The 61,315-nt window shown below is 33.3% G+C and overlaps 3 protein-coding genes across 7 annotated transcripts; 1 reads left to right on the top strand and 2 right to left on the bottom strand.

The window, feature by feature from the left end:
* Nucleotides 1–12,596: 12,596 nt before the first annotated feature.
* On the top strand, nt 12,597–16,328 carry LOC107873559 (60S ribosomal protein L10). The gene is made up of 4 exons (XM_016720453.2): nt 12,597–12,734; nt 14,633–15,134; nt 15,931–16,012; nt 16,127–16,328. Exons 1-4 carry the CDS (start codon nt 12,725–12,727, stop codon nt 16,193–16,195), a joined length of 663 nt encoding a protein of 220 aa, XP_016575939.1. The 5' UTR covers nt 12,597–12,724; the 3' UTR covers nt 16,196–16,328.
* Nucleotides 16,329–19,331: 3,003 nt separating this feature from the next.
* Nucleotides 19,332–27,916, bottom strand: LOC107873560 (putative B3 domain-containing protein At5g58280). Of its 5 annotated transcripts, none has more exons than XM_016720456.2 (9): nt 27,786–27,916; nt 23,660–23,758; nt 22,785–22,862; nt 22,596–22,691; nt 21,796–21,857; nt 21,562–21,721; nt 20,968–21,174; nt 20,354–20,509; nt 19,332–19,975 (listed from the first exon to the last, which is right to left on the bottom strand). In XM_016720456.2, the coding sequence occupies exons 2-9, from the start codon at nt 23,735–23,737 to the stop codon at nt 19,682–19,684; spliced, it is 1,131 nt and encodes a 376-aa protein (XP_016575942.2). In that variant the 5' UTR covers nt 23,738–23,758; nt 27,786–27,916; the 3' UTR covers nt 19,332–19,681. The 5 variants fall into 5 exon arrangements, with proteins under 5 accessions (XP_016575942.2, XP_016575946.2, XP_047269442.1 ...); XM_016720460.2 differs by having other exon boundaries at nt 23,660–23,740; nt 27,786–27,906; XM_047413486.1 differs by having other exon boundaries at nt 23,660–23,810; nt 27,786–27,883.
* A 4,563-nt stretch (nt 27,917–32,479) lies between these two features.
* Nucleotides 32,480–40,006, bottom strand: LOC107873561 (cytochrome b-c1 complex subunit 8). Its single transcript, XM_016720461.2, has 2 exons — nt 39,753–40,006; nt 32,480–32,816 (listed from the first exon to the last, which is right to left on the bottom strand). The coding sequence occupies exons 1-2, from the start codon at nt 39,920–39,922 to the stop codon at nt 32,768–32,770; spliced, it is 219 nt and encodes a 72-aa protein (XP_016575947.1). The 5' UTR covers nt 39,923–40,006; the 3' UTR covers nt 32,480–32,767.
* Between the last annotated feature and the right edge of the window lie 21,309 nt (nt 40,007–61,315).

The raw sequence follows: 61,315 nt of genomic DNA on the forward strand, positions 1-61,315 counted from the left end.
TATTTGAGATTATTATTTTGAGAAAATCATATGTTATAAACACCTTGAGTTTAAATAATTTGAGATGATAAAGAAGCTTTGACCTTTTGGTCGTAAAAAGGGTTGTTTTTGAAACCGAGATGAGAAAAGAAATCCACTTTTATTGATTTATTATGAAAGAGGTAGCATGATGGCTCCCGTTGTGAATTGTTGAAATATTTATTAGTGGATTTTCTTTTGAAAAAATCTGAGCTAAGTCCGGAAGTAGTCTTTAGCACCAAGCGGGAGGTATAGCAGGATTGGTACTTCCCTAGAACTATGTGCCCCCGTAGGTTGTGAGCCTAAGGCTGAATTATCTATAGTGATCACTAGTGAATAAAAGATTAAGGTCCTACTCCGATGGCAAGGATACATCTCTCCCCAACGTGGGTTGGACGTTGGACTCCATATAGCTCACATGATTTATGTCGGTTATGAGAGACTCCCAATGTCTGTGTGTGTATTATCCTATCTAATATGAAAAGTCTTATTATTTTATCTGAGATGAAAATATATTTGTTTGAAAGACTGAGTTTGAGAAAGTCATTGTTTTCGAAAGATTTAATGAACATATATTCCAAAGAGAATTGCTATGAGATTTGATTGCTTTGATGATTTGGAATCGAGATGGAAGTGAATTGAGATTTATTATGATGACTCACATGTTTCACCCGATATATTTTACTCTCTTATGATTATGATGATTTTAATTTGAGCTAAGTGAGTCATTTATATCAGCATGCATAATTTTATAAACTGTGATGATATTAAGATATTATTTTATACATGCATTGCACCCCCATATGCTCGGTACGTTTCCATGGTACTGACCCACATATTCGTATGTGGGCTACATTTTCTCAGAATGTAGGTATAAGGTATAGTGTACATCTTCAGATCCAGTCAGTTCGCGACATCCAGTCAGCAGGTGATGAGTCATTTTGATTCAAGGGCTTGAGTTCATTATACAGTTCGAGAAGTGTTGTATTTTCTTTATTCAGTCATATTGAGTTGGGTTAGTCGGGAGCCATGACCCGGCAACCTACAGTCAGTACTAGTAGAGGCTTCATAGACAGTCAGTAGAAGTTGATGTATTTCGTTTCAATTTTGGTTGTAAAAGCAGAGTTGTAATCTTGTGAATTTAGTTTTGTATCTATCATATTCAGAAAAGAGTTATTTTTCACAGATTTGTATAGATTTATACTTTTTGTTTAGTTACTTATGAGTTATGCTAGTAGAAGGGTTAGCTTGGGGTCACTTGTGATCCTAAGCACCGTGTCACATCTCGGGACCTGATTTCGGGGCGTTACATGAAACCATGCATATTAGCCAACCTTATTTAACATACCAATACATTCAAAGTACTGATCGCATACTCATTTCTTGCGCTACAATGTCTCATATAATAGGTTTGGACGTTTGATTTCTTGACCGTTCTTAGACAGATCAGTCTATCAGTAATAGTCAACGACGGTGGGTCCTCATCCTTCGAGGATGAGTTATCTTACATTCAGTATGTCAGTAGTTGAGTTATCTAGTCAGTCGGAGTTAGTTGTGGGCTTGTCCCATCAACTCCTCAGTTATTCAGTTAGGGGCTTGCAGACTAGTACAGACAGTTAGTCAATTTTTAAATTTCAGTTGTCATTATCAGTTTTGTTTTACTGACTTATCAAATTTATGAGTTAAAACCTTATGGAATTCCTCAGTTTATTTCCACATATGATCTTTTGATATCAACTTTACTTAGTACTCACAACAGGTATAGCTTATGGGTTAGCTTATGGTCCTTCAGGACTGTAAGCACCGTGTAGTATCCAGGGTGTACTCTCGGGGCGTTACAAACTTGGTATCAGAGGCTAAGGTTTTAAAGTGTCCTAGAGAGTCTGAAAGCCGCGTCGAGTAGAGTCTTGTGCATGAGTGTGAAGCGCGCCATACTTATAGACAAGAAGGGGTTATGAGATGTTTTAGGAAAAGTTTCCCTTCCTTCATATCTCAGCTCGTGTGATAGAAATGTCTTCTAAGAAAGTTATACATATTCTCATCTTACTCTAATCATGCCAGATCTACTTTATTTTTGAGGTAACAGAAATAGTCAAGCTTAAATCCCTACAGATAGAGCTTTCTTAAATAGCCCCACACATGGTTATGGAATTACATGTGGGATTTATAGGATCCCATCAGTTCCCTTATGTTCTACACTTTGAAAGTGTTCACATCATGTGAAAGAGCATGAGCTCTATTTAAAATCTTTTCTTAACTCATCCTTCCTTCTGTGTACAGAGAATGCCTCCCAGAAAGAATAATGGAGAGAGGATTGGGAATCAGTCCGCACCTCCGCCTGTTTAGGAAGATCCCCTGAATGAGCATGTCTTTCATGATAAATTCAGAGCGACTCCCTTACCTTATTTCACTCAGTAGTAGCTCAAAGCAGTCAACAGGTTGTTGTCCTACCTAGGCTTATAGTTCATGCTCAGCAGATTGAGGTGGGGAAGCGTAGGGAGAAAGAAAAAAATACTAAGAGGGCTAGGACAGGTGGATTTAATTCTGCTCAATTGGAGGGTAGTAAATATTCTTAGTTTAGCCCGAAGTATTCAGCCCCAGTTCCTTCTTCAGCTAGTGTTCCAGTATCAAAGTTCAAGAATGACAATCATGATGGGGCGCCAGGATCCAAAACCCATGGTAGTATGAGCAGTGGTTGTACCTATCTACTTTGTAGAGAATATGATAGAAATCACCTAGGTGTGTGTAAAGTTGGTAGTGATGTATGTTTTGGATGTGGTAAACCAGGCCACAAGATGCGGAAACCAACCGTCCTCTAGTCCCATCCGGTCACCTGACTCAGCAGGGTGCCACTTCCAGCGCAACTAGTGGTCAACGTCAGAACAGGCTATATGCACTTCAGTCCCGACAGGATCAAGAAAGCTCTCTTGATGTGGCTACGGGTTCGTTTCAAGTCCTTTATTTTCATTTTCATGCTTTGTTATACCTCGGAGCTTCACTTTATTTTGTAACCCCTATATAGATGCTCATTTTGGAGTTAGTCCCAAAACTTTAGTAGAGCCTTTATTAGTGTCTACCCCAGTAGGTAAACCTATTTTGCCAGACGGGTATACGGAAATTACCCGATTACAGTGTTCTAGAAAATCACTCCCGTTGATTCAGGAATAGAGTCGTTCAGTTTCAATTTCCCAATTAACCAGTTAATGAATGAAGGAGTAGTGTACCTTAGCGCTTAGGAGTCAGACGTGTTTTTAGATTCTTTCTCAAAATCCTATGATGGTATATGGTCTAGAATTAGAAGCATAAAACCAGGAGTTTAGCAACAATAGTGGAGTTGGGATAGCGTTATCTGAATTTGAGCAGAACATATTTCATGGGGCTAGTTGGTTGAAAGGTGAATCAGTAGGCTTGAAGTAGTGTATTCAAAAATTTAAGTTTGTTGATTCAAAATATATGTTGTGGATGTGATATTGTAGGCTATGATGAAAGTAGTATGCTTATTAAAGATTTAGGGGTATTCATGTTATGTGTTAGAATTTAAGTTTGAATTTTTGAAGGTTGAACTAATAGAAAGAGAAGTTGAAAATTCTATGTTATTCAACTTTAAGTTGTTACATGATGCTTGTTGGGGACATAGAGGACTAAGAGTTGTGTCTTAGAAGAAAGTACTACCAGCAAGTTTTACATTATTGGGCATAGTCATTCAGGGTGAGTTTACCAATTATGTGTATTATTATCTCCCAAATTCTAAAGTAAGGTGGTGGCAGTTTAGTTTAGGGTTGTTGATTAGTTGGTTACAGACTTAGAATGATGGCTTTAAGCTAAGGGGGGAGATGATAGAACAAGTAACCAAGCTAGGCTCTTAGATTTTAGTAGTGATACAATGTATTGTAGAACATCGGTAGAGGGAGAGACGCCCAAAATATTTGTATCTCAGTATAAAGTTTGTACTTCAGTTATCACAATATTTACGCATGCCTTAGATGTCAGCTCTATGATCATAGCTTATATTCGTGCACATTATCAAAAATTATGTACGGTTACAGTTCCTAGTATAAGGAGTTCCAGTTCACCCAGTAGTATGAATCATGTACCATGAATTTAGAAACTCAAGAACTTAGGTCACGCAGCTCATGACTCATGTACTATGCTTTACAGTATGTTCAGTTCTAGTACCCATGCTACACTCTTAATGATCATCAATATTCAGATTTATGTTATGAATATCCTCAGTTTAGATCTCTTGATGAATCCATAATGTTGGATACTCTATTCCTCATGTCTCACTTCTGTGTCAGGTTATGTATAGTGTTCATTTATGCTTCAGGTCCGCATGTTTAACCTTTCAGTGACCTCTCCTTCTGAAATGATAGTAGTAATAAGAAATTGCTTAGCTGGGAGAGAGTAAATATTTCTTGTTGACGAAAGATTGTGGTATGACCGTTTTAGCTAAGGTTGTAAGTGTGAAGTAAAATTGAGGCTAAGTTTTGATACATGTCATTGTTGGTTGAAAACTTCATGTATATTTTCTAAGGGCTAGCACCTGAGAGTTTATTGATAGAGGTGGTGGGCGGTTATTTAGAATTTCATATGTAGTTATACAAATGGGCTTTAATGTCATGTTGGTGTGTAACTGGATAAATGCATCGCGCATAGTGGATGGCTAGTAAGAAGTTGAATATAGTTGTTCAAGAGGTAATAAGAATTATTCATGAGATGAGAAGTTGTGAAAATGCAGGGTGTGTTGAATTCAAGATTCAGACTAGCTTTACAGTGTGATGTGTGTGCATTTTGTAGGTTTGAGTAGGCTTGAACATAGTGAGAAAATTTAGTCCATCTCAGACCTCAGTAGGTAGAGTTATTAGTGCCCATATGAATATTTCAGTAACCTCAAGTGAAGTGCGGTGTTGGAATGGAACTTATAATTGAGGGAATAGTTAAAAAGTGTAGCTAAGATTGTAAGTGAGTAGTTGCAGTGCATAAGGCTTAGTAACTCTATCCTGGATGAAGTTTCATAAGCCTGTGTCCCATATTACAAAATTTTAGCCCTGTTGTGGTTTATTAGTCAGATGTCTTATTCAGACCATGCCAAGATTCTTTGCTTCCTAAAGTCATTAGAAATTCATAGAGTGAGTGTCAAAGAAATACTCTAGTTAAGTATAAGATTTCAGTATGAGTTAGTTTGTATAGCTAATAATTCGGTTTAGCAGTCGGGCAGACAGGTTCCTATGTTTTTTTATCTCTTCTATTCATGTGGAAATTTCTTCACAACCATACAAGTCGTAAAATTTAGTTTAGTTCATGCATCAAGCATCAGTTTCAGATCCCAAATAATCAGTTATGATTTAGTTCGTAAGTATTTCGTGCATCATCACAGTCTTTCCTCAATACTTTAGCCAAGTCAGTATCTTTTTGGGGGACATAATGTCCCAAGGGGGAGATGTACTATAATTCCCCCAAGCTTTCATGTCCTAAACCTTTCATTTTTCCTTCACGTAACAAGATCCAGCTTGATATAATGGATACTAATAAGTTGACCCTCTCGTTCCAGTCTCAGCCTTAAAACTATTCTCATGTCATTGCATGTGTTCAAGAAAATTAGTTTAGTTCATGATATTGAGTTCATGTATCATGTAATAAACTCAGTTATGTTCTCATGGTCCCATTCATGCATGTTTAGTATGCGATCTCAGATCTTCAGTACTCTCAACTTAACCATTCTCATTCGAGGACGAATGTTCCCAAGGTGGAGATATTGTAATACCCCGAGAATTCAAACCAATATTAGAACCATGCTTCAAGCTCATGAGAAGTTTTTTTTAGTGATTTGGTAGTTTTATGATCAATTTTGATGTGTATTAAGGCCTCAAATACGTCCTAACTATTAGGCGAATCAAAACATCCCTTACCGATTGAATTCTTGAGAAGGATATTGCTATAGTCAACTTTAAATGAGCATATATTTCTTTGTACTATGAATTTTTGAGATCATGACCCACCAACAGATAGATAATTGAATTATCTTTCCAACGATATCAATTTTTCCAAAATCCAATATCGGAGTAAAAAATTATAGTCGTTTTACAGTGAGCTGTCCGAACTACCAAAGTGCAACGGGAAGGTTGACGAACCGTCGCGCCAGCGACAAATCGTCGCCCAAACCATCGCAAATTAGGCAGTAAACCTGTTTTCTGGCCATAAAGTGACAGTTTGAGGGACGGTCAGTCCCTAGGGTGACGATTCGTCGCCCAAACCGTCCTGCACCTCCGTTTAGCGATTTAAAGCCATTTTTAAAGGGAATTTTGGGTCTTTTTCCACCGCTTTTAACACCTAATTACATCAAATCAAAACACATAACTCCATATTCATCCATAGCATCAAAATTAGGGTTCCTCTCAAGATTATCTCCCAAGAACAAGATTCAAACCCTTCTTCAAGAAACTAAGAAATTCAAGTTTTTCAAGTTCAAGAACCATCAAGAAAACATCAAGATTTGTGTTTCCCAATCCAAGAACATTCAAGAAACATTAATTCTCTTTCAAGATTCAAGCTTTTGAGGTATATTAGATGTTTATCCATGGGTTCTTTTCACCCATGAAGTCCAAGAACCCATTTTCAAGATCAAAGTTATGATTTTTACATGTTTTTATGAATTACATCCATGAAACTTCATCAATTTTGATTTTTATACCATGTTTACATGTAGTTTTTGTTGTTATTAAGCCCCACATGTTTGAATGGTGTTGTTCAGTAATTTTAGCCTTAATTGGTGATTTTGTTATTGAAATCATGCTATTACTACAAGTTTTAAAACTAATCCCATGCTTAGCTTAAACCATGCATTGCAAGTGTTCGATGAAATGCCTACAAGAATGAGTTTTGAACAAATGCTTATATATCATGTCCTCAAAGTTTTAGTATGATATTGCTATTATTTCTATCGAGTCCTGGAGGTTATGAATACTCGAAATTTAGTTGTTTACTTAGTTTTAGTATTTTCAGAATCTTTTCAGATAAACCATGAGTCTTTTCATCCAATTAGTCATTATAATCTATTTAGGGTTAATAATTACCCAGAATATGTATGCACTGTCGTTTTTAACATATCATGACTTGAGTTCATCAGTTGTCAGTGCATACACCAGTTAGTAATTCATTGTCTTTCAGTTGGGAGTAAGATTTAGCACTGAGTGGGAAGTATGGGTTCAACGCATCCTACTTTCCCAAAAACTACGTATCATCGTAGGTCTAAGGGCCTTGCCAGAGTGTGTTTCCCTTTGCCCAATATGGGCTCAGTTTAGTGATCAGTACAGTTCAGGTTCTATTCCGATGGCAAGGATAGAACAACTCTCCTCAATGTGGGTCAGACGTTGGACTCCATGATAGCTCACATGGTTTATGTCGGTTACACGATAGCTCCCACAGTCATAGTCTAGTATTCAGCTCAGTAATTAATTTTCAGTTTTGCTTGACCATAGCATACAGATATCAGTTACCTATTTATCAGTACTCAGTATTTCAATTTTTAGACTATATTCAGAACATGTTTTATGCTTGGTCATGCATTCTCAGTCTTTATAGATTTCATGTATTTTACTCAGTACTTCATGTTATACATTCAATTAGTTACTAAGCATGCACATGAAACCATGCATATTAGCCAACTTCATTTAGCATACTAGTACATTCAAAGTACTGATCGCATACTCGTTTCTTACGCTATGATGTCTCATATCATAGGTTCGGACGCTCAAGTTCCTGACCGTACTTAGACAGATCAGCCTATCAATAATAGGCAACGGTGGTGGGTCCTCATCCTTCGAGGACGAGTTATCTTACATTCAGTATGTCAGTAGTTGAGTTATCTAGTCAGTCAAAATTAGTTGAGGGCTTGTCCCGTCAACTCCTTAGTTATTCAGTTAGAGGCTTTCAGACTAGTATAGACAGTTAGTCAGTTTTTTAGATTTGAGTTGTCATTATCAGTTTTCTTTACAGACTTATCAGATTTATGAGTTAAAGCCTTATGGAATTCCTTAGTTTATTTCCGCATATGATCTTTTGATATCAGCTTTACTCAGTACTCACAGTAGGTACCAACTTATGGTTAGCTTGTGGTCCTTTTGGACTGTAAGCACCGTGTAACGCCCAGGATATACTCTTGGGGCGTTACAAATTGTATGTGTGAATATGTATTGTATATGGTGTTGACCCTTTTTCAGTGAGATGTGAGTGATGAAAAAAATGGAAGAAGAAGAAATGAGGGTGGTGAGGTGTAAAGAAGAAGGGGAGAAATGGTTAAAAAATTTAAAGTGGCACCACTTAATTTTTTTTTATACCTTTTTATTATTTAAACGGGCTTTAATTTTTTAATTTTTTTTACCACGTCAGCCGTTAAGGGAGCAAAATAATACACTTTAAAGTTCATAAGGGGGGTAAATAATTACAGGTTAAGTTTAATGGCTAAAGTAAGTTTTCGTTGCAACTTTAGGGGGGAAAACATGTATTTTCTTAGTTTATAAGTCATGTATGTATCTTTGTCCATTGATATATTGGACATTAAGTAACAGAAATAAGAATGGGAAGATGAATGTATGTAAATATGAGGAAAGATAAGATTATAAAAGATGATATTTAGATTAAGATGAGAGTGTTCCCCGTTAATGATAAAATACAGTAAGTGATATTGAGATGGTCGTGCAAGTGAAAAGGAGATGTGTGGATGCCCCGAATAGGTGCGAGAGGTTGGTCGTAGAGGGCGGAGGAAAGAATCGAGGTAGGTCTAGGAAGTATTGAAATGAGGTGATTACGAAGGACATGCTCAATTTCAACTTATCGAAGATATGGTCCTTTATAGGAGGGTGTGAAGTTTGAGGGTTAGAATAGAAGATTAATTAATAGTCAAGCGTTTTACTTCTCCGAACCCGGAGTATTAGTATTAGTTTATTTTTGTACTCTTAGATTTCTATTTCTATCGGTTGATTCTTTAGACTCAATTATTGGATTTCTTGTTATTGTTATTGCTTGTTGCTATTGTCATCTTTATTAATTTTGAGTTGAGGATTTATCGAAAACAACCTCTCCATCTCCTCAAGAAAGGGGTTCGTAAGATTTGCATGTGCTATCCTCTCCAAATGCCACTTGTAGAATTACATTGAATTTGTTGCTGTTGGATTTTTTATTGGAAATTTTACATATCTACGACATGTTTACTCTTAATTACCAAAAATTCCAACATTTTTCAAAATCTTCAAAAATCTCAACATTTGACCTTTGATGATACAAGTTAATCACATTAGATACATACTATTGGTACATGTATCTAATGTGATTAACTTGTATCATACATTAAATACATGTAGGGTTACATTAGATACATGTAGGGCTAACTTGTATCTCAGAAATAGTCCCAAATATGAAATGTTGGATTTATGTAATTTTTCAGAAGTAGGGAGATTTTTAGAAATTTTGAAAGTTATGATGTTTATTTATGTAATTTTTTGTTTCTTATTTTGGTGTATGTTATTTGTATGTCCAACATATCATTGGACATGAAATAACAAACATATAACATACAAAGTACGTATAACAACATAACTATATGCAAATCATACGTAAGTTATTTGTTTTGACCGGATTGTATACAACAACAACAAAAAAATCATATACATAATTTTATTTTGAATAAATTTTTATATATTTGTAAAAACTCTAATACTTTTTGGAAACTCAGAATGAGTTAAAAGTTAAAACAAGTAATCAGTATACAAGTTTCCTATCTACAGGAAAAAATTCACTTTAACCCAAAACATAATAACTCATTTGATTGACAGCTTAAATTTTCATCTTTTATGTGAGAGTTTGATTCCTCCTTATTATTCCTTCCCGATTTTCTCCTCCAGATATCGTCGTAACCCCTATGCAATAAAAAATAAAAGAGAAAATGGTTAAAAGTCCCCCAACCTTTAACCCAAATTTCAACTATATACTTATATTTTACGAGGGTCCTATGACCCCCCTGAACTATTATACTCTCTATAAAGAGAGTGAGAATGAAAATAATTTATTAAAAATTTATTTTTAATATTTCTTTAAATAAATATATATAATTTTAATTATTATTTTTCTTTCTTCTTCGTCATTTCTTCTTTTTCCATTTAATTATTATTTTTCTTTCTTCTTCCTCATTTCTTCTTTTTCCATTCTTCTTCTTCAATTTTTTCTTCTTCTTCTTCAATGATATCCAAGAACTCATCAATGACATTTCTTCTTCTTATTATTTTTCTTTCTTCTTCTTCAATGGCATTCAAGAACTCGAATTACGTGAGAATGTGAATCAATTCAGATTGAAAAATTCGAATTAATTTCTGGGTTAGAATCATTCCTTAGCTCTCCAAAAATTGATTGACGTTGAGAATGTTGAAATCCATCGAAAAAAATAAAGTTGTCGGAATTTTAAATTTTGCTGGCGTCGTCACTGTCCAGCGACGTTTCATTGCCAGAAATTGTGCACCATTGAAGGCGGCGTCATTTTGTGAAAATCGAATATTTTTTGGACATTAATTGTTGATTTGATTTTGATAAGATTACCTATCGTGTGAATTCCATATGATTCATTATGTCATTGAAGAAGAAGAAGAAGAAGAAGAAGCCATTGAAGAAGAAGAAAAAAAAAAATAGAAGAAGAAGAAGAATTGAATGGCATATGATGTGGCATGACGTGGAATTAATTTTTTATAGTAAAAAAATAATATGACGTGGAATTACTTGAAATGACACGTGGTAGCGCGTGTAGACCATAAATTAAAATAAAATTTGAGTATGAGCTTTTAGACGGGTATATATTTCACTTTAAAATAGTTCGGGGGGGGGGGGGTAATAATTCTATTTTAAAATAGTTCAGGGGGTCATAGGACCCCCGCAAAGTATAAGTGTGTAGTTGGAATTTGAGGTAAAGATTGGGGGGCTTTTGACCATTTTCTCAAAATAAAATAACAAAATAACTTTAACCCAAAATGGCATAAGGTGAACGGGTCAAGTTTATGTTAGAATGCAAGAAAAATAACATAAACATACACTTTACAAACAACAATAAACTCAGTGTATTCCCACAAAGTGGGGTCTGGGAAGGGTAAAATGTACGCAGTCCATAGCGCTACCTCCAAAGAAGTAGAGAGACTGTTTCCGATAAACCCCCGACTCAAGATAAAGAATAATAAACAAGATAGAATAGAAATAAGAGAAATAAGAGCAATACGAAATAAGAAATACGAAATAGGACACCCACCTAGTAGTAACATAAACACACAACCCAAGTACATAGTCATAGGATTAATAACCCGGCTACACAAGAGCTCTCCTAACTACTTGCTACAAACCACACACTCACACTAGCCTTCTACCCTTATCCGCGACCTATACACCTTCTTATCTAGGGTCATGTCCTCAGTAAGCTGTAGCTGCTCCATGTCAAGTCTAATCACCTCCCTCTAGTATTTCTTCGACCTACCTCTACCCCTCCAAAAGCTATCCAAAGCTAGCCTCTCACACCTACGAATTGGGGCATCCATACTCCTCCTTATTATATGCTCAAACTATCTCAGCCTTCATTCCCGCATCTTTTCCTCCACCGGAGCCACTCCTACCTTCTCCCGAATAATCTTATTCCTAACTCTATCCCCTCTAGTAAGCCCACACATCCAACACAACATCTTCATTTCCTCTACCTTCAATTTTTAAATGTGGGAGTTCTTGACTGACCAACACTCTGTACCATACAACATGACCAGACGGACTGTCACTCTGTAGAATTTTCCTTTAAGCTTAAGGGGCACCTTCTTATATATTTACACAATTCTCCACTCTTACAGAGTAAATTACAAAAATTCCAATCAATTATGTATCTTTGTTGGATGTATCAAAAGCTAAATATGTATCTTGACTGTCCCAAAATCCCCCAAAAATGTATTGAGAGCTAATTTTGTATCTTTAGAGAGGAAAAAATATATCTTCGTTGGATGTATTATATATCTCAACAAATCTAAAATCGAAAAAAAATGTAGCGGGAGTTGATTATGTATCTTTACAAAAGAAAAAATGTATCTTCATTGGATGTATAGGGAGCTAATTATGTATCTCGACAGGCTCAAAATTAGGAAGGTATGAAGGAAAAACATTGGGATAGAGGGCTAAGGGTGTGGATGAGTCGTAGCCATTAATTAGGTGGACTTTGGTGTTCTTTGTTTGGCAATGTACAATCTTCCGTGGATGTCGTACCTGTGTTATATTATCACGTTCCTTGATTTTGATGCTTTTGTATACTATCTTTAATCTTGAGCCGGGAGTCTACCGGAAACAGCCTCTCTATCTTTTTTAGAGGTAGTGGTATGGACTGCGTACACTCTACCCTCCCCAAATCCCACTTTGTGGGAATATACTGGGTTTATTGTTGTTGTTGACAGGCTCAAAATTAGAATTTTCAATAATCATGCAAAACGTCATGCTTTACTGTAATTAAACTTTAAACTGTCGGGATTTATGTTGTTGTTCTTAATTATGAATCGGCCCACCAACCTCTTAGTTTTGACGCATGCCCATAAGGCGGCCCAATAAATTTAACAATAATTCCCACATAAATATAACGTTACGCTAGGGTTTTCTCAGTGTCTCGTCTTCTCAAGCCGCCCTAAAATACCACTGAGAATTAGCTATGGGACGAAGTAAGTGTGTTTCTCTCAATTTTACATTAATTCTCTCATTTTTGTGTGTAATTTTATCTAATTATCATTGCTAATTCGAAAATAAACTTGTTCGATAAAATTCTCTCATTTTTGTGTATAATTTTATCTAGTTATCATTGCTATTTTTTTTTGAAAATAAACTTGTGCGATAAAATTCTCTCATTTTTGTGTATAATTTTACCTAATTATTATTGCTATTTTTTCGAAAATAAACTTGTTCGATAAAATTATCTCATTTTTGTGTATAATTTTAGCTAATTATCATTGCTATTTTTTCGAAATAAAAACTTGTTCGATCTAGCTGTTTGTTCATGGATTGTGTGTGTGATTTTCTTCAAAATTTGCTGAAATGGTGATACATTTGATTTATTGCTTTTTTGCTTTATGTGCTTTGGTACGTAAATAAATGTAGAAAAATCTATTTGTTCGTAAGACTAGTTATTATTGAGAGTGGTTCCAAAGGATGCAAATGGGGAAGAGTGAGCATTAGGATTCATGTAGTGACTAGTTATAGTAAGAGTATGCTCCCCCGGCTCATGGCATGGCGGACCTATACCCCATTTTTTGGTGGTCCGGCACCCATTAAATCTGACGTAGACTAGGTATAATTATATTAAAATTGTATAAAAATTGGTATAACATTTAGAAAATCGTGTTTTAGTTTCTAGGCGGAATCTTAAAGCTTTGGGCGGTAATATGTGTGTTTGAACTTCCCGAGCACCCACGATCCCTAAATCTCGTGTCCACCACGGCATACTCGTGGGATTGACGCGGGGATTACCTAGTTGATGGTGCTACACTTATCAAGCTTATACTCGTGTGTGTTTGGACTTCCTGAGCACCCACGACTCCTAAAGCCTAGTTCAACCACTGCAAACTCGTTGGATTGACGCGAGGATTACCTAGTTGATGGTGCAACACTTGTCAAGATTATAATCACAACAACAGTTACAAGCCTAGTGTAATGCCACGAGTGGAGTCTAGGGAGTAAGATTGTTCGCGTGGCCTTACACCTATCTTGTGAAGGTAGAGAGGCGTTCTTCGTTTAACCCTCGGTTCAAGTAAAGCTTAGCACACAAACTGGGGCTTGGGAAGTGTGGTGTGTGCGATGTCTTAAACCCTCCCCCACACCTCACAAATAGACCCTTGCTTCACATAACGTATATCTAACAACAAGTATGTGAAGTGAAAACAATGAAGAAGAGAACAACGACAATGACGAATAATATGATTATTGAAGCAAAGGAAAATAACTTATAATGTGAGTTACAATCACTCAATCTCTGGTCGTAGAAGTGATAAAATCGGTAGCTTATGGATAGAAAATTTGCCCTTTGTTCTTCATTGTTGCTTGTAACGCAAACCCTTTTCTTCACCCATATCGAAGAAACAGATGAAGTGTGTCCTTATGTAGGATAAACTTGACGGTGAACGGTTTGCCGTACTTATTACCAGGTTAAAGAAGATTTATTCCTTTTTGGTTTGAATTTTTGATGAATCCATGTAAATGGGAAAGTTGATGATAAGAAATGTATCTTGCGATGCATATGAACAGAAACAAGTATGACAAGGCTGACCACTATTTCAATAGTTTTTGTTAAGGTAACTTATGTAAGCACATTCTGTAGTTTCGATGACGAGGTATTCTGCATTGCATTATTGATGTAACTCTTTTCTAATGGAATAAGTAGATTTTCACTAACATGGAGATAGATAGATGTGAGGGCATTATGGATACATCTATCATCTGTGCCTTATTTGCCCTTAACTATAATGTGGTGCCGTAACTAATTGACCCCTAATCGTGGTATTTGTATTTGTGTTCGGTTTTGACATCACAAAGGCTTATGTGTAACTGTGTTGAATTCTTTCCTCAGGACCTGCAAGGTGTTACCGCCAGATTAAGAACAAGCCTTACCCAAAATCAAGGTTTTGTCGTGGTGTTCCAGATCCAAAGATCAGGATCTATGATGTTGGTATGAAGAAAAGGGGAGTTGATGAATTTCCTTTCTGCGTGCATTTGGTCAGTTGGGAGAAGGAGAATGTTTCAAGTGAGGCTCTTGAAGCTGCTCGTATTGCTTGCAACAAGTACATGACTAAGTCCGCTGGAAAGGATGCTTTCCACCTCAGGGTTAGGGTCCATCCCTTCCACGTATTGCGTATTAACAAAATGTTGTCATGTGCTGGGGCTGATAGGCTCCAAACTGGTATGAGGGGAGCTTTTGGCAAACCACAGGGAGTCTGTGCCCGTGTTGCCATTGGTCAGGTTCTTCTCTCTGTTCGCTGCAAAGATGGTAATGCTACCCACGCTCAAGAGGCTCTTCGTCGTGCTAAGTTTAAGTTCCCTGGCCGACAAAAGATCATTGTTAGCAGAAAGTGGTATGTCTTTTATCTCTAGAATACCTTCAATTTTTTGTCTCACTGCACTGGTTGAGCATTTAAGGTTTTCCCGTGCTAAAAATTGATTTGGTTATGAAGGATTGGCGTGTCATGATGCAATTCTTTTATTTTGAGTTTTGATAATACAGTTTTGTAAGATTAACATGTATGATTTTGATATTTAATCTAACCTCTGATCACACAGAAGCTCATACTATAGAGATTGCATAAATTCTTGACATTGTGATTCCAGTTATTATGATGCTACAGTAGTTTCTTTTGTCTGCTGGACCAAAGTTTGGTCTCATGTTTAACATTGTTAAAGCGAGGATAAACTATAGGGGTCTGCTTCCTCCACACTTGTTAAGTGCCTTGTACCAACCTAGCTTGCTCTGCCTTGTTATGAGAATATCCCTTACTAGAACAAGAGTAACTGGTAGAGTTGCTGCCATGTGACTAAGAGGTCACGGGTTCAAGCATTGGAAACAGCCTCTGGAAGAAATACAAGGTAAGACTGCGTACAAAACACCCTTGTGGTGGGGCCCTTCCCCGGACCCTGCGCATAGCGGGAGCTTTAGTGCACCGGGCTACCCTTTTTTTATCCCTTACCAGAACAGGATCTGTTCTATAGCTTGTACCACTGCATCTTTGAGTGCTAAGGAGTCATGAAGTGATGACACATTTATTCTACCTTGGTTTAGAACCTAGCTGGATTACGCATTTGTTTTTTGAAGGTTTCCACTCAATAGAAACTGCCTTTGTGTCAAATCTAATGTGCTTTCTTTGATTCCTGCAGGGGTTTCACTAAGTTCAGCCGTACCGATTACCTGAAATACAAGTCAGAGAATCGTATTATCCCAGACGGTGTCAACGCCAAGGTTCGTTTCATTCATAATCAATGTATAACATTCTGCATCATGATAAAATGAACATCAGATTTTGTTGCCTGTGGTATTATATGAAATCTTACTGATTTTCTTACGCTTTTACAGCTTCTCGGCTGCCATGGACGACTTGCTGCACGCGAACCTGGAAGAGCTTTTCTAGAAGCAGCACATTGAAATTGTAGAATTTCTACTTCTGCTGGATGAAATTTTGTGTCTTGATCATCTGTTTAGTTTTGAACCATTACTTAGGCTGTTACTGCTCTGAACATTTAGCTTTTCACAAGAAAATGATTGGTTTTTATTTGCATGATGAGTTTTGTTTTATATTTTTTATGTCCTTGGCGTTTAAATTCGCTTCTTACTCGTTTGAGCTGCATCTTAATTTTTAAATGGATATTCAAATTAACTAGTTCGAGTCCAGCACTTGCTATTCATTTATGATGCTTAAAGACCGGTTCGAGTTGGGCACTTACTGTTCATTTATGATACTTGAAGATCATTCGAGTTCTACATTTAGTAATCACTTATGATATTTGAGTCTAATTTGTGTCCGTGGAGCATGGATGAAGTAGTCAGATGCTTCTTCTATTCTTTTCCCTGGCGCAGCAGGGCCCTCTTAAACCGTGAAGTAAATCATCGCATCTATGGTCCAACCAATTGGGAGAGAATTGCCAAAGCGTATCATCAAATTTATTTGACTACGAAGGAAGGAACTTGAAGTTGTCATTTTTTATGTATATGGGTACAATTATCTCCGTTCTCAATGTGCCTAAGATGTAGCGCCTAGCGGCTGTTGATCCTATTTCAATGGGAACTTGATGAGTGGATCTACCTACACGCCTTGCTTTTACTGTTATATCGGGAGTTACTCCACGTATTGCTTGACGACCAATGCCTTGGGGTTAACGTGTGGGATCTGCTCATAGGAGGTCAAATTTCGATTGTTATGAAAGCTACTGAATGAATCTGTTTCATTCTAATTTGATCTAAAAATCACAGCTCAATTTTGGTTCACTTATGACGAGTAGAGCTCTGTTTTGAGTCCGATGTTTATGATATAAGAGGATTCAAAGATATGATTTCAGTGGTCGGATACTTTATAATTATTATTATCGGTACTTCTCTTATGATTGCATTCATCGGACTTATGGGGGCTCGGTTGGATTATCTTTCACAAACTGATATTCTCCAAAAATAATTTTTAAAATAAGCAAATTTTATTACCTTGGCAAACAACAAAATATAAACTAAACCGTCAATTTATATAATAGACCGTTTTTCTACCAGCACATTTTTGCATGATCTTTTCAATCAACTCGTTTAAAGATATCATTTGTTCTGGTGCAGTGGTGGCCAATGGGGCTGCTTCACTCTTAACCAGATATTTCATATTTGAATTCTGGGTATGAAAAAAATTTCAATAGGAGCGTTTTTTCCAATTTGAATTTGCAACGTGCCATTTGAATTAATCGGGGCTCCACTGCGGGTACCAAACACCGGATGAGAAACAAAAAAAAGACATTGAGGAGCTTTCCTTCTACTTTTCGTGAAAAAGAAAAGCAATTGAAGTGGAGGATTTCTTCAAACAACAAAAGGCCAGGTCAACTATTCAATCAAATAATATTGGGCATGTTTCCCATATCTTCTCAAGAGACAAGTGGGTTATTTTTTTTTTTTGCAAAACTGTGCTCAATTTCGTGTGTGGCAATTCCGCCAAGATCTCTTCATTAGTTGGGGGAAGAATGCTTCCGGATTGGATTTTTTGAGGAACGTATTGAGAGGGAATTGAACTTGATTAGATAATGTGTGTACTTGATTAGATAATGTGTGTTTACATTAATTTGAGGAACGTATCGAGAGAGAGGGAATTGGATTTGATTAGACAATCTTCGGTCACATTAAGGCAATGCCAATAACCACAAGTTTATTGAGAAGTATATTGTTAAAGGAAAAGATAAAAAATACACAAGATCAAGTTCTAAATTCTAGTAGAGATAAAATATTAGGTGATAGCTTTTCATTTGCCTATACCTTGGTGGGACAGAGTCAGCCGATACTTATGTAGGTCTAAAGTAATAGGTATCGATGAAACAATCAGGATGTGCACAAACCAACCCGATGAAATATTCAAATAGAGACAAAATATTAGGTGATAGCTTTTCATTTGCCTAAACGTTGGTGGGACATATTCAAGTCCAATACCTATATAGGTATAACGTAGTAGGTAGTGCACAAACCGACCCGATGAAATATTCTAGTAGAGACAAAAATATTAGGTGATAGCTTTTCATTTGCCTAAATATTGGTGGGACATATTCAAGTCCAATACCTATATAGGTATAACGTAGTAGGTACCGATGAAATAATCAGGATATGCACAAACCGATCCGATGAAATATTCTAGTAGAGAAAAAAATATTAGGTGATAGCTTTTCATTTGCCTAAACGTTGGTGGGACAGATTCAAGTCCAATACCTATATAGATACAATGTAGTAGGTACCGATGAAATAATCAGGATGTGCACAAACCGATCCCATAAAATATTTTAGTAGAGATAGAATATTAGGTGATAGCTTTTTCATTTGCCTAAACCTTGGCGGGACGGAGTCAACCAATACCTATATAGGTGTACGTAATAGGTACCAATTAAATAATCAGGATATGCACAAACTGATCAAGACAACACCTAATTAATCAAAAGATGACGCCGCACCCATGTCGGATCCTTCAAAAATGCACTACTTTTAGGGGTCATTTGGTGTGAGGTATTAGTTAGTGCCGGGATTATTTATTCCACCATTTACACCATAGTGATGGGTTAAGTTATCCCATATACATGGTGGGATAACTAACCCCGAGATAAATTAATTCCAGGATAACTTTTTCCCAACCAAACGACCTCTAAGGATCCCACATGCACCCATTGACATTTTTGAAGAGTTCGAGTAACATAGGATAGGTAGTACCACCCAGCCAAACTCATCTAAGCTGAAAAGACTCAACAGACGAAGCACCTAATATATAATGAAAACCTCTGCATAGCAATCTTACAGGCTACTAATGTAGAACAAGAATTGAATGGACAATTCATCATCTATTGAGCAATGGTAATATCATCATGTATAGTTCCGCTCAGGAACCAGACTATTTCAGACAACGGAGATGATTTTATACACGACCATATAGACAGATCATCACCAACATGGGGTTGAGAATGTTGGAAGCGTGGGCGAGAAGTTCTGTTACTGCTGCATAAATGCCAATGATGCATCGATATTGTCCTTAGTAGTCTTTTGAAGAACACGATAAGAAAGAAGCGCTCGTCATGGCAACTTGAAGTTCCTTAATAAACATATTTGAAGTATTTTAGACAAACAGAATGAGTATGATCTTTCAAAAATTACAAGCTAAGTTGCGACTGAGCACTGTCAAGGATGAATCACTAAACCTTGACAAGCAAGTAAAAATGGTGCAACAAAGCGTATTTCATTCGCGCTTCAAGAGTTTGACAAGGCAAGTTGCCTGATTAGCTACTGGCAAATGAGATTTACTGCCAAATATTTTAACATGTCTTGCAAATCGTCAGTAAACTTGATCTGCTTACCACAACGCAGGTTTGATTTTGACATCGCCTACAGAATGATGCTTCTTGACATAATTTACTTTCTCCTAGTACTGCGTCTCGTGGCTGAAGCCTTTACAGGTTCCTTTTCTTTAGCTACTGTTGGAACTTTTGATTTGTTGCTAGTTTTCTTTCTTTTCTTTGTTGCATTCGTAGATGCTTCTTCGGCTTCACTCTCTTCTTTAGCTACTGTTGGAATTTTTGATTTGTTGCTAGTTTTCTTTCTTTTCTTTGTTGCATTCGTCGATGCTTCTTCGGCTTCACTCTCTTCTTTTTCCGCACCAGATTTATCCACACCACTTGAACGGTGGGATGCTCGAACAATGTAGACCTATGAACAATAGAATACTAATAAGAACACTTGAAATAAGTACCTCAAATCACTTAGAAGAGCATTATATGGAAGAACAAAACCATATCAAACTGAGCTTGTGCTATTGAAGGACTGACAATGTGTCGGCGATTTAAAATGGTTAGAAAGAACAATTTCAGTTAACGAAAAGAACTAATGAGGGAACGGAGAGTCTGGTTTGGCAAAGAAAGAATTGAAGCTGTTTGTCTAGATGTTTATGCAAGTTATACTCCATGTAGATCTCAACAACTAGGACAAAAAAAGGCAAGTTAACGATGCGTTGAAATTGAAATCTTTAATAAAACTATAGTACTTTCTTCTAGTACTGTGTCCCGTGGCTGAAGCCACTACAGGTACCTCTTCTTTAGCTACTGTTGAAACTTTTGATTTGTTGCTAGTTTTCTTTCTTTTCTTTGTTACATTCGTCGATGCTTCTTCAGCTTCACTCTCTTCTTTTTCTGCAGCAGATTTATCCACTTCATTTGAACAGTGGGATGCTCGAACGATGTAGACCTATGAACAATAGTATACTAATAAGAACACTTGAAATAAGCTAAGTTGCTCGGACTCTCCAAAAATGTTGCCGTACCCGTGTCGGATCCTCCAAAAATTCCCTACTTTTGAAGAATCCGACATGCACCTAATGAATGACATTTTTGAAGAGTCCGAGCAACATAGTAAATAAGTACCTCAAATCACTTAGAAGAGTACCACCACTATTATATCATTAAACAGCATATATGGAAGAACAAAACCATATCAAATTGAGCTTTTGCTATTGAAGGACTGAAAATGTGTCATCGATTTAAAATGGTTTGAAAGAATAATTTCAGAATGAGGGAACGGAGAGTCTGGCTTGGCAAAGAAAGAATTGAAGCTGTTTGCCGACATGTTTAGGCAAGTTATACTCCATGTAAATCTCACTAACTAGGACAAAAAAGGCAAGTTAACAATGCATATTAAAATCCAACCTTGAATTTTGTTGGCTCAATCAATTCAAATATTAAAGCATCCCCATCATCCAGCTTATGATCAAGGGCAAATGCTCTCCACCCTCCGCTTAGTCCAGTTCTTTTGCCGATAAAGAGAGCTTCATACTCTAGACCTTCTTCATTCACTAGCACAACATCTACCGTAGACTTGGGAAGATGGTCTTCACAAAATCTAGTAGGAAGTCCCTAATATCATAGCAGGATAGGCCATAAGGATTTTCGCATTAAAAAAAATTGTCGGCATAATATATACACACACTCAAATTTGACCTTAGTTGGCAAGTGTTGCATCCCTATTTCGACAAGGCACATCTAGACACCTCAACTTCGTCTCAACTGACAGATAAAACTCCAACTCGTCCCCACTGTGACACATAACTTATGATTATTTTATAAGTTAGAGCGTTCAACTGACATAGTGGAGGTGTGTTGAGGTGTCTAGACGTGCATGCTCAAAGTGTATTAACTTGCCGATTGAGGACAAGTTTGAGAGTTTGTTTATGTATTATGTCTTTTTTGTTTTTACTTTCATAGTTCCCTTAGCTCTTGTAGCTGAAGTTTATGACGACTTACCAACCAGAAACAACTGTAGACATGAGATCGAACCATAGACTTGATAAAATATGGATTTCCAGATTGCAGATTGCTGTGGAGCTTTTCTGCCGATTTGAGAGCTTGTGCTCTCTCTTCAAATGAAGCAACTTTCACTTCTTCCAATGGTCTTGCTAGATAACTGCCACTCCAAAGCAATTAGTCTAGAGTTGGAACAAACGACAATGATATCAAATTCAAATTAATCCATCTCACCTTGCCCATGAAGAACCGAATTTTGATCTCTTCCGCAAAGATGGAAGCTCTATATCATCAATCTGAGGTGATAATCGATTAGCAACAAAATGAAGAAATAAACAACTAATAACCAGAAATTAGCAACAAATGTTTGAGATGTCCACTAGGAACTTAAGCAGTCGATGCCCAAGACTCTTTGGCCTGATAGATCCCATAACCAAAACAGTGGACAAACCAAGATATTTGACCAAAAACTTTTACCAAGATTACGCATGAAGAATTGTTTCCATATACTTTGATCTCTAGCTACAACACACAATACTATGAGACTGTTGCTCGGACTCTTCAATAATGTCAGTGGGCGCATGTCGGATCAAAACCTAAGTTGCTCGGACTCTCCAAATATGTTGCCGCACCCGTGTCGGATCCTCCAAAAATGCACAACTTTTGAAGGATCCAACACGCACCCCATGACATTTTCGAAGAGTTCGAGCTACTTAGGTCAAAACTAGTGTATTTTTTGGGATAATCCAACACGAATGCAGCATCGGAAGTGAAAAGTCCGCGCAACTTAGCTATGAGACATCAGCAGTTATAGTAATTCAATTAATATCCCTAATAATCATAATCTTGATGCTCCTTCCAGATTCACCATGGTACATACAATTATGTAGCGAAGTTATACGCGTAAACTAAAGAGTGTAATAAGATGATAAGAATATGAAATTATAAAGGTTAAGTAGATTTCTTAAACAATTATCTTTATTCTGAAGTGTGTGTCATTCACTATGTGCTGAAAGAAAAGAATGAAGTCTTACTTCATCACGGTACGATGAAACCGGATTCCTTGCCCGTGAAGACCTTCTTGGCTCCGACATGTAAACATCGTATGTTTTTTGTCTACCTCGGCGTAGCTATGCATGATAAGAAATAATATCATCTAAATTCATGCTTATACGAGTGCCAGTGTTTCTTTATAGAGAAAGGAAATTATCATAACATGTCACCTCGGTTTTATAGTCAGACTTCTTCTCAGACTTTGTAAGATCAGAAAGGTTTTTCGATATATTCAGAATCCCCAGATCCTTCAAAAGAAAGACGGTAACATAATAAGAGAAAGAGAAGGCAATCAATACAAGTCCTACACAAGGTTATTGCTTTATTATGGTCTGCAACTTATGTTGCTCGGACTCTTCACTTTTGATGCCGCACCCGTGTCGGATTCGCCAAAACTAGTGTATTTTTGGAGAATCCGACACGGGGGCGGCATCAAAAGTGAAGAGTTCGTGCAACTTAGTCTGCAACATATTTCTATTACTACATTAGAGGCCTGGATGGTTTTTATATAACTTTTTCAAAAGAACAACCAAAAGGTAGATTTTAGTCATACATACAACTTTCTCCGAAATGTTTTCATAAAAAACTAATCCACGTATACAAATTTCCACCAGAATTTTTTCGACCTTAAATGATAAATGCTACCTAATATTTCATAAGGTTTCAAGATCATGAATTCTTATAGTTCAACAGAATCTGGTTTGGACGGTCTGATTTTGTCCTCTAGTTTCTCATTCAACGAAGCATCCAAACATCAATAGAATGTGATATTTGTGTGTTCTTTATATAAACTTTTTCCGTACCACAATTCTCATTAAACTTATTCTATCCCGTATGTTTTAAATGCTAAAACATCAAGTATTCCAAAAGAGAAATACAGTACATAGTTAAATCAAGGACAAAACATTTTGGTAGGCACGAGTGTCTGGAATCGAACTGGGGACCTAGCGTTTAATCATTATGGAAAAGAATAAGTTAAACAAAGATCGAACATGCAACTGTCACACTTAGAAGTAAAAGATATTGTCCTTTAACAAAGTAGTACCTCAAATCGTTTCTTATTTTCCAGAACCCTTTGCCTGCGTTCCTCCTCGTAACTATTGGTGTTGCTGTGATTTGCCATTGACTGCAACGCTCAAAAGAACTGAAAAAGGTGTTTATCTAAAATTTGAAGCATAAACCAAATGTTCTTTCAACTGCAAATCATATTAAGTAGGTCACTTGCAGAAATTAGTACCGCCAGTTAGAAGATAAGTTGCTCTACTGTTTAAAACTTCTACTATTTACAAATACAAGTAGCAATATTTGGCCCGCAGAGACACTAGGCGATTTCTTCCCTTCTGTTCTAGCCTTAATGGACAGAGTTACCTGACACCTCCAAGAATACGTTCAAACTTTTCTCCAAGAATATTCTACATTGATAACACCCTTCAACTGTCAACACATTCCTAAGCTAGCGGCTTTGCGGTGCAGTACTATATAAATTCCCAAAAATTGAGTAATCTCAATCTCATTTAACAGAAAATCCAAGTACCTCCATGAATGATTAAAAAAAAAAGCATCTAACAACTACCACTGCTATAATAACTAATCCTCACCTACAAACTAATTAGGACTGGCTATATGAATCATGTTACCGAGGACATGGCGAGGTTCAGACGCCCAGTGAGGAGGTGCGAGTGGTTGGATATAGTGGGTACGACGCCGGGTAGCGGTAGGCCGAAGAAGTATTGGAGAGAGGTGATCAGACATCACATGATACATATTTAAGTTACCGAGGACATTACCTTAGGGGAATGGGGAGGACGAAAATTAGAGTAGAAGGTTAGTCGGGTAGGAGTGTTGTCGTGCACCATAGTATGTCCGTTTAGGGTTTGGTCGTAGATATCTATCATTGTTGTAGTCTATTGCTTTTCGATTATCGCATTATTTTGTGGCTGAGTATTTTTTTTCTGGTAGATTTTATGTTGTTTCATTGTTAGTTGTCATATTTTCTTTACTGTTTTTCTCTTCTTTGTACCAAGATTTGCTACACCTGAGCCGAGGGTCTTCCAAAAAACAACCTCGTGGTAAGGTCTGCGTACACTTTACCCTCCCCAGACCTCACTTGTGGGATTTTACCGGGTATGTTGTTGTTGTTGTTGTTTGTACGAGTCACGTTTCATTCCATTACTCAAAATTTGTCTTTCAAAACTAATAGTAGTCTTCTAACACTGAAGATCTTAGGTCACAGCATAAAACAAAAATCGTGAATGATTCTACCGAGAAGTTTAAATGACTTCACTACTACCAAATGTCAAAATAAAACAAGCGAAAAAACCCAAATAAACCAACAAATGCTTCAAACAAGCACCAAATATAGCTATAAGTTAACATCAACCATTTCCTCTCTAGACCACTCTACTACAACACACGAGAAAACCAATCGATCAACTATACCTCAATTCCAAACTAGTTGAGGTTTAAATGCATCGTAATTGACTACTAGTAACCTACCACAACTCCCATTTTTATCCAAAGTTAGAAGCCACTATGCTTTACCAAAATCACATTGACAGAGTTCAACTTCAGCTTATGGGGAAAAATTAAATACGCGTTCAGAATTGAGAAGCTGAAATATGAAAATAGCAATCAACATTGACTGCATAGAAGTACCAATCAAAGTTTTGTCTTAAACTTTACAACACCAACAATGTAACAACAGCTCAAAGGAAAAAAATAGCACTCCCTCCGTTTCAATTTGTTCATCCTACTTTCCTTTTTAGTCCTTTTGAAAAAAAAATGCATCTTTCTTTTTGAGCAACTCTTTAATTCTAACTTTCTGCATGAAATGTTTCAAGATCATAATATTAAAGGACATTTTGGTACATTTTACGTAGCTTTAGTTTAAGACCAAGACCACAAGATTCAACAACCTTTTTTGATTTCTTAAACTCTGTATCGGGTCAAAAACAAACAAACAGATTGAAACGGAAGGAGTAGCATTCAACAATCACTACATAAAAATACCAACCGAAGTTGTCTTCAACTTTAAAAGACCAACAATGTAACACCAGGCACAAAGAAAAAGTCTACATTCACTGCAAAATAGTACTAGTCTTTCGAGCAAGAAATCCGATGCACTCAGCAAAGTTGCAACTTTCCCAAAGATTAGATAAAAAATATAAGTTATATTCAATCACAACAACAACAATACACTCAGTATATTCCCACAAAGTGGAGTCTGGGAGGGTAAGTGTATGCAGTCCATACCACTACCTCAAACTTAAGTAGAGAAGTTGTTATTGATAGACCCTCGGCTTATAGTTAATCACATTATAAAGATTTCTTACACTATCAGTGAATTTTAACACGTGGTAACATGTTAGTCTTCACTTTATCAGATTACTAAAACCTTATTTGCTTTATTAAAAATTCATGTCCAAGTCAAAACCAGACAAACAAATTAAAACGAAGGGAAATAGCAATCAACATTACTGCATAAATTACCAATCTTTCAAGCAAGAAACCCCACACCCCTCAGCAAAGTTTGACACTTTCCCTAGATTAGATTGAAAATTCTAAGCTATAGACACTTGCAATGTAAAGATTTGTTTACACTATCAGTGAATTTTAACCCGTGATAACATGTTAGTCTTCACTTTATCAGATTACTAAGCCTTATTTACTTTCTTAAACTTCATATCCAAGTCAAAACCAGACAAACAAATTGAAACGAAGGGAGTAGCAATCAACATTCATTCAGTGCATAAAAGTAGCACGCTGTCGAGCAAGAAACCTAATGCCCTCAGCAAAGTTTGCAACTTTACCAAGATTAGATTAAAAACTTTTAGTTATAGACAATAACAGTGAATTTTAACCCATGATAGCAGTTAATTGTCATTTTATTAGATTGCTAAGCCTTACTTACTTTCTTAAACTCCATATCAAATCAAAACTAGACAAACAAATTGAAACGGAATGAGTAGCAATCAACATTCAGTGCATAAAGTACTAATCACTCGAGCAAGAAACCCAACACCCCTCAGCAAAGATTGCAACTTTACCAAGATTACATTAAGGATTTTAAGTTATAGACAATCACAATGTATGGGTTTGTTTACGCTATCAGTGAATTGTAACGCGTGATAACATGTTAGTCTTCACTTTATCATATTACTAAAACCTTATTTGCTTTCTTAAACTCTCTGTTAAATCAAAACCAGACAAACAAATTGAAGTGAATGGCGCAGCAATCAATATTACTGCATAAAGTACCAATCTTTTGAGCACGAAATCCGATACCTCTCAGCAAAGTTGCAACTTTACCAATATTAGATCAATGATTTAAGTTATAGACAATTACATTATAAAGATTTGTTTACACTATCAGTGAATTTCAACCCTTGGTAACATGTTAGTTTTCACTTTATTAAGCTACTAAAGTCTTATTTACTTTAAAGCTTCTAGTACCCTTGAACTATGATCAAATTTGCTACGACAAAGTCCAACTTCACGGGTCCCTATTACCCCCAACTAAATTTTAGCGTATTTTTGTCAACCTTTTAAGCTGACATGGCACCTTTGACGTGGAACTCATTTTATGCAATAAAGGTGCCACATCAGCGCAAAAGAGTGACAAAAATACGCTAAAATTGAGTTCTAGGACCCTGTGAAGTGGGGCAACTTTGACCATAGTTCGAGGGGCACTGGACGCTTATCTCTTTACTTTATTAAACTCCATATGGCCAGAAGTCAAAACCAACCAAACAAATTAAAACGAAGGGGGAATAACAATCAACATTACTGCATAAAGTACCTATCTTTCGAGCACGAAACCCGATGCCCTCAGCAAATTTTGCAACTTTACCAAGATTAGATATAAAAAATTTTACACTATCAGTGAATTTTAACCTGTGATAAAATGTTAGTCTACACTTTATCAGATTATTAATTAATACTTATCAAAAGATTTAACTATTAATTACTTCATAAATGATTCAACAACTTAACAGTACAATGATAAAGTTATATTAGTAAAAGAAAAGGGCTATTAAAGAACAGCAAGAAAATATAGTACATAAAACAGGAAGAAAAAAAATCATTCAGAATAAAATCGGAAATAATAATAATAATAATAATAATAAATTATTAAAAAAAGAAAAAAAATTGAGAACAGTAAAAATAAAAACCTGAGGGGAAAATGGAGGTAGAAAGTGAAGATGAAGAGAGCCTTTTTTTGAAATTTGAAAGGTAGAATTGTTGAGAGGGAAAAAGTATATGCACCTTGGGTTTTGTGTATATACTTTCCACACAAAGGGGATTCATTCATTTTCTATTGGTGAAAATAAAAATTATATTATCATAAAATATCACTCAATTAGTCGAATTACGATTTGTTTCAATTGAGAATATTTTCTTCAATCCTTTTTAATCAATAATTTTTTTAGAGTTAAAATTAAATTAAAAAAAGAAAAATTATAAAATGCCAGACAATTACTTAAATTACGATTTGTTTCAATTAAGAATATTTTCTTTAATCCTTTTTAATTATTTTTTTCTTTTTAAAAGTCAAACGATATAAATTCTGATTAATAGTTTAAGATGTATTTCTTAATTAAATTAAAAAAATATATAATTTACAGTACTTTTCACGTAATTTTTAAATATTTAAATTTCAATTTTAAAAATTGAGTCATGCAATTACTTGAATTATGAGTTGTTTTAATTGAGGATATTTTCTTCAATCCTTTTTAATTATTTTTTTTAAAAGTCAAACGACATAAATTTTGATTAATATTTTAAGATGTATTTCTTAGTTAAATTAAAAAAGAAAAAATATATAATTTATAGTAATTTTCATATAATTTGAATATCTAAATTTTAATTTAAAAATATTTTAATCTAATTTAACTTTGAAACATAGTCAAATTAATTAAAAAAATAAAAGCATTTAAAAAGAATGAAGAGAGTACTATTCAAACCTTGGGCGTATTTCATTAACCTCCTCAAACAATAGTATGTTCAAATTTTGAGGAAAAAAATTTGAGAATTTTTTTTTTTTTTATATATAAAGAGTGAATTATGCGAAATACACTTAAATTATCTTTTTTTTTTAAGTTTTATATCTAAATTATTGGAGGTGGGAGTTTCATACCTAAATTATGAGTCACACTTTTAATAGTTTAGGTTTGAAATTCAAAAAACTGCATTGTTTAGGTGTGTTTTTCATACTTCACTCTCAATAGAATTATATAATTTTTAATTCGAATAATTCAAAAATAAGTTTTATCTAAATACGCTTTCAAAGCAAAGTGATTATGTGAATTAAATTTATAAATACAATTACCTTTTTATTTTTAAATGTTAAAAATAAAAATACTAGGTCGTTTTTTACATAAATATGGTATTATATTATAATATTATATTATTATTATTATATTTAACCAAAAAAATATATTGTATTATTATAAGCTTGTAAAAAGGAGAAGAATAGCTGAAAACAAAGAAAAAAATCGAAGGAAAACGAGGAGGGACGAGACGAGAGAAGTTGCAAAAGAGAAAATGAAAGAAAACTATATATTTTAGGGCTATAATTTAAAGGTATTGTTAGAATTAGAAAACATATAAGAAATAAAGGGTAAATGTCTTGATCAAACTTAAAATAAATTAAAGCTAAAAAATAAAAAGTTGTGGGTACTCAGCTTATCGTTTATTTTTTAATTATTATTATTAGTTATTAGTTTTTATAGTACTTTTTTTATTTATCAAACACTTAAAAAAATTAAAAATGAGATTAAAAGTTGATTTGACCAGCTTTTAATTTTATCCAAACAGGATCTAAGGCTAATGTAAATAGTTAAAGAGAGGACATATTTAAGCGATTAAATTATCTACATAATGGACGGCCTATCAAAACAGGATCTAAGGCTAATGTAAATAGTTAAAGAAAGGACATATTTAAGCGATTAATTATCTACGTAATGGACGGGCGAATGAGAACATAATTTTTTTCTAAAAATTTAAGCTGAACATTATGAAATGTTTTAATTCAATAATCTATATAAAATTCAACAAAAAATTTAAAGGTTGTCGATGTATTACGCTATAAAGAAAATTTTGTCATGAACTTAACAACATATACAGTGCTCTCATTCAAGTGGCGTTCGGAAGGAATAAGATGTACGTAGACCTTACTTCTACCTCCTATAAGGATCCAAAATACAAAGGTTACATTATATAAAGGAAAATCCATTTTAAAATTTTCTTTAATAAAAATTATGTTTGGTCATAAGTAGCATTCTGATTATGCAGGATTATATTTCTTTTTTAAAATAAAAAAAAAACTCTTTGGGGTCATGCTTAAGTGATCTAATAATTAAAATATACATCAATTATTAGCAATATGTATTCATAAAACATATCTAAACTGTGGCATGTATATACTTTACATTTAAAAGCAGTGACACTTAATTTGTATTTACAGAATATATATTATATTTACATTACAACATATACACATCTATTTTATGAATACATGAATGGTCCAAATTTAAGTAACCAGAATATAATACAAATACATATCCAAATACAAATATCTTAAATACAAAAATCATGCTTATGAAGAAGAAGTAAGTATATGGCATTGTCAAAATCTAATGAATAACAAATACAACTTAACAACAAATATAAATTTTATAAGTGGTTGCTATTGATTCTTCTTCTAATGAAATCAAAACGTCTATATTTACACTCCTCCTTTATCTTCTTGATCATCATATGTGGTTGTGGTACTACTTGATTCCAAAGTGCTTCATTCTCCATTGTGACCATGTTTGCAAGAACCGAAAATTCTAAAATACCTCCGTTGAGGTCACTAATTCTTCTGTATATGCATTATCTGAGCGTTAATCATCTTGATTTCTACTTAACTTAATCATAAGATCATTGCAGAAGGCAAAACAAACTGTTCATAAATGAGTAAACTTACAGTCAGTCAAATTGGTCAGAACAAAAATGTTTGGAGATATTGGTCATTCAAATCCAAAACTTTCAATCTCTCTGTCAAAAGAGCATTAACTAAGTCTACTGAAAATTTTTGGTGAAGAGCTAGAGTCCAGCAACCTCACAAGCATCGGAACAATCCCCTGCGTTACTACAATTAACACAATTTTATCATCTTCGTTTAACAACCCAAGCAACGAGTTTAACATTGAGTTCTCTGACTCATAGTCCTGATCTGAAGCTGAGTTTTCTCACAGAAGAATGTGGAAAAAGAATGCCCCAGAAATTTCAACATATTAAAAAAAAAAAAAAAACTCCCCCAAAATAATAACACTGAAGAATGTGCAAAAAAATACTGAAAATAAATTATATAAAAGAACTTATAAGGAAAAGATACCATGAATTAATTGTAAAATCAACTTACCTTAATAGAGGGGATAATGTTTATCAAGAATTTCAGAGAAAAAAAATCTGAATTTGAAGAAATAACCTAAAAAAATTATATTGGAGAGAATTGAAAATGGTAAAGTAGCATGAAAATAGGATCAGGTAACTTTATAGGTTAAAGACACGCGCTTTTAAATAAAAAAGGTAAAATATTACTACTTTTGCTATTAGTTGTAATTTTGATAAACTATTGCTATTACTTGTAATTAATGTCTTAGGTTTGCTAATTTGTGTAATTTTTCCTTAAATTATCTACGTAATGGACGGCCTATCAAAACAGGATCTAAGGCTAATGTAAATAGTTAAAGAGAGGACATATTTAAGAAATTAAATTATCTACGTAATGGACGGGCGAATGAGAACACACAATTTTTTTCTAAAAATTTAAGCTGAACATTATGAAATATTTTAATTCAACAGTCTAAATAAAATTCAACAAAAAATCTAAATAAAATTCAACAAAAAATTTAAAGGTTGTCAATGTATTACGCTATAAAGAAAATTTTGTCATGAACTTAACAACATTTCCTTTGCTCTCATTCAAGTGGCGTTTAGAAGGAATAAGATGTACGTAGACCTTACTCCTACCTATAAGGATCCAAAATACAAAGGTTACATTATATAAAGGAAAATCCATTTTAAAATTTTCTTTAATAAAAATTATGTTTGGTCATAAGTAGCATTCTGATTATGCAGGATTATATTTCTTTTTTAAAATAAAAACAACTCTTTGGGGTCATGCTTAAGTGATCTAATAATTCAATTATTAGTTCGTTCTAGAGAGAATACCAACTCCCTTCAAATCGCTTCGTTCACCAATATTTTTTATTAGTATGTTCCAAAGAAAAATGACATATAGTCGTGACGATTTTGTCAAAAAATTATGTCACTTTAATTTCAACAACAACAAACCCAGTATATTCCCGCATAATGGGGTCTGGGGAGGGTAAAGTATATGCAGCCCATACCACTACTTCTGGAAAAGTAGAGAAGACGTTTCCGATAGATCCTCGGTTCAAGACAAAGAATAGTAAACAAATAAAAATAATAGTGTTTGACCATAAGCATTATTTCACTTTAGTAAAAATTATTTTTTGAAAAAGTAAAAATAATTAAAACTTATTTTCACTCCTATTTCTCTCACAAAATATTAAAAATAACTTCAATTTATTTTCATGACCAAACACAACACAAACACCAACTTCAACTCTATGTCCAACTCCAACTTTGAAAAATTATTATTTTCATGACCAAACAGAGCCTTATAATGGCAAGATAAATTGTGGCCATTCCCATCAACTCTTAATCAAGCCAAAAAGAACACATGATACAACCCAAAAAAAATAAAGTGTATTCTCTCACCTTGTAGAATTTAAGGAGGGTAGAATGTACGTAGTCCATATCACTATCTCTGAAGAAGTAGAGAGGCACAGGATAAATGAATGAAAATAGTTTCATTGTGCATAGGATCTTACAGCAAGTCAAAGAAATGTATTACTCTACAAATTATTTTTCATTACTCCATTTCTGGATAAATTTTAAGATGCACAAGACTTTCACAAAACCATAACAAAAATCAACTGTAATTTATAGGGACCATACAAGTAAAATTCCCCAAAATGAGAGAGATTACAAAAATTGCAACAATAGTAGCTTATTTCCTGTTGAAAACTGAAAAATGGAATAGAAATCATCTCCAGAAAGATGATGAAGAACACAACTTTTAGTATCTGTGTTCTAACTTCTCCTTTTCCTGGTATTGCTGCACGTACCTGAACGCATAGACACCCATTGTTATCGACTAAGCTAACCTCAAGAGCAAGGTATACACACATGCGCACGCACAAATTTATTCAGCCATTGTGTGCATTATTATGCTTATTTCAGATAGATAGCTTATAGTATTATCTTGTGGTTGTATTGTTTCTTGTATTAGCTAGCAGTGTTAGTTTATTTTGTATACTGTATTAGTGTATTAGTTTATATGCTTTTATGTTTTGTGTTTGTTATACTGTTATCTACACTTAACCCTTCCCGGATTCCACTATGTGGGAATACACTGGGCATGTTATTGTTGTTATTGTATGCATATTATTATATCGACCACTATTATGTGCATTTTCAGCACCTGAACTTGTCAAAAGAATTCATTGCATCTTGTAACTAATGAGGTTGAAACAAATTTATTCAGCCAATTATAAAAAAGGGCAGCCCAGTGCACTAAGCTCCCGCTATGCGCAGGGTCTGGGGAAGGGCCCGATCACAAGAATCTTTGTTTATTCAGCCAACTATCCAAACTAAAAAAGCCCTCCGGCGAGCTCAAGCAGAGAGAAAATCCTCTTACTATTTGGGAACTTTGAAAATGTTTGAAACCATTCAACCAATTATATATATTCTGTATCTCTTCAAATTTAAACTTTTTTTATTTTTTGAGAAAAAAAAAGTGAACGACCACATACCCTGTGTAATCCCACAAGTGGGGTCTGGGCAGGGTCGTGTTTATTACCCCTACCTTGGGAGGTAGAGAGGCTGTTTTCGATGGGCCCTCGGCTCAAATTTAAACTTGATTGGAAAACTTTATAATTATAACCTTCTTGGCCATTATTTATTGTTTTCTTCCATTACCACTTACAGTCCACAAAGGCAAACTAACTACTAGGGTTCCATGTCCAGTCAACTACCATAGAAGTGGCATACAGGAAGTATTTAAACTAAAGAATCTAAATGTTAGAAGTACAAAATGATGAAGGTTTCAGCAATCAGCTCTTTAAATATGTCAAGTTTGCAAATAGTTAAAAGACGAACTAAAAAAAGTCAATCGCAAACCAAAACCTCAAACATTAGCATACACGACATAAATCCATTTAAAGTGCCTTAACAAGAAAGTATTATTATCAACTTGATCAGTGTTTAGGAATTTTGAATGCTTTCATCGACCTACTACAGCTATGACATTTGCACATCTAGGTACAATTATTGACTATCAAGAGACTTGGCTGTCAAAGGTATTATCCAGCAATAGATCCTTTGCGAGGAAATTATGAAACTACCCAAAGAAGAAAACTTTAAAGAGTTACAAAGAACTTCAGGACATCACAAGTTCTCTTGAACTGGACAAATTAACCAAGGATTTTTGGCAATTACAATATCTCCAGCTTAGCAGCATAGGCATAGTTCCACGCTTATGAAGAGTGTGTACAAGGGGAAACCAATATAATATTAATCCAAAAAAATCTTTCAATCCTCATTAGATTACTATTATAAGTTCTTATTTTAAAGCAAGGGATGTGTTCGAAGAAACTTGCTTAAAGAAATAGCATAGCGCAACACCAAACTCTAAGGTGTTAGGAAGTACAACTCAATGCCGTTAACAAACATATTAGAGCATGCCAAGAGGAAAATAAGATTTTTATAATAAGCCAAAGGTTACTAAAGAAGGGTAAGGCCCCGCTGCCTGAAATAGCAAACGGCGGGAAAAAAGTTGAAGAATTGAAACAATTAAGAATGACAACCTTAATTGTTCAGATTTATTCATCACAATCCAAAGGAAAATAGAAGACAAAGAGCCACTAAGATTCTATTTAATTGCATAATGGAAATGAAACACGGGAGACTCTGAGTTTCATTTTGTAAGGCATGGTATGACCAGAGTTGTAAACTTGTCTCTCTCATGCTTGCAAACAACATCGATTTTTACAAAATGACAGGGAAATATTGAAATTTATGAATCATCTTGGATTTTTTCTCTAAAAACTATATTCTTGGCAATCAAAATACATTTATCCATTAGCTTTAAATTGTTTGTTCCCCTAATAAAGTTCTAAAATTTTTCTAATAAAGCAGCTCGTTTAATGTAGGAGATAGACCTACTACATTACACCTCTAGAAATGTTGTCTTCCTCCATCTTGTCATATTCTTTTCTGAGAAATGGCTCCTACCTCTGACAATTGAGCAAAATCCCAATACCTATAAATTCCCTATATCTATTTCGGTCTAATCAAGTCCAAGGTCGAGAAAAAAAGCAAACAATTTGTTGAAAATTGATATAGTTACTGCAGTAAATTTTAGTTAACAAGTTGTTTAGAATTAAGATGAGTTAGAATTTTAAATTTTAGATTAGGTTGTTTTCGTTGTTGAGAAATTTTAGATTATTTTGAAATTCAAATTATGCTGATTTTTGTTTTATGTTGGCTATTTAAAGTCCCTCAATGCTCAATAAACTCATTGAAAGCTATTGAAAGTTATTCAATCCATTGAGAGTCATTTTAACCCCTTTTCGCTGCCTCATTTTTTTTTAAAAAAAAACTACAGTGGTATCAGAGCCTCATTGATCTTACGGGATCTGTGATTTCTTCCAAAGCATTACCATATCTTTTTCAAGGCTACCTTTTTCAACCCGTGCTTATTTTTAAAGCTTAAGGCTATTTTTAACCAAACAGATGTCAAGCAGCAGTCTCTCATTGAATGCTCCAAAAATTTTCACTGGCAAAAACTACCAGATTTGGTCAGTGAAAATGAAATCATATCTTCAAGCTTATGATCTGTGGGAAGTTGTAGCGGAAGATACACCATTACAACCACTCCCTGAAAATCCTACCCTTGCTCAAATTAAATCTCATTCAAATCAAAAGCTCAAAAAATTCAAAGCCAAAATTGTAATTCAAAATTCAATTGCGGATTCAATTTTTTCTAAAATCATTGCTTGTGAGACAGCAAATGAAGCTTGGGAAAAAAAAAAAAAAAGAATATCAAGGAACTGATCGAGTTAGACAAATGCAAATTTTGAATTTGAAAAGGGATTTTGAATCTCTTAGTATGCAAGAGGATGAAACTATTGCTAAGAATTCTGACAAGATTTCTTCGCTTGTCAATAAAATCAGGTTACTTGGCGAGGATTTCAAAGATGACAGAATAGTAGAAAAAATTCTTGTGACAATTCCGGAGAGATTCGAATCTAAAATCTCATCTTTGGAAGAGTCGAAAGATCTCTCTACTATCTCTGCAGAAGAACTAATTAGTGCTCTTCAAGCACAAGAGCAAAGAGGAGCCTTCAGAAAAGACAATGTTACTGAGAGTGCCGTTTATGCACAAAACAAAAAAGGAAAAGGTAATTATCCTCCTTGCAGACACTGCAAAAAGAAAACACACTTGGAGAATTTTTGTTGGTGGAGACCTGATACGATTTGTGGAAATTGCAAACAAGCAGGTCATGTTACAAAAGTGTGCAAGCTTAAAAACAATCCTCAAGTACAATTTGCAGAAGCAGAAATTGAGGAGCGACTTTTTAAAATTGCAGTAACTAAACCAAAGGAGGAGTATTGAAAATTGATTTAGTTACTGCAGTAAATTTTAATTAATAAGTTGTTTAGACTAAAGATGAGTTTGAATTTTAAATTTTAGATTAGGTTATTTTAGTTGTTGAGAAATTTTAGATTATTTTGAAATTCAAATTATGTTGATTTTTGTTTTATGTTGGCTATTTAAAGCCCCTCAATGCTCAATAAACTCATTGAAAGCTATTGAAAGTTATTCAATCCATTGAGTGTTATTTTAACCCCTTTTCGCTTCCCCATTTTTTTTTTTAAAAAAAAAACACAATGAACTACACCTCAATACCTAGCTCGTAATCAGTTATACAAATCCTCTATACCTATTTCTCTATTCAAGTCCCAACTTAAAAGAGCGAAATCCCCTATTGAATAAAAGCCTTGTGTGCTCATAAATCCCCTACAACCATTTCTCCCTAATCAGGTCACAAATATAGGGAAAAGAAAAGCAACCAATTAACTACGCCTCAATCTAAATCGGCTTTAATCAGTATACAAATTCTCTATATCCATTTCTCTATTCGGGTCCTACCCAAAAGAGCGAAACCCCCTATTAAACCAAAGTAGTAAATCAGGTCTAATCTCGACCAAAATACATTAATTAAATACAGCTCAATACTAATCTGCTTTGATAAGTTAAACAAATTCCCCATATCCATTTTGCTCTATAAATGTCCTAGCCCAGAGGGGATAAAACAAAGATAATTAGGGTTAAAAAAAGCAGTCTGGTGCACTAAGCTCCTACCATGAGAGCATCCGGGTCGACCACAGGGATCTATCGTACATAATCTTACCCTACATTACTACATAAGGCTATTTTCACAGCCTGAAGGACCGGGCACAAGGGTCTATACACCAATCTGTTTTCACAGCTTCTATTTTTTTTATAACTGTGGTGTTCGTGCCAACTCTCGCGCAACACAACTAAATCCACGGGATATACCCCCCCCCCCCCCCAAAAAAAAAAAGTGAATTATAAGAAAATAAGCAAAGAAAAGGCAATAAACAAGTACTTACGAGTGGACACAGACGATTGAACCAAGAAAGAACGTAACGCTAATCCAATTTTTGGACACTTTGTGATGGATCTTACTAGGAAGTAAGATCCTTCCATAAACCACTCATTACTTTCTATTGAAATGGTGATAAAGCATACTACAACAGCCTTCAACTTCACTATTTGCTTCCCCATTTTCAATTATACAAATCAATACTAAATCAGTTATACAAATTCTCTCTATCCATAGCTAGAGGTATAAGAGTTCCAATCCACAGGCAAATATAGAAACCGGGCACTATCTCCATATAGTAGCTTCTAACTCAGAAACTACCTACATATCTATACAACTTAAGTTTGTATACTATCAGTGAGACAATATTCTACCCTATCAGGTACCTGTTATTGCAAGCTACCTAATTAAGCTGCCAGTGCACAAAAATTAAACTCATATCTATATCCATTTCTATCTATACGGGCCAGGTGCACTAAGCTCACATCGGACCACAAGGATCTATTATATGCCGTCAGAAAAAATTAGTCAAGCTTACCTGATAATGTAGAAAATTTTGTAAAACTTAAACTTGTATCTATATCCATTTCTATCTATACAAACCCGGTGCATTAAGCTCACACCGGACCACAAGGATTTATTATACACAGTCGAAAAAAATTAGGTAACCTAAAATAACAGGTCAAATTTACCTGATAGTGTAGAATACTTTGTACATTGACAAAGCACAAAACTTAAACTCATATCTATATCCATTTCTATCTATACGGGCCCCGAAGCACTAAGCTCACATTGGACCACAAGGATCCATTATACGCAGTACGAAAAAATTAGGCTAACCTGTAATAGCAAGTCAAGTTTACCTTAGAATATTTTGTACACTGACAGTGCACAAAGCTTAAACTCAAATCTATATCCATTTCTATCTATACGAGCCCTGGTGCACTAAGCTCACACCGAACCATAAGGATCTATTATACGCAGTCGAAAGAAATTAGGTAACCTGGAATAGCAAATCAAGTTTAACAGATAGTGTAGGATATTTTTTACACTGAAAGTGCACAAAACTTAAACTCATATCTATATTCATTTCTATCTATACAGGCCCGATGCACTAAGCTCACAGTATACACAGGTTTAGGGAAGGACCAAACCACAAGGATCTATTATACGCAGTCTTACCCTACATTTATGTACCCAAAAAAAGTGAATTATAAGAAAATAAGCAAAGAGAAAAAGCAATAAACAAGTACTTACCTAAATTTTTTCTTTTTTAATTTTATATAAAAAATTGGGTTTATTGCATATCAAGTTTCAAATTTCAAGTTTACCTGATAGTGTAGAATATTTTGTACACAGATGGTGCACAAGATTCAAAACTCATATCTATATCCATTTCTATCTATACAAGCTCGGTGCACTAAGCTCATGGTATACGCGAGCCCGACCACAAGGATCTATTATATGCAGTCTTACCCAACATTTTTGTAAGAAAACAAGGAAAGAAAAAAACGCAATAAAGCATTTGTGATGGATCTAACCAGGTAAATCCTTCCATAAACCACTCATTACATTCTGTTGAAATGGTGATAGAGCATACTACAACAGCCTTCAACTTCACTATTTGCTTCCACATTTTCAATTACACAAATTAACACTGAGTCGGTTATACAAATTCTCTATATCCAAAGTTAGAGATATAAAAGCTTCAATCCTAGGAAGGATATAGAAACCGAGCACTATCTATATATAGTAACTTCTAACTCATGAACTACCTAAATATATATAAAATTTAAGTTTTTTGCACAGTCATTGTACAAGATATTCTACACTATCAGGTAACTTGACCTGTTATTGCAGCTTACCTAATTTTTCTTTTTTACAATTTTTATGTAAGAAATTGGGTAAACTGCAATAGCAGATCAAGTTGCAGTTTACTATAGAATATTATGTACACTGACACTACACAAAACTTAAAATCATATCTATATCCATATCCATTTCTATCAATACGGTCCCGGTGCACTAAGCTCACATCGGACCACAAGGATCTATTATACGCAGTCAGAAAAAATAAAGTACACCGACAGACAACAAGACTTAAAATCATATCTATATCCATTTCTATCTATACGGGCCCGTGCACCAAGCTCACAGTATACGCGGGCCCAACCACAAAGATCTATTATAGGCTCACATCTATATCCATTTCTATCTATAAAGGCCCGGTGCACTAAGCACACAGTATACACGGCCCACGGGCCAAACCATAAGAATCTATTATAAGCAGTTTTACTATACATTTCTGTATTAAAAAAAGTGAATTATAAGAAAATAAGCAAAACGAAAAAGCAATAAACAAGCACTTACGTGTGAACACCGACAAGTGGACCAAGCAAAAGAGTAGCGCTAATCCAATTTTCGGAGACTTTGTGATGGATCTTACCAGGTAGATCTTTCCATAAACCACTCATTACTTTCTGTTGAAATGGCGATAATGCGTATACTACTGCCTTCAATTTCACTGGTTGCTTACCCATTTTTGCGAATGGTGATTTTGCTCGTTGGAGAATTCTAGGGTTTGTGTGATTTTTGAGATTGGGGAACAAAGGGGAAAATGGCTGTTGGCATTTGGTACTTGGTGAAAAATTGTTTGGGCCTTATGGGCTTATGGGCTTGCCTTTTCCTACTTGAATATTGGGCTGATATCCTTGTGAGGAAAAATTGAAAAAATTACATCATATCACAGCTTGACTTACAATGACTATTTAAAATCTCAAACATTTTAAATAAAGACAAACAACATAAATTTCAACATTTTGGAGCTTGATTATAAAAAATCTCAATTTTTTGCATAATTACTAAAATTTTGATTTAGGATCTGTCAAGCTACGTAATTAGCTTCCAATACATCTAACGAAAATACTTTTTTTCTTTGTAAAAATACATAATTAGCTTTTGATTCTTTTTTTTATTATTTTAAATCTATCGATATATATAATATATCGAATGAAAATATATTTTTTCCTTAGTAGAGATTTTGTTGAGCTTGGAGGAGGAGGAAAATGGTTGTTGCTATTTTGGTACTTGGTGAAAAGTTGTTTGGGCTTTTGGGTTTGTGGGCTTGCCTTTTCCATCTTGAATATTGGCTGCTGTCCTTGTGAGGAAAAATTGGAAAAATTTACATCAAGGGTGTGTTTGGTATGATGCAAGATATTTTTTAAAAAATATTTTCCTAATTTTCCTTGTTTGATTGTAGTAAAATATTAGGAAAATACTTTCCAAGATAACTTATTTTCCTCTATTTGAGGACTAAGGGAAGTCATTTTTCGAAAAATGAAAAATGTGACTTATATCTCCACCCCCACTCCTCTTCCCTACCCCAACAATACTCATATTCACAAGACTCAAAAAATTCACATTTCTCAAAAATTTACATTACTCAAAAATATTTTTCACTCTGTTTTGTTTCAATTTTTCATTGCTTGAAATAAAAAATAGTGAAGCCCGAATTTTTTCCTTTTCCAATGTTCGTTGAATGTATTGTTATTTTCATATGCATAGAGGAAGACTTAACTATGTTACTTTTGCTAATTGCATAATTCATTTTGTCATACATGTAACTTATTTCATAAGGTTGAATAAGCTTATCGTTCCGTTATATTTCTATTGCTTGTAATATCTTGAGATTGTTCAGACAAAATGTTAAAAAATGTCTCCGATATTTACTAATTGATAGTTTCTTAAATTTAGTAATTGTAACATTTTAGTATTCGATATTAATACTATTTGCTATGCTTAAATTAGTTCTTACAAATTGCTGAGTTGGTAGAGATACTGCTATACTAATTAACAGTTAGTAGTATTTTCTAAAAAATATTTTTCCACTCACCAATCAAACACTAGAAAATATTTTCTACTCACCAACCTAACACCATAAAATATTTTTCACTCACCAACCAAACGTGAGAAACTAAATAGAAAACCAACTTATTTTCAAGAAAAATATTTTTCAAGAAAAATTTTTCCGTTGAAAATATTTTCCATCATACCAAACACACCCCAAGTCACAACTTAACTTACCATGACTATTTAAAAGGACAACAACAACAGCATACCCAGTGTATTCCCACATAATGGGGTCTGGGGAGGGTAGAGTGTACGTAGACCATACCACTACCTCAGGTGAAGTAGAGAGGTTGTTTTCGATAGACCCCGGGCTTAGAACCGATAACATTATAACAATCACAAAAGATAAGTGCAAAATAAACTAACTCCGCTAGTAACAGGGCAATACTGCCACCACAAGATAAAAATAAGAACTGTCTTACCTAAATCATAGACATCACACAGCACCACGTATAAAAACTATAGACACAAAAGAACGCTCCCTAATTGTTACCGACGCACTCCCACCCCCTAACCCTCTACCCTAATCCGCGTCCTCCACACCTTCCTATCAAGGGTCATGTCCTCCGTAAGCCGTAACTACTCCATATCATGCCTAATCACCTCCCTCCAATATTTCTTCGGTCTACCTCTATCCCGCCTAAACCCATCAATAGCTAGTGTCTCACACCTCCGCACTGGAGCATCCGAGCCCCTCCTCATCATGTGCCCGAACCAACGTAACTCACACCTTCTCCCGAATAATCTCATTCCTCACCCTATTTTTCCTGGTATGTCCACACATGCATCGCAACATTCGCATCTTCGCCACTTTCAACTTATTAGCTCCGGATACATCCAATGAAGATACTTTTTTTCTTTGTAAAGATACATAATTAGCTTTTGATATATTTTTTTTTCGATTTAAGATCTATCAAAATATATATTATATCCAACAAAGATATATTGTTTCCTGATATATTTCCGATTTTAGATTTTGTTGGAAAATGAGGAAAATGGTTGTTGCTTTTTGGTACTTGGTGAAAATTTGTTTGGGCTTTTGGGCTTGCCTTTTCCATCTTGAATATTGGGTTGCTGCCCTTGTGAGGAAAAAATGGAAAAATTACATCATATCAAAACTTGATTTACGATAACTATTTAAAATCTCAATCATTTTAAATAAGGAGAAACAACGTAAATTCCGATAGTTTGGAGCTTAAATATCAAAACTTTTAATATTTTGCATAACTACTAAAAAAATCGATTTTGGATATGTCGAAATGCATAATTAGCTTCCAATACATCCAATGAATATATATAATTAGTTGTAATCCCAGTTTTGGACCTGTCGAAATATATAATTAGCTCCCCGATATATTTAATGAAATAATAATTAGATGAGATTTTTGTAATAACTTTATAAGAGTGCAAATTTGTGTGAATATGTTAAGGTGTGTGTTCGTGTTATTTTTTCTTTATGTTACGTTATGTATGCCATGTTAAATAAAATAACATATAGGGATTGTATCAATATGGTATAGAGATTGTATCAATATGGTTGTAGGGACTATATCAGATATGATGTAAGGATTGTATAAATAAGGTATAGTATGTAAACGGGATGTGCATAGAAACTATATCCCTATTGCATAAATATATTTACATTGCTATTGTATTAAATTGTACATCTTCAGATATGTATTGTATTATTTCAATATAATACAATTAAAAGAATATTTTTTTTAAAAAAAATAAAGAGTTGCAAAAAAAAAGTATACAAAAGCAGTAAAAAAGACATATAAGAGCAACGTTATTTTTTTAATAACAAAATGAAGCAGCAAAATATTTTAATGAAAATGGTGCATTAAAAATAGAAAAGAACAAGCAATTTTTAAAAAATGAATCAGGGAAAGATTTTTAAAAAATAAAGTGGATCAACGGATAAAAAGCCTTAAGACTACTTTTAGGGGAAAGGACATAAATGGCCTGTCGGCCCAAACATTTTTCATCCAAATAACCTAAGAATTGAAATTTCATATTTTTAGCCACATGGCTAATGTAAGCCGCTGACACATTTTTTTTTACTTTGTTACCTTTTAATTGGTCAATGCTTATTTTTTCTTTCTAAAAATTACATAAATACACAACTTATGTTTTCAATATTACAAAAAAATTCAACTCCCAAAACATATTACAAAAATCCCAACATATACACAGAATGCTATTTATATGTCGGCTATGTTATGCATATTAATAGGGAGAGAGAATAAAGTAATTAAAAAAGTGGGAGAGGGTGTAATTACTTCCAAAAGGGTTGGTATTTATGTTATTTATAAATTTTCTTTTTATCTTTTTTTTTAATTGGTCAATGCTTTTTTTCTTTTTGTCTTGTTTTGTCACTGATTTATCTTTTTTTCTCTTTATTTTAAAGAATAATTGATTTTTTTTTTTTAAAATTATATCAATAAAAACAATCAATAATTATAAAAATTGAATTATTATCGTATAAAAGACTTTTTTTTTCAAATGCATATTTGATATCAAATACATAAGTACATATTTTATACAAATAATGGTACAACTTATATACATATTATAACAATAATTGTATAGTTTCTATACACATCCTATACAATATTTAGCTATAATAATTATTTAGATACATATTTTATACAATATTTATGCAGTTTATATACATTCTATACGTATACATACACTATACAACAATGATACAAAATTTATACAGATCATATATATAGAAAAATATATTCTATATAATACTTTTTTTATTTTCTTACACATTATATAAAATAATTATATAATTTTTATACAGATTCTATACGATCTTTGACAATATTTATTATTTGAATACGTATTTTATACACAATTCCTATACACATTTTATACATACATATTTTATACAAGAACTACACAGTTTTATACACATTCTATACGTACATATTTTATACAATAACTATACAGTTTCTATATATATTTTTTATCTATATTTTATACATATACATATTTTATATAACTATACAATTCTTATACATATATTATATATAGGTACATTTTTATATAAAAATTATACCATTTTTATATAATTATATTTAATTGTTATTTTTTAACATATTTTTTACAATTTTCATACATATATCTTATATTGTTACATATTCTATTTAATAATTATATATTTTTTATATAATTATATTTAATTATTACTTTTTAAAATAAAAAGATATATGTATGAATATAAGATATATTAGCAGACTATTTAGTAGTTAAAAAATTTATAGCAAAACAAAAGAAGGAAAAGGGACAAAAATAATACCTAAAACTAAAATAATTCTACAAAACTAACACCTAAATTCTAAACCCCGGTAAATAGCCACTCGGGAAAATAATTCCAACCGAATGGTCATTTGGCGTGTAAGGGGAGTGGGCATCATTAGTAATGCTAATTGTAATAGATATTCCTCATATTATTTAAATAAAAAAGCCGTCACACCACAAACTTATAAGAGGAAATGAAAACAATTTACTTAGTTACTACTTAATAAGAGAAAATTATTGCATTGAACTAATTATAACTTTGTCTGCATTAGAAACCAATTAATCAATAGCATTTTTATTCCCTGCTTTACATAATTTGCACATTGGATATTTTTCAATAAAACCAATCATTTGAATGCAATATAAATTGGTCTCTCTGTATTCATTATTCCACATACTTTTAATAAAAATTACATTGCTTCGTTGGTAGTAACTGATGGGAACAATTTCTTGTACGCTATATAATAACGATACAGTTTCTATACATATACATATTCTATATAATAATTATATCATTTTTATACACATTCTATACAATTATTATTTAGATACATATTTTATACGACTCTATATAGTTTCTACATGCATTCTAAAAATGTATCAATCTAGTATAAGAGAGTATCAATTGAGTATATGGACACTGCAAGTGTATCAACGTAGTATAAAAGTATATTAATAGGGTATAAAAGAGTATCAATTGGGTATAAGGATTGCATGTGCTTGCATAGAATTTCATTTCTCTTTTTTTAAAAAGTGTATCAATTCGGTATAAAAGTGTATCAATTGAGTATAGAGACTGCATGTGCCCAATTGGGCCAAATGGCTTAAAAATAGCCGACTGGCTAGAGTTGTCCATCTTTTCAAAGTGTGGCTATTTTTTTGGGAGAAGGACAAAAATAGCCTTTCTCCTAAAACTTATTCCACAAAAATAGCTCCTGTTTTTAATTCCCACTTATTAGCCGTTAAAATAATACCATATTTTAGCCATCTGCTAATCACCGCTAAGAAGCCGCAAAAATAGCATAATATATTTTTTTCCTTTTCAATTGAAACTCACATTTTTCTTCCCCAATTTTATCTCAGGATTCCTTTCCATTAAAATCTCATAAATCCTCTTTCAAATACACCATATTACCTTAAAATACCTTCATAAATTGTATATAAATATACAATATCCTCCGTCAATTAGCTTCAAAAAGTTTTTTGCATTCACAATTAGCGTTGATACGAAATTATGGCTTCAAGTTCGATTTTAGTTCCAATTATGCCATAATACGAAGGAGAGTGGTTAAGTGATGTACAATTTGAAAAGTTTACAATCAATGGAGTAGTTTTGAATTCAGATTGCAGGTACGAATATTTTGTTGATGAACTGTATAAGCAGTTGAATCTATAGCGAAATTCTGATTTAATGACAATAAAATACACTGTAAAGAGTGGATCTATGACTATTTACAATGATATGAGTGTTAGACTTTAGATGGAGATGAAGAAAAAAAATTGGGTATAAATGAATTTCCATTGTGTATAACACTACAAAACATATTTGAAAATGGAGAATCCTCAATTGGAAATTTGATCAAAACATCTCCGACTGCTATTCAAGTTCATCCGATACCTATTTCTGATTATACAATTGAAGATGAAGAAATGGAAGAACAGACCGAATCAATAATTAAGGATCCACTTCATAGAGATGTTGAAGGAGGGCAGCTGTACTGGGATAAAAATACAATATCAAGTGTGATGAAACATTATGCAATCCGTGAGAGATTCTAATTTAAGTTGAAAAGATCATCATCATCAAGGCATAAACTATATACCTACTTTATATGACCTGTGTCAACAATGTGTAAGTTTTATATTTTATTGGAATGTTGGTTTTAAATTTGCATAAATACTGCATATAAATTGCATATGAACTGTGTACAGACTGTGTAATTACTATATAGGACCTGTATATATACTGTATATAAAGTACTGCATATGAAATGTGTAATTTCTGTATAGCACCTGCATATATATATATATTGGATATTAGACTATATAACTACTTTGTATGACTTGTGTCAACAATGAGTAAGTTTTATATTTTATCGGAATGTTGGTATAAATTTGCATAAATACTGCACATAATATTGTAACTACTGTATAGGACCTATATATAAACTGTATATGACCTGTGTACAGAGTACAGACTGTGTAACTACTATATAGGACCTGTATATAACTGCATATAAAGTACCGCATATGAACTGTGTAATTCCTGTATAGCACTTGCATATATATTGGATATGAACAGTGTACTGTATATAAATGTATCTAGGTACTATATTAAGTGTATCAATCAGAGATGCAATTGGACTTTCAGATCTTCAAGTCAATAAAATTCAGAAGTTTTCATGGTGATCAAATTTGTCGATGATCACACTTATCCAATTGCGGACAGAATGCTTTCACAACGGCATGATACTTTTTTAACCATCGCTAAAATAGTGAAGCACAACTTTCTAAATCTAAAGTCAACATACACTCCAGCAGAGATCATGGAAGAAATGAGAAATTTGTACGAAATTAGGATGAACTACAAAAAAGCATATAGAGCCAAAGAAAAAATACTTGAACTGATCAGAGGTTCCTTGCGTGAATTTTATGTCAAATTGCCAGCTTACCTATACATGGTAAACACAATAAATCTTGAATAATTTACAAAACTACACAAAACGGAGGACAATCACTTTTTATATGCTTTTGTCGCGTTGAGCACATCAATTAGGGGCTGGAGATATTGTATGCCTACCATTATTGTTGACGGAACTTTTCTGAAATCTGCACACAAGGGAACAATGTTGTCTGCTAGTGTGCTGGATGCAACAGGTGAGTTTTATGAAATTTTTTTAGACAAAATTATGTATATGCTGGCATGAAATGATAGACACTTTCCCACTTGTTTAATCAGGACACATTCTGCCACTAGCATATGTTGTTGTTGATTCTGAAAATGATGTTTCATGGGAATGGTTTTTCCGCATGTTTAACATTGCTTTTGGTAAAAAAGAAGGCATATGCATAGTATCTGATAGGCATAACAATATATTAAAAGTTGTTCCACTTGTATATCTAAATGTGGTTCACTGTATATGCATCTACCATCTATGGAACAACATCAAGGGTATATTTAAGAAGAATCAAAAGCAATTAAAGGGGATCTTCTTTATGATAGCCTGAACATACATAAAGACAGACTTTGATCGGCTTATAGAAGACATAAACAAAATCGATAATAGGGTGAAGGAGTATCTGTTTGATATAGGCTATGAAAAATGGTCTATAGCTCATGCCTATGTCAACTGGTCGATGTTCATGACTTCCTACATAGTAGAATCCGTAAATTCAGCAAATAGAGATGCAGGAGACTTGCCAATTAAAAAATTCATACAATTTATGATGGATCTGGTCATGAGATAGAATAATGAGCATAGATAGCATTGAGAAGCGACATTTACAGAACTGGGAAATAAATACAATATAATAATGAGGAAAAACTCATTCTATCAAATAAAATGAAGGTATTACTTCTTATTTCTACTTTACATACACTTACATATTGTAATGTGTACACTATATACTGATAGATTTGTACATTGCAGGTGATGGTTTTTACTCACTATTCTTATGTAGTCATTGAGAAAACTGAAAAACGAAACATTATTTGCATGCGTGAAAAAAATATTCCTGCCTATAATTTCAAGTAGATGGCTTACCTTGTCCACATGCTATGACGGTCCTAACTTACATGCATATGGACTTACAAAGCTATTGTGCTCCATATTACACAAGAGAAAACTTCTTGAAAGCATATGAACTTCCAGTTATACCACTTTCTGATGAAACAGCTTGACACATCTCAGCAGAGATATTAGCTAATATAGTACTGCCATCAATCTGAAAATCAAAACCAGGAAGACCAAAAAAGAACAATCGAGGAAAGGGCATTATGGACTACTTTAAGCAATAAATTTCATGTGGGCGCTGTGGAAAAAAAGGACACAATCGAAGAACATGTAGAAAGGCTCCAAAAAAAATCTAATAGGATGCTGCTGCAAGAGCACTTTTATCTTTTTCATTTTTTTTCCTTTAAAAAAGATATTTTTTTCATAGAAATGTAATAGCAATAATATTATTTTACTTCAAATGCATTCTACTCTTATAGAAATCTGTACATTATGGTGTTTCATTTAGCCACATTCTCTGGTGAGGTGTACTAATCAACTCATCTGAGCTGGGAGAGTGTAATTTTTCTGCTACAATGCTTAATAAAATAGCATATCATCTGTGTAAATTATGTATAATACCTATATACAGTTTGAATATATATAAGTACTAGTATTTGTCTTTTGAATTAATTAGCAAATACATAGCACCTCTATATTTTGAATATAACTACTTTTATAAACTATATAAATATTTTATTACAACAATATATAAGTTCTATATCTGGTTGGGATAAATGTATAAAATTGTAGAAATAGTGTGCTTAAACTGTGTAACAACTATATAGGAACTAAATAAATGTTGCATATATACTGAATATTGGTATAAATTTGCATAAATACTTCAGATAATATTGTAACTACTATATAGGACCTGTATATGAACTGCATATGACCTGTGCACAGGTTGTGTAACTACTATATAGGACCTGTATATATACTGCATATTAACTGTATAATTTCTGTATAGTACCTGCATATATATTATATATTAGACTATATAACTACTTTATATGACCTGTGTCAACAATGTGTAAGTTTTATATTTTATTGGAATGTTGATTTTAAACTTGCATAAATACTTCATATGACCTATGTATAGACTATGCAACTACTATATAGGACCTGTATATATACTGCATATAAAGTACTACATATGAACTGTGTAATTTCTGTATAGCACCTGCATATATATTATATATTAAACTATATAACTACTTTATATGACCTGGCCAACAATGTGTAAGTTTTATATTTTGTTGGTATAAATTTGCATAAATATTGCATATAACTTGTGTACAGACTGTGTAACAACTATGTATGACCTGTATATAGACTGCATATAAAGTATTGCATATGAACTGTGTAATTTCTGTATAGCACCTGCATATATATTGAATATTAAACTATGTAGGAACTGAATAAATATTGTATATATACTGAATATCAACTTTGATCAACATAAACTAACATTTCAGCACCAATTGCACAGAATTGTATCAATTACCAAAACGTATAGTATTTGGCATAACATTTCATAATAAGAATCTCTGAGTGTATCAACACAAAACAGAAACAACCCTAAGCATTTCAACACTAAAACATATCTAACATCGATGCTTCAAACACATTTCTAACTAAATTTGCTGCACACCATCCTTTTTCTTCAACAATCGACCAGCAGATTCATCTTAACTAACTGCACATTGGCTTTGTTTCTTCTTTCCATAATCCCACAACAACACACCATATCGAGTACAAATAACATCAATATCATCTAGATGATTAGAAATTTCAAGACCATCAAGCAAATACTCAGGAAAGGCAACAACAAATACACCACAGTCTCTGTAAACATAATACATCATCAGTATAATTAACAAAAAAATATGTAAAAATAAGCAATTAAAGGTGCATTCTATATATTACCTGTTAGCTTGCGTTGGCAATCCATCAACAATACGAATGTCAAAAGAATTAGCCACTGGAAGTTCATCGCTCTTACTTTCCCAAAATCCAATACAAGAAAGAAAGTGTGGAATTAATTCTAAATACGCTGCAACTGATTTCCGAACTGACTTGCACCATGCATTGAATCATACACATATATGCCTTGGTCTTTAAAAGACAGCCTCACCAAAATCCAGTGAAACTCCTCAGCAAGATTAATTGGGAAAAGAACATTGTCAATGCTATCCCACGAGACGTTGCATCTCATAAAAAACCCAAGCATGTACTTAACGATTTGATGTTCTTGAGTGATAAGTGTTATATCTCTATTGTTCTCTACAAAACGCCTGTACAAAGTCTAAATCAAGCAGTTAAATCAACAATCGGTGGTTATAAATTTAACTGAATCTCAAACAGGCCCATTTTTTACTTCTTTCGCAAATAGTAAAAGATAACATCACTATGTTGAAAATACGAATAACAAAACCATGTTAAAATGCTAAAAATAAATACAGAACACTAATTTAAATCATATAAATACAAGCTACTTATATAACATGCATCATATCAACTACTGCATATAAACTGTGTATCTATTGTGTAGGACCTGTATATATATATATTGAATAGCAACTACTGCATTTAAATTGCATACATACTGTGTAAACACTGCACAAGACCTGTATATACATTGCATATTAAGTGCTGCATATAAACTGCACATAAAGTACTGCACAAATAAAGTATAGAACTTATATAACATTCATCATATACAAAATTTCAGTATTCCAATTAGATTATCACTATCAAGTACAGAAATAAAAGATATATAACCTACTTAACTAACAAATTCATTACTTACTGAATCGGTTAATGGTACTCCTGGATATGCCAATGTGAAGAACCACTCTTTCATTTTAACAATGTCAACTCCATAGTCAAAATGTTTTCTGAGAGCATTGACATAATCGAATAAATAGGCCTGGAAAAAAATATTACAAAAATTATAATATATGATAAAATAAAGTAAAACATAAAGAAATTACAAATAGAAACTTAAATCTGTTTAACGCGCAACGATCTTGCAACAAACCTGTTAAACTTTAACGTCATTTTCATATCATCAATTCGCTCTGTAATACTCTTCACAAAAGGATGCTTTATAGAAAAGACATGTTTTCTTAACTGAGCGTTCTCTACACACGTAGATGATTGGCCTTCAACTTTGCCACAACTAGAATCAAATTTTGACAAAAATGGAGATTCACATACTGCCGCTGGCTTATGTAATTGGTGAGGAATAGCAGGTGTTTCATCCAACATAACAGGCGCAACCACCATATTTTTCTCAATTCCTTTAACATTATCACTTGTAATTGCATCAACTTTTCTAACATTATCACATACTAAATCAGTCGCATCAGTTGTTGCAACACTCTTATCGGATTGAGTGAACTTAGAAATTTCAACATCTGGAATTTCTGACCAATCAAGCTCATTCTGGCTAATCACTACCACATCACCTTCTTTTTGTGTCTTTTGATCACGAAAAGGTTGAGTAAATTTAGACACTTCAGAATCAGTAAAATTAGACCAATCACTATCAACCTAACTATTTCTACCCTCCCTTATATCCTTATTTTTACCTGAGCTTTGTGTGAACTTTAAAAAATCAAAATCTAAAAAACAATTCCAAGCACCATCCTTTAAATTTTCAGCCGCAGAATCAACATCGACATGACCACTACACAATCACCTGCAAAATTAACTTTCTCTCCAACGACATCCACCAAATGCCCAATTACGTCACCACCTACACAATCTGTTTCTTTCCCTACATCATCCATCAAATTATCACTTATATGATCCACTTCCGGTACATTATTTTGTTATCCCATATTAGGTGGATCATTAACTTGATCATCACCTGTACTACCAACATTAGGTGTCTCGTCGTCTTTTTCATTTGAGTTGTCACCATTGTTATCATCAATTGATAGACCAACCTTTAAAAAAACTTTATAAAATAAGTACAATAGTGTATATAAGATTTGTTAAAAAAATAGGAGAAATTCAGGAAAAGAATACCTTTGGGTCATTCTTTATATCTAGAGCTCAAAAAATCAATTCAAATGAGGATTTCATAAACTTCTCCATCAAGGAAACCTTTTCCGTTAACTAAACATAAAAGGAAAAAATCAACACATCAATTAACAAAAATATACAAATATTAATTAAAACCTTCGACATACCATTTTAACATCACTTCGCAAAAGTATCAATTTATTATCTGAGCTCGACTGACTACATTCTTGTTTACCGGTGCTAGGCAAATCAACAGAGTGCACAACCGCATCCACAGGTTTGAAATCAGGTAATTGAAGGATAATTTTTTCAAGAACTGTCGGCGTAATGTTACGCAACACAACCTGCACATAAAAAACAGCACTCGACATTTAAGAAGCACATTACAATTTAACAAAGCATATATAAATTATAATTTAAAACAACGATATACTTGCTCTTGCCTAATATCAAAAAATACAAACTTGACCTCTTTGTATGTTGGTCTATACTTTACAAACTAATTCAGTATACGTGGCACAGCATCGTCCACTCGGTCAGCAAGATGGCCATCGGCATAAGGATAACACTCATAAAACCAACACTAAAATGCAAGAGGAAAACCAGCACAACGATACATAATTTTTTGCTGATAAACCTTAGACTTCATTGACTCCAACATCAGACGAAAACATAATTTTCCCCAAAAAAATGTTTCATAGTTTCCAGATTCAACCAATAAGAAATCATGCTTAGTTATAACATAACTATACGTGACAGAAAAAAATAAAAGAATAAATGAAGAACAAAACAGAAATTTGTAAAGTATCTTCATCTCATCGCCACTTTTTTTTCATGAAATACTCTTCTAAATCAAGTTTTGTGACCTTGGACTTTCCTGAAAAATACACCTCCATCAGTTTACTTTCTTCACTAACAACAAACTCATTATTGTAATTTCTGGTACATTTTAAGCCGCTAATTATAGCAAACTCTTGTAAGCCGAAACATAACCTAATGTTATTCACTTTAATTCATATTTCATCATCTCTCTCACAAACAAGTTCCCTGAGTAACATTCCATGGATAAGTTGATTTTGGGGAAAAATATTTGGTAAAGATAAGAAATACCCAAAGCAACTATTCTTAAACAAATCAAGTTGCTTCTTGTCCAACTTAGATTTCAAACCAGTCATAATAGCACAGTTTGTGTGCACACTGAGCTGATACTTGTAATGATCAGATGGACCAAGAAACAAATCCCAAACCTACAATACATAAGTGTGCTTTTAGGTATAAATATTTCAAAAAGCTATATATATTACTCATACAGTGTTGCTAATTGTACACCGTTACAATATAAATAGTCAAACTATACACAGTTCTTATACAATCCTGATACACAAATAGTTGTACAGTCAATATACACTAAGTACACGGATACAGTATAAATATTTAAACTATACACAATTCTTATGCAATCCTGATACACATATAGTTATACAGTAAATGTACACTAATTTTACTAATACAGTAATCATTACAACAGTGTTGCTAATTTTACACAGTTACAATATAAATATTCAAACTATACACAGTTCTTATACAATTCTGATACACAAATTGTTGTACTGTCAATGTACATTAATTATACGCATACGGTATAAATATTCAAACTATACACAGTTCTTATACAATCCTGATGCACAAATAGCTATACAGTCAATGCACACTAATTTTAGTCATACAGTATAAATATTCAAACTATACACAATTCCTATACAATCCTGATTCTCAAATGGTTATGCATTCAATGTACACTAATTTTACCCATATTACAACAGTCTTGTTAATTTTATACTGTCATAATATAAATATTCAAACTATACACAGTTCTTATTCAATTCTGATACACAAATAGTTATACAGTCAATGTACACTAAATTTTACAAAAATCACTAGCCAATATATTTCATATACAACAATGACACATATTTCAAACATACACAAATTCTACACAACAAGTGAACATCTATCAGACATAATTAATACATACAAAAGCACAAATAATGTACCTCAAAATCAGTTAATTTGGATATTTTTCTCTTCCAAGGAACTTTTTTACTTTTCTTTTTGGATGATTGAGCTTCATCTTCTCCGTTATTTGATCGATTCCTTTTTTTAATTTTTTTTGGGGGAACAAGAGTATCTCCTTCATCAGTCACAATTATCTTCTCCTTTCCTTTAGATGACTTACCATCATCTTTATTATTTTTTGAATCATTATTTTTTTTTGTTTTTATTTATGAATGACAACAAGATCCGGATCATCACCCAGACTGTCTTTTAAAGATCAAGGCATATATGTGTATGATTCAATGCATGGTGCAAGGCATGTCGTTCGTGTTCAGAAATCAGTTGCAGCGTATTCATAATTAATTTCACACTTTCTTTCTTGTCTTGGATTTTGGAAAAGTAAGAGCGATGGACTTCCAGTGGCTAATTCTTTTGATATTCGTATTGTTGATGGATTGCCAACGCAAGCTAACACGTAATATATAGAATGCACATTTAATTGCTCATTTTTACATACTTTTTTGTCAATTATACTGATGATGTATTATGTTTACAGGGACCGTGGTGTATTTGTCGTTGCCTTTGCTGAATATTTGCTTGATGGTCTTGAAATTTCTAATCATCTAGATGATATTGATGTTATTCGTACTCGATATGGTGTGTTGTTGTGGGATTATGGAAAGAAGAAACAAAGCCAATGTGTAGTTAGTTAAGATGAATCTACTGATCGATTGTTGAAGAAAAAGAATGGTGCGCAACAAATTTAGTTAGAAATGTGTTTGAAGCATCGATGTTAGATATGTTTTAGTGTTGAAATGCTTAGGGTTGTTTCTGTTTTGTGTTGATACACTCGGAGATTCTTATTATGAAATGTTATGCCAAATACTATATGTGTTGGTAATGGATACAATTCTGTACAATTGATGCTGAAATGTTAGTTTATGTTGATCAAAGTTGATATTCAGTAGATATGCAATATTTATTCAGTTCCTACATAGTTTGATATCCAATATATATGCAGGTGCTATACAGAAATTACATAGTTCATATGCAATACTTTATATGCAGTCTATATACAGGTCGTATATAGTTGTTACATAGTATGTACATAGGTTATTTGCAATATTTATGGAAATTTATACCAACAAAATATAAAACTTACACATTGTTGACCAGGTCATATAAAGTAGTTATATAGTTTAATATATAATAGATATGCAGGTGCTATACAGAAATTACACAGTTCATATGCAATACTTTATATGCAGTATATATACAGGTCCTATATAGTAGTTACATAGTCTATACATAGGTCATATGCAGTATTTATGCAAATTTAAAATCAACATTTCAATAAAATATAAAACTTACACATTGTTGACACAGGTCATATAAAGTAGTTATATAGTTTAATATATAATATATATGCAGGTGCTATACAGAAATTATACAGTTAATATGCAGTATATATACAGGTTCTATATAGTAGTTACACAACCTGTACACAGGTCATATGCAGTTCATATACAGGTCCTATACAGTAGTTACAATATTATATGAAGTATTTATGCAAATTTATACCAATATTCAGTATATATGCAACATTTATTTAGTTCCTATATAGTTGTTACACAGTTTAAGCACACTATTTCTACAATTTTATACATTTATCCCAACCAGATATAGAACTTATATATTGTTGTAATAAAATATTTATATTGTTTATAAAAGTAGTTATATTCAAAATATAGAGGTGCAATGTGTTTGTTAATTAATTCAAAAGAAAAATACTAGTACATTCAAACTGTATATAGGTATTATACATGATTTACATAGATGATATGCTGTTTTATTAAGCATTGTAGCAGAAAAATTACACCCTCCTGCTCAGATGAGTTGATTAGTGCACCTCACTAAAGAATGTGGCTAAATGAAACATCATAATGCACAGATTTCTATAAGAGTAGAATGCATTTGAAGTAAAATAATATTGTTGCTATTACATTGCTATGAAAAGAATAGTCTTTTTTCAAGAAAAAAAATAGAAGAGATAAAACAACTCTTGCAGCAGCATCCTATTAGATTTTTGTTGGAGTATTTCCACATGTTCTTCGATTGTGTCCTATTTTTCCATAGCGCCCACATAAAATTTGTTGCTTAAAGTAGTTCATAATGTTCTTTCCTCGATTGTTCTTTTTTGGTCTTCCTAGTTTTGATTTTTCAGATTGGTGGCAGTTCTATATTAGCTGATATCTCTGCTGGGATGGGCCAAGATTTTTCATCAGGAAGTGGTATGACTGGAAGTTCATATGCTTTCAAGAAGTTTTCTCTTGTGTAATATGGAGCACAATAGCTTTGTAAGTCCATATGCGTGTAAGTTAGGACCGCCATAGTATGTGGACAAGATATGCCATCTTCTTAAAATTGTGGGCAGGAATATTTTTTTCACGCATGCAAACAATGTTTCGTTTTACAGTTTCCTCAATGACTACATAAGAATAGTGAGTAGAACACATCACCTGCAATGTACAAATATACTAGTATATAGTGTACACATACATTACAATATGTAAGTGTTTGTGAAGTAGAAGTAAGAAGTAATACCTTCATTTTATTTGATAGAATGAGTTTTCCCTTATTATTATATTGTATTTATTTTCCAATTCTGTAAATGTTGCTTCTGAATGCTGTCTATGCTCATTATTCCATCTCATGACCACATCCATCATAAATTGTAGAAATTTTTTAATTGGTAGGTCTCTTGCATCTTTATTTGCAGAATTTACAGATTCTGCTATGTTTGAAGTCATGAACATCGACCTATTGACATGGGCATGAGCTATAGACCATTTTTCATAGCCTATATCAAATAGATATTCCTTCACACTATTATCAATTTTGTTTATGTCTTCTATAAGTCGATCAAAATCTACCTTTATGTATGTTCTGGCCATTGTACAGAAGATCCCCTTTAATTGTTTTTTATTCTTCTTAAATCTACCCTTGGTGTTGTTCCATAGATGGTAGATGCATATACAGTGAGCCACATTTGTATATACAAGTGCAATAGCTTTTAATATACTGTCATGCCTATCAGATACTATGTACATACCTTCTCTTTCACCAAAAACAGTGTTAAACATGTTGAAAAACCATTCCCATGAAGTGTCAATTTTAGAATCAACAACAGCATATGCTAGTGGCAAAATATGTCCTGATTAAACAAGTGGAAAAGTGTCTATCAGTGCATGCCAGCATATACATAATTTTGTCTAAAAAAAATTCATAAAACTCACCTGCTGTATCCAGCACACTAGCAGACAACATTGTTTCCTTGTATGCAGATTTCATAAAAGTTCCATCAACAACAATGATAGGCATACAATATCTCCAGCCCCTAATTGATGTGCTCAACACAACAAAAGCATATAAAAGTGATTGTCCTTCATTTTGTATAGTCTTGTGAATGATCCAGGATTTACTGTGTTTATCATGTATAGGTAAGATGGCAATTTAGCATAAGATTCACGCAAGGAACCTCTGACCAGTTCAAGTGCTTTTTCTTTAGCTCTATATGTTTTTTTTGTAGTTCATCCTAATTCCGTACAAGTTTCACATTTCTTCCATGATCTCTGCTGGAGTGTATGTTGACTTTAGATTTAGAAAGTTGTGCTTCACCATTTTAGCGATGGTTAAATAAATAGCATGCCGTTGTGAAAGCATTTTGTCCGCAATTGGACAAGTGTGATCATCGATAAATTTGATCACCATGAAAACTTCTGAATTTTGTTGACTTGAAGATCTAAAAGTCCAATTGCATCTCTAATTGATACACTTAAGATAGTACCTAGATACATTTATATACAATAAATGTATATGCAGTACACTGTTCAAATCCAATATATACGCAGGTGCTACACAGAAATTACACAGTTCATATGCAGTACTTTATATGCAGTATATATACTGGTCCTATATAGTAGTTACACAGTTTGTACACAGGTCGTATGCAGTTTATATACAGGTCTTATACAGTAGTTACAATATTATGTGCAGTATTTATGCAAATTTATACCAACATTTTGATAAAATAAAAAACTTGCGCATTGTTGACACAGGTCATATAAAATAGTTATATAGTCTAATATCCAATATATATATATATGCAGGTGCTATACAGAAATTACATAGTTCATGTGCAGTACTTTATATACAGTATATATACAGGTCCTATATAGTAGTTACACAGTCTGTACACAGGTCATATACAGTTTATATGCAGTATTTATGCAAATTTAAAACCAACATTCCAATAAAATATAAAATTTACACATTTTTAACACAGGTCATATAAAGTAATTATATAATTTATACCTTGATGATGATGATCTTTTCACCTTAAATTGAAATCTCTCACGAATTGCATAATGTTTCATCACACTTGATATTGTGTTTTTATTCCAGTACAACTGCCCTTCTTCAACATATTTATGAAGTGGATCCTTAATTATCGATTCGGTCTGTTCTTCCATTTCTTCATCTTTAATTGTATAATCAAAAATAGGTATCGGATGAACTTGAAAAACAGTCGGAGATGTTTTGATCTAATTTCAAATTGAGGATTCTCCATTTTCAAATGTGTTTTGTAGTGTTATACACAATGGAAATTCATTTATATCCAAAACAACTTTCTTCATCTCCATATAAAGTCTAACACTCATATCATTGTAAATAGTCATAGATCCACTCTTTACAATGTATTTTATTGTCATTAAACCAGAATTTTGCTCTAGATTCAATTGCTTATACAGTTCATCAACAAAATATTCGTACTTGCAATCCAAATTCAAAAGTACTCCATTGATTGTAAACTTTTCAAATTGTACATCACTTAACCACCCTCCTCCGTATTGTAGCATAATTGGAATTAAAATCGAACTTGAAGCCATAATTTCGTATCAACTGAAGCTAGTTGTGAATGAATTTTTTTTTTAAAGCTAATTGACGGAGGATATTGTATATTTATATACAATTTATGAAGGTATTTTAAGGTAATATGGTGTATTTGAATGAGGATTTGTGAAATTTTAACGGAAATGAATCCTGAGGTAAAATTGGGGAAGGAAAGTGTGAGTTTCAATTGAAAAGGAAAGAGATATATTATGGTATTTTTGCGGCTTCTTAGCGGTGATTAGAAGATGGCTAAAATATGGTATTATTTTAATGGCTATTAAGTGGAAATTAAAAAAGGACTATTTTTGTGGAATAAGTTTTAGGAGAAGGGTTATTTTTGTCCTTCTCCAAAAACAAAAAAAATGTAACATTTTAAAAGAAGGACTAAATGGCCCAAAGTGGAAAAAATACTGAAAATGGTCAAAGTGGCCCAACAGGAACAGAAGCAGCCCATGGTCATTATATGACAATAGTTTAGCCGAGTGGCCATTTATTGTCAAGTAACCTAAATATGTGCTATTTCTTTTGAGATAGGCCACCTGGTGTCCTTTTCCCTTTTGGAAATGGAAAAATCAATGGTCAAATAATTGACATTAGAAATTAAATAATAAAATTTTAAAAGAAGAAGAAGAGGAAGAGGAAGAGGAAGAGGAGAAAGGCACTAGCAACCGATCAAAGGCCAAAACGGCTACCTTTTGAAATTGCCAAATCATTGGTCATTTTGATGAAATTAGTTCCGGTCGAGGGCCATTTGCGTCTTTATCCCTTGTCTTTCCCGTCATGAATAATGGGCCGAGGGCCATGTAACGAATATTTAGACATGATTTACGATACATGGTTACAGTTTCAAAAGCTATGTAACGTAGTTTATATTTTGGATTTTATAGCAAAATATATAATATAAACGCGGACCCGTACATCTATTTTGTGTGTCTGATGTAGTATACGTTGATGTAATTTAAACTCATTTGATACAAGTCATATTTGTTAGATAAAAGATTTTGCCTGATATGATAACTGTAGTTATGATTCGTAAATACATAAATTATAGCTACATTACATAATTATGTTCTAAAATTATCTATTATGCATGTAACATGTATATCATGTATATATTATCCAATCCTATCTTATGTATGTAATGCGTATCAATATTACATGCATCATATACACATGATATGATGTGTAAATAAGAGGTAAATGTACACGTGTCATACATATGATATTTGGATGAAAGGTGCATGGCATATTAGTCTAATAAGTTAATACATAAAAATGATCCTAAACTTGACATCAAATTATAACTTTGACCTTAAACTTTGACAGTGTACAAATATGACCTTTAACTATTCAAAACTGCACAAATATGACCTTCAATCCTACGTGGCAAAACGAGTGTTCAACATGCAAAACTGGGCGCGTCTAGCTTAAAATCTAAGGGCATAATACATAAATAAGATCTTAAACTTTGACAATGTACAAATATGACCTTTAACTATTCAAAATTGCACAAATATGACCTTTAAATGACTCTTCACTATTATTTTTTCATTATTTTCGGCTCAAAGATGAAAATGACATCTAATTTCTTTTGTCATTGCAGCAAAAAATCAATATTGAAGATTTATTAATTAGACGGGTTAGCCTCATATGAAAAAATCGAGCGGGTATGTATATAAATTATAAAGCAGAGGACGAATTTAAGTTATATAATATATCTAAATATTATTTATTTAAATATTAAATTAAAGATGAAACTATACTTATAATAAAAAAATTATAGTTTTAATAAAACGTTATTAAATCAATGTTATTAAGGATAGTAGTAGTAGTATATTAAATTAACGTTATCAAATTAACGTAATTAAAATGTTATTAAATTAACGTTATTAAAAC

This window comes from Capsicum annuum, chromosome 6 (assembly GCF_002878395.1).
Source record: "Capsicum annuum cultivar UCD-10X-F1 chromosome 6, UCD10Xv1.1, whole genome shotgun sequence".
Classification (NCBI taxonomy): domain Eukaryota; kingdom Viridiplantae; phylum Streptophyta; class Magnoliopsida; order Solanales; family Solanaceae; genus Capsicum; species Capsicum annuum.

Coding starts and splice junctions, on each gene's coding strand:
- LOC107873559 (XM_016720453.2), top strand. Junction 15,135..15,930: donor ATCATTGTTAGCAGAAAGTG/GTATGTCTTTTA, acceptor TGATTCCTGCAG/GGGTTTCACTAAGTTCAGCC. Junction 16,013..16,126: donor CAGACGGTGTCAACGCCAAG/GTTCGTTTCATT, acceptor ACGCTTTTACAG/CTTCTCGGCTGCCATGGACG.
- LOC107873560 (XM_016720456.2), bottom strand. CDS start 23,737: ATGGCAAATCACAGCAACACCAATAGTTACGAGGAGGAACGCAGGCAA. Junction 21,722..21,795: donor TTCGGTTCTTCATGGGCAAG/GTGAGATGGATT, acceptor TTGGAGTGGCAG/TTATCTAGCAAGACCATTGG. Junction 20,510..20,967: donor TTGAGCCAACAAAATTCAAG/GTTGGATTTTAA, acceptor TATTGTTCATAG/GTCTACATCGTTCGAGCATC.
- LOC107873561 (XM_016720461.2), bottom strand. CDS start 39,922: ATGGGTAAGCAACCAGTGAAATTGAAGGCAGTAGTATACGCATTATCG. Junction 32,817..39,752: donor CCACTTGTCGGTGTTCACAC/GTAAGTGCTTGT, acceptor CTATGCGTTCAG/GTACGTGCAGCAATACCAGG.